Raw genomic sequence first — 72,089 nt, forward strand, 5'->3', positions numbered from 1 at the left:
GTCAAATTGGTGTTATTCCAATTTTCCTTAGAAGATAAGGCGAAAAAGTGGTTCTATACATTACCTTCGGCATCAATTTATACATGGGCGGAAATGCAACAAATCTTTTTGGATGAATTTTATACCGCTCAAAAGACAAATGATGCTAGAAAAGGTTTGAGAAGTTTTCAACAACAAACGGGTGAAATGTTTCATGAAGCATTCGAGAGGTTTAACATGATGATAAAGAATTGCCCTCATCATGGGATAGAGTTATGGGAGTTGATGAATGTTTTTCATGAGGGGTTATGTGCCGAAGATGTTCGCGATTTAATGTCTATCACCAATGGCACTTTTGCCACAAATTACGAGCATGACGATTGGGAATTTTTGGAGCAAATGGCGGTCACATCAAAGAGAAAAGCTCAAGCATCAAGGAGAGCACGACCGGCCATTACCCGAACTGAAGTGCACGCGGTAGACGATGGTAATGTTCAAACTTCTAATCAAATTTATGATGTTTGTGCAATTTGTAATGAGATAGGGCATGCGGCTGAAAATTGCCAAGGAGTGGAAGGGCAATATGAGGAGGTGAATGCTTTGCAAAGGCAAGGAGGGGGTGGTAGAAATTACAACATGAATTCCAATACTTACCACCTCGGTTTACGAAATCACCCAAACTTTAGATACGGGAATCCGTTAAATCAAGTCAACCCGAACTTCCAAGGAAACCAAGGATTTCAAAGGCAATATCAAACGGGTCAAGTGCATGGTGGGTCTTTAGGTCAAGGCTCTTCGGGTGGAAATGAGGTCATGGAGATGTTGAAAGGTATGCAAATGGAGATGCAACGAAGAAATCAGCTGGATGAGGTTCGTATGCAAAAAGATGAAATCCGTGACAAAGCTATTCAATCGTTGACCGCCCAAATGGGTCAACTTGCGAGTGAAGTGGCGATGTTGAAGAAAGCAAAAGGCCAGCTACCAAGTGACACGGTGACAAATCCCAAGAACATAAAAAGCGTTAATATCAATGTGGTAAGCACCGTTCCTAGTACCGAATTTAATGAAAAATTTCTAACCTCTTCGTGTCAAATAAATACAGGTATAGGGAAGGACACCGATGGTGAGAATGATAAAGAACATGGAGCACCAATCGTGCCTATCCGTGTGGGAAAATTAAAATCCCTCACGCATTATTGGACTACGGGGCGAGCATGAGTGTATTACCAGGTGATCTATATGACATGTATGATTTTGATCCGCTCGAAGATATAGACACCATGGTGAGTTTGGCGGATGAGAGTTGGAGGCGTCCACGGGGAATAGTTAAGAATGTTATGATTCGGTTTGGAGAATTCGACTATCCGGTGGATTTTCTGGTCTTCGATTATGCTTCTACCAAACTGGCATCACAACAAAGGGTAATTTTAGGTCGACCGTTTCTTTATACAACACATGCTCAAATCAACTGTAGAGACGGGATCATTACTATGACCGGAAAGAACCGTAAGTTGTACTTTGATGTTCATACTAGGGAGATTAGTTATGAATCTATTGAAGAGAAGGGTAGAGAGTCTAGTGACCATATGAAAAGTGTGCATCAAAGAATAAAAACAAACCACCGAGGTGTGAAAAGAAGTATGAGGGTTCGAGCAGGTATGTAGTTGACTATCCACCGAATGGACATTTGCTGGATGCATTTCAACCAATGACAAGCTACAGTGGGGGAGGTGATAGGAACCAATTCTTTGAGCCACCATAAATGGGGGTGGCACGGTCTGGCTGAAGACTCGAAACTTAGCGCTGCTCGGGAGGCAACCCAGGGTTTTATATTGATCTTGTTGTTTTTATCTTTCTATGATTCAGGGCCATGGCGACATTCAAGTGTGGGGAAGATGTGCGGATATTTGGGTGAAGGTGGTGATAGGAAGTCGGATTATCTACAACATCTGTTGTGGCAAACTTCACCAAGTCAATGTACTCTTTCCTTAGTCTTGTTATGTTCTTTAGCTTTGAAATATTGGTAGTTAGTTCGTTTGCTTTATGTTAAAAACAAAAGAAATTTGGGGTTTGAGATTTTAAGCTTTTGGTTGATGTTGAATGGTTTTAGCGATCACTTCTTCCCAAAACCATACATTGGGGTCAATGTATCCCAAGTGTGGGGATGAGGGGAAAATTTGATGGTTTTAAAAAAATTTTAAATCAAGTGAAACATTATTAGAATTTGAACACCTTGTACTACCCCGAGTGACACACCGGCAACCCTTAATTACCCTTTTTCTTGGTGAGAGTTGAAGCCACAATTGTAAATAAATAATGATTGTCTTTGATGAGAGTGGCAAAGGATGAGGATGCATTAGAACTTGTGCTTGAATTCGTTTTGTGGCCTTAGTTAAACATGAATGTAGAAAGGATAAGGGCATTTAGGTAGCCTCATCTTAGTGTGTGCGAGTGTGGGATTTGGGAGGTTGGACCTCATAAATTATATATATGAGCTTGGTAGTGAGAGGGGCGGGGGTTTGGACAATTAGTTGCCCATTTTGTGCCGAAAGCCAATCATTTGTAAACCCTTACCTAGTTTCCAAAAAAAAAAATTACCCGATTTGACCCGGTCTTGTAGTGTTAGTAGTTGTTATAGCTGTGTTTAGTTATGTTATGTTGGATGTTCCTCTATGTTGAGAAGAAAAGAAAAGAAAAAAAATGTGAAAAAGCAAAAAAATGAAAAAAATGATGTATGAGTTGTTTTGTATATAAAAGTCTTTGTTTTGTTTTGTTTGTTTCTTTATGTAATAAAAAGACCGGGTTAAGTCCTTCGCTACTACATATATATTTCCATTTCCTACCCGTATGCCTAGCCATGTTACAACCTTAAAGTCCCTTTGATTTGCATTCATGTTTTATCACTTGTTAGGCGGAGGACCGATTTAGGTACAAGCATATAGTTGTGCAATCACCCGTTTGCCTTTTGTGTGTCTAGCGTATCTTTGCTAGTGTTTACTTGTCACCGAGAGGAGATACATAGTGAGGGGTGTGTTGTTTGGGTGTTAGGAAAAGACTAGTAGAAGGATGACATGTTTATGCTTGATTTATGTTGATCGCTTGTGCACTTGGAAATGATTTGTAATGGGTTGCTTGGGGCAAGCAACGGTTAAGTGTGGGGATGTGACGGGTGGTCCATGGGACAACCCTTAAGTGTGTTAAAAGACGTGTTAATCCCTCATTTGATCATGTAATTGTCTTGAATTAGATAACTACGGTTGCTTGTGTTTCAGGTACATTTGGAGCTTAAAAGTATGGAAATAAAGTTTCGAATAGACACGACTGGATTGTAGATTGAAAGACGGAGAATAAATGAAAAAAAAATAAAATTTTGGAATTGAAGAATTAAGAAGATAACATGATAGAGGATGAAATTACGAGAACGTATGCGAAAACGATGAAGAAAACGGAGTTGAAACGAGAAAGTTATGAAGAAAACAAAATTGATTGCTGAAGCCTACCGTAAATTACGGTAGCTAGCGTAATTTACGGTAGACTCTGACAAAAATTGATGCCGTAAGACAGTTTAAATCCACCGTAAACCATTTTAAGCCACCGTAAGCTACGGTGGCCACCGTAGCTTACGGTGGAGCCTGCGAAAAAAGTGTAACTCCCCACTTTTAAGGTGTTTTATGGTGTCTTTCCATCGGCAATCATTGTGGGACGTTTTGGAGCAGTTCTTGGGGCGATTTTGGCTGTTTCTTCTTAATTCTAAACAATTGGTTTGTGTTTTCGATTCATATGAACATTAATCCTTTTGTTATGATGTTTGTTCAAGCCATGAGTGGCTAAACTTATGGTGATCATCCTAGGTTAAAGGTTTGTCTAAGACATTTGTGTTTTGATTCTTATTTCTAGAATAATAGACTTGCTATGATGGTTTGTTTATTATGGTGTGTTGTTTGCTTGTTCGTAAATTGTTAATTTGTATTTTAATCTTAGTCTAAACCATACGTTCTTGGTGCCGTTGGCAATCGAGATATCATGGGCGGGATTAGGATTGGGTATTGATTAATTGGTCATCGGGTAACAACCTCGCGTTCTAGGAATCCGAGTACTTAGTTCCCTTTCATCACGACAAGTAATAACACATGAACCATGTCTATGTGGTTCTTTCTAGTTGAATATTAGCATGAACGTCAAAGCAAACCGGAAACTTAGGATGGTCATTGGTCTCTAAATTGTTTACAAAACCAATTCTCAATTCGTAATTTAATTAGTAATCTTAGTTTTAAAATCAAACAATCCAAACTCTTGAATTTACTTTTATCGCAATTAGTTTAATCTTAATTAACTTATATACACTTCTAAATAACACATATTCCACAAACTCCCTGTGTTCGATACCCACTTACCGCTAGCTATTAGTAGTAATTGGATTAAATTTGATTGTGACCACGACATCACGTCACGGATTAGCGATCCTATGTGGCCGGCTCCTATTCGCTTGTTGGCTAGGTCATAGCGGGGCATTTAAATTTCAAATTCTAACCGTTTGGCCAAGCCAAGCGGTTCACCCACCCAACATCGCTATATATATTAACCCCAACCCCACCGGCTGTCCGCTACCCCAACCCAAACACACTTGATCGAACCCGCTACTCCAACCCAAACACACTTGATCGATGGCCTCTTGGACACACGAAGAAGAGCTAGCTCTTGTCACGAGCGTCGTTGACGCAATGAAGGGCCGACAGCCTGGTGAAACGCGTTACTGGCCGGAAGCTTTTGCTAGCTACCGGCATAACGTGGGAAACGACCGGCACAACTTAAACGCGTGCTAACATAAATGGCGCGAGCTACGGCCGAAGCTTGATCGGTTCAAAGCCTACTACGAAGCCGTTCCGAGCGGTGAGATAAGCCACGAAGACCGGGTGGCGGTGGCGAACATTGAGTTTCGGGGCAAGGAGCGAAAGCCGTTCGACAAGCTCGCTCTTTTTGAAATTTACCTAACGCTCTAGGTTTTTTTTTTTTTTTTTGTAATCCTTTTTAGGTTTTTTTGTAATTTTTATGAATTTTATAATTTTTAGGAATTTAATAAAATTTTAGGCTTTTTTTTAATGTTGTGTGTATTTTTTAATTTTTGTTTTTTTTAATAAACTGCCAAGCCACGCGGGCTAGCCACGCCCCGCCATACCTCACGGACGTGTCACTCACCGCCCGGGGGGGGGGGGGTCGAACTCCACGTGTCAACTCATGCCCCCCAACCCCCGCCCCACCATACATCACGGTCTAAGGTCTTGTTTTACAGGAAGTTCCAATATATCGAAGGTGCAAATTTGAACATCTGCATAGTAGCTTTGCATACTCAATTGCACAATATAATTCTCCACCTAAGCTCTTTGGGAGATTAAATGAAGTTTGGGTGGATGTTGATGGTTGTGAGTCTTCTTCCCTGATTGTGAAACGAGATGGTGGTAGTGTTGGCGAACACAAGGCTGGTGTTGTGCAAACAGCATCAGAACAATCCTGGATGAAAGGTTCACTGGAGATGAAAGGTTCGCTGGAAAACACATTCACCGGATAAGAAGGGTTAGGGATGATGATGGAGATGACTGGTGGCTAGAAGTATGGATGGGGGTATGGCACTATGGCATTTATCTAATATACATTTAACTTCTTTACTAACCTACTATTTGATTTTGAAACTTTAAAATTATTTTAATTTTGTTTTTATAATTAACGGTCAATAAATAATTTCACACGCACTTAACTAAGAATTTAACGCCGTCCACCTTTAGAGATCACAAATGTTAGAAAATCTATACAATAGTTTTTTTTTTTTTTTGGGGGGGGGGGGGGGGGGCAACATCAAACCCATGCAAACCACATGGACCATTCGAGTTATTAACTCTAGTATTTTTGACATGGATCAGTTAACACCTCATTTTTTAGTAATACGGCTTTAAGTGTGTGTGGATTAAGATTGAAGTATTGACGCAAATAATAATATGGGTCATGTTTGTGTTGAATAATTTAACCCGTCAACCTGCAACACGCAACCAAACACAATTGATGCCTCTAATCAGTGGTTAATAAAAAACCAACTTTATATGAATCAAAATTTCAATATTAGAAACTACGAGCGGCAAAGCTGTCAGGTCAGGTAATTTAATATGTCAAAACAAGTTAAGGCCAAAACAAACACCTTAAATCAAACCAAATGGGTTATGGGCAAAAGAAGGTTCACCCACTATTAGAGGTAGAAGCGGTGGTGGCACCCACGATGGTGACGGTAGGCGTCAATCGCGGTGAGTCACAGAAGGTTCATGTTCACCCACTATATTATTTTTCATAACGACGTTTACTTTACCACCACATAGCAGTAAAGACAGCCACTCCCAACTGTTATGGGTGGTAAAACAAGGGTACACTTCTATGATGACTCTTGAGGAAAATAGATACCGACCCAAGTTGGCCCAGAAAATCCCATTAGACCCAAATTAACACATGTTGCCAGGTGAATTTGAAACTAAACAATGTACTCAGATCCCCAAACTAGAAAGCACATTCTTTAACATGCTACTAAAGGCACACACAACAAATGTGTTCTAAGTGAAGACAAGGAAATAGAGTGACAGTTAAACCACAAGCAAATCCAACATTTTATTGCATAGGATAAAGCTAAAGGCAAAACAATTCTGGTTCAACTGTATTGGGCCACACTTGGTGCAACTAAAAGTCAAAGAAAGTCAACCATAAAACTTAATTTAATGGAAACATATGCCAAAAAAACAGTAATAACTGAACAAAAGAGATCAATAAAAGTGATTCAAGAATCATAACTCTCTACCAGTAACAGAGGCCGGAAAAATAGCATTTTGCATAATTTCTAGTAAAAATAAAATAACGTTACGAGACCCGCAAATGTCTAAACGCTCTAGAAAAACGGGTATCATGACTCTGAAAAATCATGGATTAACAGAGGTACAATGTAAACCTCTGCAAAGGGCTACAGACATATATACAAGTTAATACCAAACAAGGTTGGATTTCGATCTACCTGATGGTGACAAACTTGTTGGTACCATGTTTTGCCCAGTGAGCCCTCAAGTCAATTGCATTAGCAAAATTATAGCCTTCGGATGCAAGTTTCTCCAGAACCTTCTTAAACGCACCTTGACTCATCTTCCTACCAGCAATCCGAGCCCCACGACGTTTGGTGCTCATCGGAAGTGGATACATTGATATGGTGGTTGTGCAACAAGCCGACTGCCACCCGCCACAGCCCCATCTGTAACATTGTTGTGGGACCCCGGTGCACGAGCAAACAGGTATTGGGATACCGGAAATATCCATATCAATTCCGTTAATCACCACATCCATACTTCTCTTCATTGACTTTGACCGTTGACCAGAGGTATTCCCGATTTGTTTTGGTAAAGGTGGTGCTGGTGCTTTCTTTGGCTTCTTAGCTCTTGGCTGTTTAGGTGTAGTCAATGCCGCCGCTGTTCTTTTCAACTGACCACCGTCAGAGCCGCCACTGTCACCACCGCCGCCGCCGCCACCACCGACGCCCGTTGCGTAATCATCTAGAATCATCTCCTTTGAACAATCGACTGGCTGCATCATGTGCATTGATTGGGAAGCTGAATTATCAGGAATAACTGAAAAATTATGGTTTCCGGGTAACATACTAAGGATTCTTTCTCGTTGTATCCAACCGTCCCTCGAATAGTGCATTGGAACAGGTGGTTCTGGAACCATTGAATTGCGAGGGTAGTGGTAAGACAGCCCGTTAGGGTTCATTATGAACGGGTTTTCCCGTGAAGATGATAAAGGTTTGACGTCTCGGGGGTCAATTATAGGAGACATCAGTTGCAAACCAAGGTGTTCCTTAAATGAAGGTGGTTCATAATAGCCCCAATTTCGCATATTCAATCCATCATCGTCCATCTGAAACTACAATGCAGGCAGAAAAAAACACACCATACAGATTATATCTTTTACATATTTCAAAATAACCTCATAATAATATTCAATCTCTAAATAACTAGCAACTGTTAGGTTCCCCAAATCATCAACAGAAACGTAAATTTCTTCTTGATTCAATATCAAAATGTCGATACAATAACTAAACCTAATTAAAGAGATTTGCAATAACATATCGAATATCGAAGATCTTTTCATTTAAACAGATGCTAACACGTCAATAACTCAATTAAATCCAACTTGACAACAAAAAGTCCCAATTTTTAATATTGAGTCAATCTGAAACTACAAATGCAGGCAGAAAAACACACCATACAGATTAAATCTTTTGCATATTCACGTAACATCATTCAATCTCTAAGCTAGTTCGACTCCCTAAATTATCAACAGAAAAGTAAATTTCTTTACATTTCAATATCAACATGTCAATACAATACCAAAACCTAATCAGCGCGATTTGAATAATAAGGCGAATATAGAAAATTTGTGCAATTAAATACATGCTAACACGTCAAATTATCCAATTAAACATAATATGACAACAAAATAGCCCTAATTTCTCATATTCAATCCATCATCATCCATCTAAAACTACAAATGCAGGCAACAGATTACATCTTTTACATATTTCAACATAACCTCATAACAACATTCAATCTCTCCCCAATCATCAACAGAAAAGTGAAATTTTTTTCAATTCAATAACAACATGTCGATGCAACAACAAAGCCTAATCAAATCAACAGATCAAACCTCGAAGATTTGTGCATTTAAACACGTGCTAACACATCAATTAATCCAATTAATCCTAATTCAACAACAAAAAGCCCTAATTTCACCGTCTACGTAACAGATCTAACATAAACGGTGACAAAACAAACAGATACTCGTTAGAACTCTAGATCTGTATTCAATGTCTGATTAAAATGCGTTAAACAACACATGAAGAGCCAAATTTGTAATAAACAGATCTAAATTAGATAAATTTTGGTATCAATTTGTCGGTGATATAAAGTACAATATATGTGTTACATCAAGGGGCAAACATTCTTTGAGGATAGAGAGAGAGAGAGAGATGTAACAGTGAGAGAGAGAGAGAGAGAGCTTACTTGTGTTGGTGAAAATGGCCTTTTTAGGGTTTGTAGAGAGAGAAAGCAGATGAGAGAGGAGAGAGAAAGAGAAGTTTGTATGAAAAAGAATTTTTCAGTTTGATATTTAAATAAACCGAATCTAGTGTTGTGTTGATTCTTTACTCCCACCCAACCCTAATCCGGCCCGTTTATGTTAATATGGGTTATGGGCTACCCCACTTTCTTAAGTAAAAACATTTGTTAAACACATCACTTTTAACCATTGAACTCACACGCCTTCGTTCCTCTTGTAGGATGACCTCGGCATTTCTAACGTCACAAGGCTAATTACTCGCATTTTTTTGAAGCTTTTGCAAATCGTGAGCATACATGATCTTCTTTTCATTTTTACACTTTTAGGTGCAATATATGTTACCATATTAAAGCTCACACAAACACACATATCCAAATACTTTATTCATACAAACGAATCCAATATACATGCTTTATACATTATAGGGTAAATTACTTTTTGAGCCCCTGTGTTTTGATGGTTTTAACCACTAGAGTCCAAAATCAAAATGTTTAACGCCCTGAGTCCCTATAACCACTTTTCTTAACCATTTGAGTCCAAATTTCTAACACTGTTAGATTTTTTTTGTTAAATTTTGTTAAATGACCAAATTACCCTTATTATTAAAAGGGTAAATTACTTTTTGAGTCCCTGTGTTTTATTGGTTTTAACTAGTTGAGTCCAAAAGCAAAAAGTTTAACGACCTGAGTCCCTATAAGCATTTTCCTTAACCATTTGAGTCCAAATTTCTAACACCATCCATATTTTCTGTTAGTTTTCTATTAAAAGAATAAAATGCCCCTGTCTTCTTCTTTACCCTTATAAAACCCTAAAAGTTCTACATCTCTCCCAAACTTACAGCCGCACACAAATCCAAGTCTCTGTTTTCTCTCGAGTACACACCGGAGATCGGAGCTCCGGCTATCTTCTCCGACAAGCGCCACCCTTACAACCCGTTCACCTAAACCCCCTCTTTCTCTGTTGCAACTCAGACGACCGGAGTCGCACCTATGGCGATCTCCGGCGTCTTCTCGTTCACCGGCGACAACCACCCACACACCCCAACTGCCCTCCTTCTTCTCCGGCGAGCCACACTCCACACGCACCCCTGTAAAACCCCAACACCTCCCTGTTACCCTCGGTTAGACGGCCAACCACCACCAACCGGTGGTGGCGTGTGGCGGTAGTTAAGCGCGGGAGAGAGAGATAGGGTTAGAGAGAGAAAGATCGGAGGAGGAAGGAGAAGGTCTGATGTTTACAGAAAGCTTGTGGGAAACAGTTTTGGTTGTTTGTTGATTTTGTTTGTGTTGTTTAAATTGGAACTTGTTTTGAGTGAGATTGATGTGAAATTAGTGATGAGATTTCACTAAGTAGTTGCTTCTAGTGAGATTTCATCCAGCTCAGTACTAAGTGATGAATTCAATTCTGATGACGCCCCCTTTTGAGTGCCCTCCATATCACCTTGAAATTCAATCTTGTTTTCAATCATATGGAATTGCTTTTTGGATTGAGACATGTCATTTTCTAAACCCTGGAAAATCATACCTGATTGAACTTGATTTTGATATCCAGTATATAAAGGTTGACTAGAACTCTCCATTGAAAGAACCTGCCCTGATGCTTTACTTTCAGATTTGATCTGAGTCATCATCTCTCTCGGGATTGAACTAGAGTTCTGATGGCCGGAGAGAAAACTTACCGGTGGCTGGAGAATGGTTACGGTGGTGGTTGTTTGGAGAGAGAGAGAGACTGGGTGTTAAAGAGAGGGTAAGGGGCTGTTTGGCAACATCTGAATCAATAAGTGCTGAATGAATAAGAGGTCTGAATGGTTAAGAGACTCTGAACCAGTAAGTGCTGAACCAGTAAAGTGTTGTTTGGTTGCACCTCTGAATGACGATGTAAAATGACATTTTTAGCCCTCTGAACTACTTTGGGTTGAATGAAATATACATATTGTTATATACACAGAGAATCAGTTCAATTCAATCTACCAACATAATATTCAAACAGCAAATGAAACATAATATTCATGTTATTATTATACACCTAGAGAATCAAACAGCAGACAACGATGAATCATTCAGTTCAATTCAATCTACCTTCACATACAGCAAATTAAACACAATATTCATGTTATTTATATACAGAGAGAATCAAAAAGTAAACAGCTGATCAGTTCAAACATATATTTCAACTTCAGAATTCATACCTTAATCGACGGCGGTGGTGTCGGCTGAGGAGGAGCGCTGTAGAGGTGTCGGCTAAGGAGGACGGCGACGCTGTTGAGGTCCGATTGAGGGAGAGGGCGGCAGCTCTGTGGAGGTTCGGCCGTGGAGGTGAAGGCTGAGGAGTTGTGGCGGCGACAGAGAGGCTGTGGAGGAGGGGCGGCGACGGAGAGGATGTGGAGGAGTGATGGACATCTGTGGATGAGAGGAGATGAGAGGAATGGGGTTGTGGAATTGATGCGGAGGTGAAGGCTGAAGATGCGTTCATGAGGAAGATGATTAGGGCTGAGGAAGAAGGGCAGGCTTGTCAAAAGTTCCATTCAGATCTCAAAAAGTGCTGAACCATTCAGATCTGAATGGTTTCATTAAGAGGTGCATATTTCGTGAAACAAACACCTTAACCTCTGACCGATTCAGAGGTTTCCTCTTAATGGGGCCATTCAGACCTAAACAAACAGCCCCTAAGTTCTGTTGTTTATTTTTATTTTTCTATTTTTTAATATAGGGGCATTTATTTTTTTATTGTATAACTATAAGGGTATTTTGGTCATTTAATAATATTTAATCAAAAATTCTAACAATGTTAGAAATTTGGACTCAAATGGTTAAAGAAAATGCTTATAGGGACTCAGGTCGTTAAACTTTTTGCTTTTGGACTCAAGTGGTTAAAACCCATAAAACACAGTGACTCAAAAAGTAATTTACCCTTATTAAAAATAAATAAAGAAACTATTTTTTCTCTCACTCATTTCTTTCTAAAGACCTGTTCTCTCATCTTTCGTTATCTCTCTCTCTCTCTAAACCTAAACCACCTCCATCCCACCACCACACCTCCACCATCAAGACAACTGTTGGAATGAAAATGCCGTAAACAGTATGAGTAATGAGTTGTTAACCAAAACATAAACATTGAAAATTTCGCCCCTAAGCTAGGGTTGGAACACTATTAATTAGTTAGGGTTTTGAATTTCCCCCAAATTGAAAAACTCAATACAGAGAGCCACCACAAGAGATTACCATCAATAGTATAGCAGCTTGTTCTTCTGCTCGTAGCTTGTTTTTGATCGATCACCATCACTCTCACCTTCAACAAATCGATGTTTTTCTTTTGCTTTTATCACATCCACTCATTTGTGATCTTCTCTTCTTGTTGTATTTGATTCCACATGCATTGCAAAGCGACTTTCAACAAAAACGAAATCAAAATCAAAATTAATAATAATCATAAAAACTTCAAAATCATCAAAAATTAATAATCGTAAAAAGAAAATAAAAAAACTTCGAATTCATTATAAGAAATCAACGATTCAGCGGTAGAACTTCGAAATGGGTGGAGGTAGGCGACGGCCGGTGTTGATGAAGGTGGGTGATCGGCGAAGTGGAGGTGGTGTTGATGACGAGCGACGACGGGGTGTTTGAAGACGGAGGTTGAAGGTTGTCTGAACCGGCGACGTGAAGGTGATCTGAGCCCTAGGTTTGAATCAGCAGAAGGTGAAGGAGTTGAGAGCTGTTGGAAAGGAAGATCTGGAAATATAAGGTTGAAGAAAGAGAGAGAGTGTTTTTTATTTTTAAATATAAGGGTATTTAGGTCATTTAACAATATTTAACCAAAAAATTCTAACAGTGTTAGAAATTTGGACTCAAATGGTTAAAGAAAATGCTTATGGGGACTCGGGTCGTTAAACTTTTTGCTTTTGGACTCAAGTGGTTAAAACCCATAAAACACAGGGACTCAAAAAGTAATTTACCCTACATTATATTTTAGGAATACATATATCCAAGAAAGTCATTCTTGCACTATACTTTGTCATTTAACATGTATAGCACTATAGGAGTAGCACACCGCCCGTTGATGGGTCTATGTTAAGAATGACAATCATACAAACGGTCTTGTTGTTGCGACGACAAGATTACGCTGGTGGAATCTTTGAGTTGACACGTATGTGATGCATGCTAGTTCATGTTATGTTTATGCCTTAGTATACATTTGCCATGTGGATCTCGTTAAATTCTTTTATACTTATGCTAGTACATCAAACTTGTATGCCACCAATGCATTTTTGTGTTGACATGTTACTTTAATATATATATATATATATATATATATATATATATATATATATATAGGGCAAGGATAAATTGGAAACCCACTTGAGTTGAATAAACCCTGAAAACCCAATAACAACTATTGATTATGATGCATGGATGACTAAGATTAATTTTTGGATATCTGTGGCATTTCCCCCTTTCTCTCAATATTTAAATATATATGATGTACGTGAAGGGTAAAATGGGAACACTCTTACATTTATTTCTTACAAACAAACAAAAAGTCTACATGCATGTGTCAGATTTTGGTTTCTTTTGATGTAATTCTGCTTTTTTCATTTTTTATATAAATCAGATTTTTTGTTTTTTTTATATACATCTGTATTTATATTATATAAAAAATGTAACATACATTTTTTAATTATCAATTTATGCCACATTTGTAATAACACACTTTATTTCTGTAACATAAAATATTACATAGAAACGTAACATATAATTTTTACAAGATTAAATGCACTTTATTTTCTGTAACGGACATTATTTCTGTAACACAAAAAATGTAACAGATATTTTTGCTTTGATTGATTGTTACATTTCTAATACAAAAAATGTAACAACACACTTTGTTTCTATAACAGTCACTTTGTTTTTACAATAATCTGAGAAAAAATGTAACAACACACTTTATTTTTATAACAATCTAAAAAAGTGTAATAGTGCACTTTATTTTCAGTAACGTGCATTATTTATGTAACACAAAAAAATGTAACATGCATTTTTTAATTATCAATTTATGCCACATTTGTAATAACACACTTTATTTCTGTAACATAAAATATTACATAGAAACGTAACATATAATTTTTACATGATCAAATGCACTTTATTTTCTGTAACGGACATTATTTCTGTAACACAAAAAATGTAACAGACATTTTTGCTTTGATTGATTGTTACAATTCTAACACAAAAAAAAATGTAACAACACACTTTGTTTCTGTAACAGTCACTTTGTTTTTACAAAATTTGGGAAAAAATGTAACAATACACTTTATTTTTACAACATTCTAAAAAAAGTGTAACAATGCACTTTATTTTCAGTAAAGTGCATTATTTATGTAATACGAAAAAATGTAACATGCATTTTTTCCTTGATTGTTACATTTCGTAACTATGTTCAACATCAAACATCTTTTGAATCATTTTCAACATCTGAAACATCATCTTCAAATTGTTTTGGTTGGTACAGATCTGAAACAAATTTTACATAAAAAAATTGATGCAATCAATAATAAAAACAATAAACCCATAAAACAAGAACTTAAAAACCTCCATCTTCTTGAACAAAAAAATTGCAGATCCACAAAACACAACAAAAATGCAGACTAAAAAAGTGTAGATTTGCAAACAAAGCTGAAAAAAAAAACATACTTATTCACCTTCTTGAACAAGATTTTCGAACAAACCCCTTCAGCCTCCTCAAAAACGTAAAAAAATGTGTAATTTCACCGGATCTTTCCCTGGTTTCGAACAAAAACTTCAGCCTTCTCTTCGATATCTGATTCATCATCTTCTTCGTGTACGATTTTCTTCAAAATAAACCAAAGAGGATCCGTCTTCATGGGGTTTGAAAAGAAACATGATGGATCCAGATCTAAATGACGGGTCCAGATCTAGATCTTGAAGGGTTGAAAAGAAACATGATGGATCCAGATCTAGATGGCGATCTGGGCCATCTAATGGGTGTGTTTAATGGTTAAGATGAAGTCAATGACAATCTTGTAATTTTTTAGTTTATTTAATTCATTGTTTTAAAAGACTAGGGGCAATTTTGTCAATATATCGTGTTTTAAATCATTTAGATAACCGTCAGTCAAACCCAGTCCCTAATTTCACACGATTTTCCCTCTTTCTCTCCAAACCCATCTTCGAAACCCCAATCCCTACCAAAAATAACTACAATCATGGAAGAAGATAACTTTAGAAAGGATGGAGAGCACCGGATCAAATTAAAACACTTCTCCATATCCACCATCTCCGAGTTCATCATCACCATTCAAATACTGTTCGTATCATCTCCGTTTTCTTGACGATGTGTTTTAACAGCAAGCAAATTAATACAGTTGTGTTTTAGCAGTAAGCAGATTCATACAGTTATGTTTTAGCATTCAGATTCATACAGTTGTGTTTTAATAGCAAGCAGATTCATACAGTTGTGTTTTAGCATTCAGATTCATACAGTTGTGTTTTAACAGCAAGCAGATTCATACAATTGTATTTTAACAGCAAGCAGATTCATACAGTTGTGTTTTAACAGCAAGCAGATTCATACAGTTGTGTTTTAGCATTCAGATTCATACAGTTGTGTTTTAACAACAAGCAGATTCATGCAGTTGTGTTTTAGCATTCAGATTCATACAGTTGTGTTTTAACAGTAAGCAGATTCATACGCTGTGTTTTACCATCCATGCTGGTAATGCTGGAAGATTTCTTGACGTTGTGTTTTAATAGCAAGCAGATTACAAAACAGTAATCTGCCAATTACAAAACCACCTTTATATTATGGGATCTATAAAAAAATGACTTTAGCCCTGTAAATTGTTAAAACACAGCACCAAGAACATGCTGATAATTTCCAGTAATCTTCTGAACAATGGAATATGCGATTGGTTTAGATTTCGAAAACAAATTATTCAGAAAATCATGGAGAAAAACGGTTACAAAATATGGACATGGATAATTAGTTAATGAAGATAAATTCCAAAAATAAAAATAGAATGTGAAAGTACACAATTGCCCTTCTAGTTAAAAATCTTCAATGCCACATGTCGCATTCTGATTGCTTCCTAGACTTTTTAGGAAAAACCCACTTTCTACTCAACTCCTACTCTATATATATATATTGCAGGAGCATGATGATGATGCGTTAAAAGAAATCTAGTCGGATGGACTAGAAACTCACTTTAGTTTAGATTATGTTTTGCTCTTTTAATTGTTACCTTGTCGTTATTTCCTTTCCAAAGATTTATTCGGATCCTTGGTAATGAAATGAAATCTTATCTTTAGATTATTGTCATGTAGTCTTGTTATGATGTCTCTTGCAATCTCGTTTTCGTCTCGCTCCGATGTTTCCGTCATCGATTGGGGTGTGACACACAAGACCACTTAAATTGACTCTACATCAACGACACACACCAAATAGCACGTAGGCACATAATATGTAATTACACACTACCACAACCCACTCTCTTGGTGGTCCTGTGTGTGGGCATTCGTGCGACAACTGTATAACATAATGCGAAAATAATAGTATAATAGCAATGAAAAATACGAGCTTATTCAAAACTCGAAATTTTATAAAAATAGTAAATATTAACATACGTTACAAAACAATCCAAATGTGCATCTATAAAATCAAAGGTGACTTGGCGACATCATAGGCATTCGTTAGTGGAGTCGCAACTTCCAAGGCGACAAATCGAACACAACCTAGCCTACGCCTTAGAATTAACACCTGCGAGTCAATCTTTAAAATATGTCAGCTTTCACTAGTAAATACAATTAACAAACACATTCATAAAGAATGTTTAAATAGTCATGAAATGAATATCTTGATTTATGACAACTGCTTATGAATTTAGTCATAGACCAATCGTACACATCACAACAATTGTCAGGGATTAAGCCTATACCCCCATCTTTATGACTCAGTTCATGGATACATTTACTACTACCGCATGTGCTTAAATTTGCTCAAAGTATTTTGCAAGCATGGTATTTTAAAGTCCGTAACCCAATTATGGTCTCAGACTGAATTTAGGCCTTTTACGGATCGTGCAAGGCAAATCAGGTCAGACCTTACAGTCCGTGAACAGATCAGATATACCTTGTCAATCTCGTCGTCTGCTTCTACGGTTCTACCGTATTAAGTTTACATATTGGAATTTTAGTTCAACTAGGATTAAGACCCACCCGCGTTGCGGTGCGGGTACATCGTAAACATTGAATGGATTGGTTCAAACATCATATGATGCATGAACCATATGAAAATACACATTTCGACGTATGCAGTTGAACTCAATGTAACCTGTATAAGCATTGTTATTGGATCAAACGTAAAGTAAATCAAATTCATATCGAACAATCATAACGTATTATATGTGACCCAACTCATACATAGAAAACGTAACGGGTATGAAGGAAAATCTGCACATGTAATCGAAAGGGATTAATTAGAGCTTTCGAAAAAAAAGGGAGAAAAAGAAACCATAATTTGACTCCACTCGATTCGAAACAAACTTTATGAAACATACATAAAATAAACACGAAAAATATTATATTTGACCTGAATCATTTCCCAAAAAAGTTTACGTCCAAACATAGAACAACTTGAATTTATACCAAAACGTACATAAAAATATGCACGTAAAAATGGTTTCTTTAAACGAAAACGTATTATATTTGACCTGACTCGTCTATAAAAAAAAGTTTACGTCGGAATGTAGAACAAATCATATTTATACCTACCCGTACATAAAATATGCACGTAAAAAATAGTTTTTAAGTAAAGGAAGTATAGGGGTAAACCGAAACAAAATATTAGTAAAAAATTTAATAGGTTAAAAACGTTCGTAAAACTGTGCCAAGTAGCATCAATGCCACAACGGCAGCGACTCTCAACATTGTAAAAATAAAATAGATAAAGTGGGAAATATTACACCGAACGAAAAGCAGTTATAAAATCGTTGAACCATGCACACCCATTACAGTGTGTTAATGCGAAGAAGTTATTATGGAAATGGACTTGAAAAAGTGTTCGGAAGCTAAGCAAAGAGCTAGAGTTAGGTGGGCCTCAGAAGAGGATGCTAATACAAAGTTAAAAGGGAAATTATGACATTTATTCGCAGCCGCTTCAAGGAGGAATGGACGATAAGGCCGCAGGTGAACTATGATAATTCGAAGATTCTGGAAGAGTCGGATAGGTTGTTTTTAATTCAGCAGTTTTCGGAGGAGGAAATAAAAGCCGCAGTGGCGGATTGTGGCAGTGACAAGTCTCCTGGTCCTGATGGCATTAATATGAGATTTATTAAAAAGTTTTGGCATTTATTCGAAAGGGATTTTAAGGAGGTGCTAGATTCTTTCTTTGTCAATGGGGAGTTCAGTGTGGGTAGCGGTTCCTCCTTTATCACGCTAGTTCCTAAGATTAAAGATCCGGTGGAGTTAAAAAACTATAGGCCTATCAATCTCATTGGAATCATTAGCAAGGTTGTCTCTAAGGTTCTTGCGAATCGGTTGAAGAAGGTCATTGGGTCGGTAGTGTCGGACTCGCAATCCGCGTTCTTGGAAGGGAATTTTATCCTGGATGGTCCCCTTATGGTCAATGAATTGTTCGCGTGGGGTAAAAAGTTCAAAAAAAAGGTTTTTTCTTCAAGATTGATTTTGAAAAAGCCTACGATAATGTAAATTGGAATTTTCTTCTGGATACTATGTCTAGAAAAGGTTTCCCGGAGTGTTGGTGTCTTTGGATCAAGGGTATTCTAAAATCCGAGAGATCTTCGGTGCTTGTCAACGGGTCGCCGGCGTTCGAGTTTCAGTGTTACAAGGGTCTTAGACAAGGAGACCCTATTTCGCCGTTTCTCTTCATTTTGGTTATGGATGTTCTTTCATGTTTGCTTGATAAGGCGAGGTTGGAAGGGCTTATAAACGGGACGAAAACACCTAACAATGGGCCCATTATATCTCACCTATTTTATGCGGACGATGCCATCATTTTAGGGGATTGGTCGGAGGTCAGTATCCTAAATGTGGTTCGGATTTTGAGAATTTTCCACGTGTGCTCGGGCTTGAAGATAAATTTAGATAAATCTAATATTTTTGGCATGGGTGTGGGAGCGGAGGACCTTGATTCGATGGCTTCGATTATTGGTTGTAGGGTCGGCTCCTTTCCTTTTTGTTACCTGGGGGTTAAAGTTGGTGCGAATATGAACCGGGTCGCCAATTGGAGCCCGATTTATGAGATTTTTGACGCCCGGTTGTCCAGTTGGAAGGCCTCTTTGCTTTCTATTGGGGGCAAAGTTGTGCTTATCAAATCTGTGCTTGAGAGTCTTCCAAACTATTATTTCTCCCTGTTCAAAGCCCCAAGTAAAGTGATTGCGGATTTGGAAGCTAAAATCAGAAAGTTTTTGTGGGGAGGAAACGAGGGAATAAAGAAGCTTCATTGGGTGTCTTGGGAATCGGTCACCCTTCCTAAAATTCAAGGGGGTCTCGGTTTGAGTAAGCTTAAAAACATCAATGTGTCGCTCCTTTCCAAATGGGGGTGGAGGTTGAAAACGGAAAGGAACAAGTTGTGGGTTAGAGTTGTGAAAGCTATTCACAATACGAGGCTCAACTGGGATTTTCTTCCGTTTAGAAGATCAATGGGTGGGGTTTGGTGCAACATAGCGAAAGTTCTCTCTAAATCCACGGTGGAAGGGCGTCCGTTGAGGAATTTTTTTAGAAGCAAAGTTGGCAACGGGGCAAATACATCCTTTTGGCTGGACCCTTGGTTATGTAACGAGCCGCTAAAAGATGTCTATCCAGAATTATTCAAGATCGAAAAGGAGAAGAGGTGCTTGGTGGCGGACCGGCTGAATGGAGGGTCGGCGGCGAGCAGTTTTTTACCCAGTTATGTTTGGGCCTGGGCCTGGGCCTGGGCCAGGCCAATCTCGGCTGAGGTAGAGGTTAATGAGTTGGCTGGTTTATGTGGAAAGTTGCATCATGTGCCCCTTTCTGATAGTGAGGATGTTTGGGAGTGGATTGGGGCGGCCAACAAGGAATATAGTGTGAAAGCTGTTAAAAAACTCCTGAATAATGAAGGACGGCATCCCCCTCACCTACAGGAGCCGATAGAAGACTGTACGTGGATTCCCGACAAGTGTAATATCTTCGTTTGGAGAGCGGCCATGAACAAAATCGCGACGGTGGAAGCTCTAAAACACAGAAACATTAATGTCCAGGATGAGTCGTGTGTCCTATGCAGGGATGGGGAGGACTCGGTTTCTCATATTTTTTTCGGCTTGCTATACGGCATCGGTTGTTTGGAATCACATTAGCAAGTGGGTTAAGGTTCAGAATTTGTTTTTCTTTGGTTTCAAAGACATAGTGGAGATTCATGAGCATGTTGGCCTTACCCTAGATAAAAAGGAAGCTTTCAAAGGCATCGCCAGGATTGCAGCTTGGTTCATTTGGAAAGCTAGGAACAAAGCGAGGTTCGAGAACAAGGAGGTTAGAGCGGATGTCATTATTAGTGAGTTAAAGGCTTCCGGCTTTTTATGGTTTAAAAGTAGGTCGAGGTTCAAAAATTTGTCGTGGCAAAATTGGGGTAAATTTGTAATTATGTAACTTTCATTGTTTTTTTTTGGAGGGACTCCTCAGTTTGAGGTGGTTCGATTGGTTCTAATGAAGTTCACCTTCTAAAAAAAAAAAAAAATACAAAATCCTTTTCGTGGTATCTCTTACAAGCGATAAAATGGTCTCGATTATCTAAGATTTTCACAGTTGATGATGTTTAAATTGAAATGTCGATTTTACTTTGATATTAAAATTACCGTTATCTCACCAGTGAAACATATTTTAATTATATAGTTTTCAGTGGTTTATTTATTCAATTGACAAGCAAACATTTATATTCTGTGTTTTCATCAAGCATACACACAAAAAGTGGCGGAATCAAGAATTTATTCATGAGGGTTAATTATCTACTTATCTATCACTAGGGGTGAGCTACTCGTGATCGGCTCGGTAAAAAGCTTGAACGAGCCGAGCCTTAACGAGCCCGGGCCCGAGCTCGAGCCTGAAATAGAGCTCGTTTTGTTATCGAGCCCGAGCTCGAGCCTGAAATACAAAGCTTGTTTAGGCTTGCGAGCCTAAACGAGCCCATACAAAATTTTAATTTTTATATATATAATATATTAATAATGATGATAACATTGATGAGCCGAGCTAGAGCCGAGCTTTGCTCGTTTAAGCGATGTTGAAGTGAGCTCGAGCCGAGCTTTTAGCTTATTTAAGGTTGTTCTCAAAATAGTTCGAGCCGAGTGGAGTCAAGCTCGAGCTTTGGGTTTTACTCGCGAGCCGAGCTCTAGCTCAAAGAAGTAGGCTCGAACCGAGCCGAGCTCTAGCTCGAGCTTCATAAAAACCTAACGAGCCGAGCTCTAGCCTGGTCGAGCTCGGGCTCGGCCCGGCTCGTTTACACCCCCTATCGATCACTAAAAATTAAATTTTATCGGCCAGCCCAGTTCGGGTTGAGCCAACTGGAGTCACGTGATAAAAATATAAGATAAATTCATTTTTATATACCCAATAAAATACGTCAAAACTTCACTAAATATCCATAACAAAAATACGTCCCTACAATTACTTTCTACGGGCTTTTATTTCTGAAACCTACTCGTTATACACTTATACCATTTAATAAACATTCGTAAGCAACGTATTCTAACTTCAATAAACTGTACACCACCTAAGATAAAAGCACTGCTAGTCGCACCCCTAAGAGGGTCTTTTGTGATCAGCCTTCGGTGTTAGAATAATAGAATCGGGATGGTTTTCCTATAGAGTGAGTTGTTCGAATAGTAAGAATGAGGACGGGTCGTTGAATGAAATATCTGCGGCGTATCATTTAAACATGAACACTCAACAATAATAGACACTACTAAAACTGATACAACCAAATACCATCTGAAATTTATTGTTTAAGATTAGATCAGATCATTTAAAGAATTCAATTACAAATGATTGAGTTGTTTCAACCTGAAACTGTTTTGACCCGTTATCCAACTAACCCATGTTGACACCTCTAAATGAATCTTCTTTTATAACTACATAATGTAACCTATACTTCCCCAAAAACCGATGAGTTGGCTCTTAAACTCGATGATTTGGTTCTGGTTCTGGGTCTTCACTCAAGTACAGATAAAAATTGAATGAAAACCAATGTCGGGTGTGTAATCGGTCAAATGGCTTTAGCGAACCATTTCGGTAATCTCAAGGAAGCCTTCATTCCAAGCCTTGTAAAGAAGAGGGCATACAGAAGATGTAGCAGGAACACAAAGAAACTGCAATTAAGTAAAAGCTGCCAAAAGGAAAAGATATCTCGTTACAAAACATCCTTCGGTTCTAAGAAAAAAAAGGTACATTTTAACATTTGAAAAAAAAAAGTTTCAAAATTAAAATGAATTTGTTTTAGTCTAATTACTTTGAAAATTCCACATCAGCTTTGGAGTTGATGATCTCAAATGTATCTAGTAATAGAATAGAGGGTTAAGAAGACGAACCACTGTCCCAAAAATGGCGTATATTATATTCATGGATGGAATTACCAAGAAGCCAAAGGATGATAGGATAAATGTGACTGAGGCATGAATGTTTATGGTAATCTACGAGAAAATGTTGACCAGTTCAAATAAATATTGAAATGTACCGAAGAATTTTCAGATATGAAGGTAGTAGAAGTACCAAAGCAAGGATGTTCTCTCTGATTAAAAATGAGTACATCACAACATAGCACATTGCACCTGCGGCTCGAACCTGCACAATTTTAAGATGCAACGTGATCCTTATAAGATGAGAAAACATGTTTCCACCTGGAAATTGAGAAGATGCGCGTGCGCGCGTGTGTGTGTATATATATATATATATATAGAGAGAGAGAGAGAGAGAAGCATTACAAGTGCGCTCACAAGCACAGAAACACCCCAACTTGCTTTTGACCTCCACAAAGAGCCCATGGCAAGACCAAGAAAACCATGCATTAGCTGAGATGCAAGAATATATACAGTCAAATAAATAAGGATTTAGCTTATAATATACAGATAAGTAAAGACTCCTATATAAACATTTGCTGACCAGGTAAGTTATGGCTTTTATCGGGCCAGCCAAGACAAGCAAAAGCGTAGCGGTTGCCACCTACAAAACATCAAAACAAAACTGAACTTATATAAAAAAAAAGAAAGAAACAAGCCAGTCATAGTATCTCTAAAAATTTTAAAAAGGGAAAGATTACATACCATAGTCTTTCGGCCAGCAACAATATCCCATCTCATTGACGAGAACACTATGGGCAAGGCAAAGAAACAACCAAAGTAGTTCTGCCACGTAAACACTATAAAGTAAATTAACTTGAGTAACATGTAAGAAAATTACATCAAGATAAGAATTCAGCAAAATATTAGTTATCTTTGGAATTCCTTTTACCAAATTATTAAAGGCAAATTGGATTTTAATAATCCTATCTTTTCTCAGTTAGGGGCTGTTTGGCAACATCTGAATGGTTAAGTGCTGAACCAGTAAGAAGTCTGAACCATTAAGAACCTGTATAATGCTTAACCATTCAGAGGCAAATGTCTGACCAATTCAGATTAGAAGGTCTTAACCATTCAGACTCTGTATAAATCTTAACCATTCAGAGGCAAATGTTTGAACCATTCTGACATCTGCTCGTGAAACAAACAGTCTGAACCATTAAGAGCCTCATTAAGAGGTAAACAAACAGCCCCTTAGCCAATAATAATCCCAACTGAGAATATTCTTACCACCGGTCCAAACTTTCCAACTATTTGTTTTCAATGGACCCCTGTTAAAAAACTTAACCCAGATAGTTTTTTTGCAGACGTGGACAAAAAAAATTATCCCACCCCATATGTCCACGTCAGGAAAAAAACTGGGTTAAGTTTTTTTAAAGGGGTCCACTGAAAAAAATAGTTAGAAAGTTCGGACTAGTGATAAGAGTATTCTCAGTTGGGATTATTATTGGCCAACTGAGAAAGGGTGGGATTATTAAAATCCAATTTGGCATTATTATTAAATTAGATTGATCAATCAAGAAGCTTGCAGTAAAAGAAGTACCTCAATCGCAAGAGAGCTGCTTAAAATATATGTTAATCCACCAAGAGCAGCAAACATAGAACATTCAACCAACCTCAACGTCTTCTGATAAACATCTCCGTTCATCGTCAAGTCATCAGAAGAACGCGTGTTTTCTTCTTCATCGTCTTTCCATGTCCATAACGGAGCTCCAATTTCCGAAACCCGAATCCTTTTTAGCTTTGAATCGGTTTTAGAAATGGGAAATTGGGGGTGAGAAAGTATTGAGGCTGATGAGGCATTGCAGAGTCTGGAGTTATGAGAATATTGAGAAACTTTCGGTTGGGGACGATAACAACCATGAATTTTAAGAATGTTCATGGTTGTTGAAGGAAGCATGTTTGTTCTTCACCGGTAAATCTAATTTTATTTATTGCAGCAAAACACTGCAAACATGAAAAAAAAAATGAAAATCTAACATTAACAAATACATTTACAATGTTCAAAAAAGAGCATCAGTTATTGGTTAATTTGGTTTTTAATTTTATTTGGTCATAACCAAAAACTAAACCAAACCGTATTAAAGAAATGGCTAACTGAACTGATTAACCGAATAAGAATTCGGTTACAGTTAAACTAGTAACCGAATAACCGAAAACGAATTTGGTTACAGTTACAGTTACAGACCGAGCGGAATAATCGAATTCTTATTTGGTTAGGTTTCTTTGGGTTAATTCGGTTTCTAACTGAACCAAAATGGCTTCACTATTTATTAACCAAATAAACCCTAACTATAAGTATAGTTGTAAACTTTATTTACATCAATTACTGTAAACACTAAACAATACAATACAACAACAAAAAAACAATAAAAACTGAAGAATTAATATCTATTTACCTAGAAATTATGCAACTGCAATGAGACTAGGTTTAATGAAGAGGGTGCAGCCGGAGGCAGCGGCAGCAGAAGAGGAGAAGCGGCGGCAACGGTGACGGAGGATGAGGCGCCGTGAAGAGTTCCGGTTTTATTATTATGGTTATTATGATGGATTGATTGATGGGTGATGGTGGAATGTGTGGCCTGGCCGGCCCTCTGGGTAGCCTTCCTCTTCCATTTTGATTTTGATTTTTCACATATAAACGTTTTAACAGTTTTGTTTCATTTCTATAAAAATAGACATTTTACTCCAATAATTTACTAAGTTTTTTTTTTATTTTGCTCCTTAGCATTAACTCCATTTAAAATGTTTGTTAGCTGAAAGGGTATTACGTAACTTCAAGTATAAAACTAAGGGTATTTTAGTAAAATTACAAATAAATATTATATTATATATCTATATATATTAATAAAGGAGATGATTTGGGCTATTTATCCTTGGATGGTGAAGCCAATTTGATGATGTGGCAAGCATTGGTTTAGTGGACTTTGATTTTGGGAGGGAATCCATCTCAATTCTCAATACACAAACCAAAATTCTAAAAACACAAACCAAAAAAGAAGTGAACACGGGATCCGGCAATTTTCGGGTCGGATGTATGGGTTTTCCAAACCCGTGTATATAAGGCATCTAAAAAACCTAAACTTCTCTACATCCACATTCTTCTCCTTCGCCGCATCATACTTGAAACCCTAGATTCACATCTCAGCTACGCTATTCCAGATCATATTGCCTCTTCTGCAATTTCTCTCACATCTCAGTTCTTCCAGGTATGTTGATTTTGTATTTGATATGGATTTATACCTTTCTTCTTGCTCTCAAACCCTATTGTATCTTCCCCATTCACGTTTCTAAATTTGAGTTTTTTTTTTTTTTTTTTTTTGCAGTCAAACACTAATTTCTAATCACCAAACCCTAATCCCGCTACGCAGTTCTCCCTCAACCTCAGTTCCACCATTCAGCGATTTCACTTTGGATCTTGATGATTAGGTAATGAATGTGAGCGATTTCACTTTGAATCTTGATGTTTTGTATCAGAATTCCTATATTTTATAATGTGTTTTTCTTTCTTCAAAGTTCAAAAGGTAGATTGTATGAGGATATGAACACTTCTCTCGCCATTGAAGAATATATAAACGGTACAGTTGTTTGTAAATTCTTTTGGATATGAATTATTTCTGTACATTGGTTATTGTATGTATACAAGTATTAGGTTTGATATCCAGTATTTTGTTTACAATTTAAAAGTTTTAAGACGCACACCAAGTGCTTGATGAAATGCTACAGCAAAAGTGATTTCTATTTCACATGTTACTAATTGGGTTCTTAGTGTTCCTTGCTCTTTGATTACAAATTTATTTTAGATGTAATTTAATTTTTCTATAATAGTCTATACATTATAATAGTTATACATATAAGTTGCTTTCTAATTGTTGATGTCAACTTTGTTCCAAAACAGTTATGGAATATGTCGCTGGAGGAGAGCTATTTGACAAGTTTGTAGCGCAACGCTTCAGTGACGATGAGGTTCTACTACCACGTATACCAAAGGATTTATTTGTTTTAGATGATACATGTAAATCATTCTGGCTTCAACTTATGTGTCGCTTACCCAACTTTGCTAATTTTTTTTTGTAGAGATATAATGACTTTACTTATGTGAAAAGATACATTAACTGAAGAGGAAGCTTGGTTTTATGTCGGAGAAACTGTTTTGGCAATCGAATCCATTCACAAACATAACTATATTCAGAGGTTATAACAATTTTCCTTAATTCACTTCATACAAACACGTGACGGGTTTTTTTTTATCAGAAATGTAATGTTTTTTAACTGTGACACGGATATTAAACTTGATAACTTGCTGCTTGATAAATTCGGCCACATGAAACTATCAGATTTTGGATTATGTAAACCGTTAGACTGCACTAATCTTCAGGAAAATGATTTCACTGCTGCAAAGAACTTAAGTGGGGCTCTTCAAAGTGACGGACGCCCTGCTGTACCGAGACGCACTCAACAGGAGCAACTGCAACATTGGCAGAGAAATCGGAGGATGCTGGTATGTTATTTTTGTTTAGAGTAAAATGCGATTTTTGTCGCTGAGGTTTGGCCAGTTTTGCGACTTTTGTCCAAAGGTTTGTTTTTCCGCATCTAGATCCAAAAGTTTTGATGAATAGTAGGACCCGATGTTAACATGTGTGTGTAGGCAATTGATGAATATTGAATGTATATGTTACAAATAAAGATATGTATGTTGTGTTGATGTAGATTGGAGCTCATCAATTCAAGGTTAGCAATGGGGATTGCATATTCACAGAAAAGTTAAAGTTCTATGAAGTGAATGATAAGGTTAGCTTAGCTTGAATTTACTCTAGAATATGGTTATGTTTACTATTTCATTAGCAGATATAAGCACACATGTCTTGTATTGAGAAAGCATGTAAATTTGCTCTTTTTTGTTTAAACAAGAGGCGGTTAGAGTATGAACACGTTAGGTGTTTTCCTTGATGGTGTTGTAGAAGAGCAAGTAAGAATAATTTGAACATACGCTTTCATCGCTTATAATAATTATATAAACCTGAAGCTTTATAATAATAAAATCACTTCTTATTTGTATGAGTATATAAGCAATAAGAATCACTTAAAAATAAATGGGATTGATGCATTCTTTCAGATCATTAAATTGTATTTAGTTTTTAATTTGATGAATTACAATGATGCTATTACCCCACATTGAATGAAGTTTATCTTTATTGGGTGGAATCATAATTTGTGGAGTTCCCTAGAAGTTTTAGGCTCTTACAAATAGTTTATTTTTTCTAATGAAAATGAGTTTCACATTCTTTTCTTCTTCTTTGCAGGCCTTAGATGCAAAATTAATTATCTTTAAGAAAAAGAGAAGAAAGAATTATTGATGAATAAAATGTCATAGACAGGTAAAGATAGATGTTTGCTATTTCAACCCATTTAATTATAAATTGGTTGATCTGGGTTAATTGGGTTGATCTGGGTTATGTTCTATTTTAATGGGTCAAATTGTTAAAATAATGCTAAAAATATGAATTGAAAACTGTTTACAGATTGTTTTTGCTAATCACTTTCTCCACAACTTAATATTGTTTTTGCTAATCACTTTCTCCACAACTTAATTATTATAATAACACTATAGTGTGTGCTGTCATGTTTGAAATGTTAATTGCATACATTATAACATTGATTAATCAATTTTAATTTGTATCAATGCGTTTCGCAGAGGTGAGTTTACTCACCATGTTAAATCCGTGTCAATGTCTAATTTTACTTCACAAGAAGTTGAAGCCCTTAAAGAAGGCAGTAATCAGGTACAGATATCATCTAATATTATTTTCTGTCGGGGGAATTTGTTTATTTACTCACACGATATTTACAATTTACTTCTCCAGCATGCAATGGAAACATTTATAAGAGATTGGGACCCACGAGAACATAGACTTCTACATAACAGGTGATGCACTTTTATACTTTTACGTTTTTACATTTAGTGTTTGAGTAGAAAGAATGTTAATTTAGTTTTTTATGCATGCTCGCTATTACAGCAATGTGGAGAAAGTTTGAGATTTTATAAAGAGTGTCTACGTGGATAAGAAGTTTTTCACTTCAAAGGCGTCCGGAAAACCTCCTAGAGATGCAATGGATGGTTCGGTTCTATATTGGATGTGATGGAAGTTGTTTTGAAGGTAGTTTATTCCTACTTCGTATATTGTGTTTGAATATATGTTGTAGTAGTTGGTTGTGAAAGATATTGGAGAGACTTTTTATGGTGTGGTAAATTGGAGAGACTTTTTGTTGTTGTTAATAGTATATGTTGCACAATAAAAGAACTTTATTTTGTTTATTATGGAATGACAGGCATTTGCACCAAGGAGGTACTATGAAATCGACCTCCATTAACGGCGTGAAGATGTATACAGTTGCAGGATAACATCGCTCGCTGGCCACTTGGCTACCGCCGAAGAAGCTTAGAGCTCTTCGCAAAGACAAAAGTATGGATTTTGCTTATTGTTTTTAGTTTCGTTAATAAACTTGATTGTGAATTTGATCTGTTAGATGTGGTACTTTTTTTTCATTAGCTATACAAGAATTGTTGTATTCTTTATTTAATGGTGTTATTTCTATGAAAAGATTACACGGAAAGGGTGGATTTGATCCAAGATTTAAGATTTGTCAACGTTCTAAAGCCATTGGTACATAATTGCACGCCAATTACTCGACAAAATGTCTCAATGAAGTGCTGCCATAAAAATTGAAGTCATAACGATGTCCAGCAGAGTTCCAGCAATAAGCAACTAACACACTTCTACTACAAATTGCACCAACAATATGTAAGTTTAAGTGCACAAGAATTGTTAATTTGCAAAAAAAAAAAAAAAAAAAAAAAGAAACCATTTAAATATTTTATACTCTATTACAAGAATCGATATTTTGTCAAAAATCCAATTTATGGAGTGGATTTGGTCCACCAGGCACAAGTTGCTCTTATTCATTCACTTGATTTAGTTGTCTAACCTTCATAGCTGCATTGCCTTATTATTACTATCGTATTGTTTTTATATGAATTAAATATTTAAATTTCCTTACTTGTGTTAAATATATTTACTAATTTTTCTGTTGCTTTATTAATAATATTTTTTTAGTAAAAGTAAATTATAAATGTGCATCATAACCCGTCAATAAGTTTATAGTTTGTACATAAAATCATGGGACCGCCATTGGTACGGCATGGTAGCATACTATCGACACCAAAGTTGATTTTATGTAGTTAAACGCTTATCATTTGGTTGGTTCTTTTTGTAGAATGGACTCGATTTACTAAGGGAAAGATTTTGGCAAATCGAAGGATATGATCTTCAAAAGGACTCGGGTATCTTTAAATTGTATTTTCACTTTGTCACTAATTTGGGTCACTTGTCACTGAGAGCTGCTTGATAAAGATGAGAATCTATATCTCTAATAAAATTTTTATTTTATTTTTAAATTTTTAGGAAACTAACTAATTTTAAGAACACTAATCATGGATTCTTCTGAAGATCACTGCGACCAAGGTGATTTCGAATTTGCGTTTAACAATAACAACTTCTCTGATCGTGTTCTTCGCATCTATATCTTTGATGAGTCTACACAGTCCCCATTAGGTACCAATATACCTACTATTATCACTTATTTTCTGTTTTTTTTTTTAAATTTTATCATCATAAACATAAATTGGGACACTGATTTTTTACACCAAAAGCTCTAGAAATCACATGCTAGCAAAGCCTCACCTATATTTGTTTAATGAAAAACCGTAACTTAGTTCATTACGGGGCAAGGCCGGCTGTTTCAGCTACGGGTGAGCATATCGGTTACGGTTCGGTTAATGGGATAATCCATAACCATAACCGATAGCTCGGTTATGGGATAATTCGTAACGGTAACCGTAACCGTAACCGATCATTGGTTTCGGTTAAGTTCGGTTAATCCTCGGTTACGATTAAGTTTCGGATGTTGTTCGGGTAACGCATTATTAAAAAAAGTGTGGCATATTGCAATTTTGCTGTATTATTTAAAATAGATCGGTTGTTGGTCGGGTTAACACATTATTCATTATTGAGTTTCAGGTGTTTTCGGAAGCTTCAAATGAAGAAAAGTAAGCTGCAAGTGCATCTGAAGCTGCAAATGAAGAAGGGGTGATGGAAACGAGAGAATATATATCTATCGATAAATGAAGAAGATGAAACACAATCGGTTCGGTTTGGTTCGGTTCGGTTATGTTCGGTTATGAAGATCATCTTATACATAACTAACCATAACCGAATGGTTCGGTTATGAGATCTCCATAACCATAAAATGTTGCAAGTAAGACAACAAATGTGGTGTACAAGGAGATTTTTAGTGAAATTTGAAATTTATTTTGTACTTTTTAAACTATCCTATATATTTTTAACTATATTTATTAAATATAGAATTAATTTTCTATCTTCTTTTTTTATTTTTTTTTATTTTTTGAATTTTTTGTGATTTTTTTCATTTTTAGTGTTTTTTTATTATATTTTTTTTAATATGGATCGATCCGGATAGTGATCCATCCATTTAAAATTATTTGGATATTGATCGGATCAAATGTAGTCTACAAGGAAGTTTTTTACGGCATTTGAATAGCTTTCTGTTTTTTTTTCTTCTAATGTATGTATTTGTACAGAATATTTCATTTCAAAGTAAATAATATGGTTTTGGTTGAAACCCGCGTATTAAGCGGGCATTCCTAAAATTAAAAAAGTGAGGTGTGGCGTGGAGTTTTTGAATGGTTTAGGGGCTGTTTGGTAGCCTCTGAATGGTCATTAAGAGGCTACCTCTTAATGGAACCATTTAGAATTTTACCAATGAGAAGGTAGAAAAAATGTGACATGTGATGATTTACCATTCAGAGGTTACCTCTTAACCATTCAGACTTGAGGTTAACTCTTATTCATTCAGAGGTTTTGAACCATTAAGAGGTAGCATCTGAATGGTCATTAAGAGGCTACCAAACAGCCCCTTAGTGTTAGAAGAAAAAGTAAGTTTGTAATGGTTAAAGTTTGGAATGATGTGGCAAGTGATGTGATGGGTTTGGATTTTGGGCTTTAACCAGCGTTTTGCATGCTCTTAGTATGAAGACTAATTATGATTGGATGCTTTTAGTATGATAACTGATATCTGAATCACCTTATGTCAAGAAAAGAGATGCTTCCAACAACTCATAAAATTTTGAAAAAAAGTAGAGTTGCATTTGTCTTTAAATTTAATTGTCCAACTAATCTACATTTGAAAATTATTTTTAATTTTGAAGACGTTAACATTTAATTAATATACCTTATTAGTCACGCATTATTCATTATTTAAAATATATATAAAATTGTGTTTAAGAAAATTTAAATATATGGTTGGACACGGGATCCGGCATATATTGGGTCGGACTTTTTTGGTCTCACATAATAACCCATTAATAATATGAATATTATATAAGGTTTCATAACCTAATTTCTCTAAACCCTAGGTATCAGCCACCATGTTCCTCCTCATCCTTCTTCCTTACGATTCCTTTCAAAATGTTCCTCCTTCTTCTTCATTGTTGTTCTACGATTCAAACTCTACAATCGATCGGTATGTATTAATCATTTTGATATCTGTTATTTTGATTGTTAATTTCATCCATATTTGTTGGTTTATCCCGTCTTTATTATTAATGTTGTTTATATGGTTTTTCACATATAATCGGCGATTCCTTTATTGTTACGATTCCAAGTGTAAATCAGGTTAGTATTATTTGTTATTCCAATTGTTATTATGTTATATATTTGATCGTTCTTTCCCATTTGTAACGTGAATGTTTATATAATTTTTTCACATGTAATCAGCGGCGATTGTTTCCGGTTCTTATTCCATAAGTAAATCATTTCAGTATTATTTGTGATTCCGATTGTTAATTTTGTATATCTTTCATTCTTATATGGCTAGATTTATATGTCATGCCAATTTTTTGGGGAAAAGTAATCGAAACCTTGCTGAGTGCGACATTTATCATCAGGTTAGAAATAAAAAAAAATAGTATCTTTGCATTATAGTTTCCCTTTAATTTCTTTGTTGATTATATGTGGTTTAAGATTCAAACTTAATCACCATCGTTGTTTCTTTGTGTTTTGACCTCCATCTGCTACTGATATGTTTTTTAATTGAAATAGGTATGAAACTTCTATTTATTTATGGCTGACCTCCATATCTCTCTACCTATTGACTTGGATCTGCATATTCAATCAAGAATCTTTAAAAACATCTAAGGTAAAACTACATGATGATGGTTAAATATTGTTTGTTTATGTTGTTCGATCTTCAATTTATTCAAGAAAAGTTAAGCTTTTGATGTTGAAAACCGTTTCGGCAGTTGGTAATGTTTGTTGTTGTTCTTATTTTTTGTAGATCATTAGACATATAGAGAAGGTATGTAAACAATATTAGATTGTTATGTGTTTTAAGTATTTTAACTCAATTTTAAAGAATTTTCATGTATTTTTTGTTTTGTTGTTTATGATTTACATTATCTGATTTGAATGTTATGAGGGGATTATTTTTTGTGGATGTCTTTATTGAGTGATGTTGTTATTGATTCTTTTGTTTAGGTTTAAATTTTTTCATGAATAAACCTAAATGTTATGCCACTGCCGGACTATCAATCTTCGTCGAACATGTTACAGGTAATTTTCTTTTGATAGTTTTTTTTTTCTTAATTTTTGATCCCTTATAGTTTTAGGTTTCATCGTTTATGCTCAGTTTTTTTACTGTCTTTTTTTTAGTAATAAATTTTGTATTGTATTAATTATCAATCCATTAAAGAATTTGTATATTTTTATTGTCTGATATGTTTTTTTCGGAATATTGATTGTGTTTCTAAAAATAAATATTTTTTAAAATTTTTTGAAATCGTTCATTTTTTTTGTTTTATAAGTTTCTCCCGTTATTATGAGTATGTTTCTATAAATAGTTTACCGTTTTATTTTTTTTAAGCGTTCATAATTAAATTGCAGATATGGATCAGAGTAACAACAATCCTTCATTTTAAAGCTGATTGAGTAAGATGACCCATTATTTTTGGTATGTTTATTGGTTTTCTAATTAGTATTCATATTTTAATATAGCTGATGTTTATCTTTTGTTTTATTTTTTAATAAACTCATAGGAAATACCTAATGACTTTGCTTCAATGATGTGGGAAGAGCAACCACCTTAAAAATAATCTGTTAAGATTGTTGATGGCAACAAGTTATGGTTTGTAAGACGGAAAAAAACTGATTTGGGCCATGTACTTGGTGATGGCTTCACCAAAGTTGTTTGGGACAGTCGTATAACAAAAAATGACTATCTTATGTTTCAGTCATATTTTTTCATCACTCTTTAAATTTCCAGTAACTTTTCATGTATTGTACTATCATTTCTACGTATTTTCATGTTTTCCATTGATGATAAACCTATGTTAGTTTTAATTATTTTTTTAGAACATAAAAGTTTTGATTCTATAATTATAACCGTGTGTTATGATGTTTTATTTTAGCTTTCTGCTGGTGTTTAGAAAATGCATAATGCGTTCAAACAACTATATTCATCTTCTTCTGAGCTTCCAATGAATGTCGTCGCTAATGATTGTTCCTTTGCTTCTTATTTTGTTTTATCATATATTATTTTTTAAAACATTGAAGAGACTAATGAAATTCTTTTTTCCCAAAATCTTTCAGATTTCAGATGTTGGTTCTCTTACATTATGAAAGGTAATTCCTGAATGACGTCTTGAACGTGTTAAAGTAGAAGTTAAAGAAGAAGTTGCTGCTTAAAGTGTTTAGTATTAGGGTTTATAAATGTTTTTTCTCAGTATTACATTTTATAAATGTTTACTTCTACAGACGTTCGTATCATCGATTAATCTACCCTATTCATCATGAAATTTTCATTTATTCATATATATGTATATATATTATTTTAGAAACATAGATTAACAACCCGGGAGTATTCCCGGGTTATAACCTAGTAATATATATAACAAAACCCTGCAATGTTTCTTCTCTCTCTTTGCCCTCTCTCTTCTCTCTTTACACTCTCTCTGCATTCTCCTCTTCTCCACCACCAACCGTCACCACCTCACCACCACCGTGCACCACCAACTGTCACCACCTCGTCCGCCACCCACATCCACATCCACCACCACCACCTCCACGCCCCATATCCATCACGTCAACCTCCACCACCCGGATCCACCACATCACCGACCGCCCACATCCACCACCACCTCCGCCTCAAGCCTCCTCTGCCGCCCAGATCCACCACCAGACAGCAGATCTATTAGCAATATCCCAATCTTTCTTGTTCCCAAGGCTTCATCATCATGGTCAATACAACAGATCTGTTAGCAGTATCCAAATCTTCCGTTTTGCTTACCCAATTTCGTTCCCAAGTGTTGACTCAAGGCCAAAACCGTACCCCGTGCTATAAAGTTTGTACCACAGCTTCAACTAGTTGTACCCGTGTCTTCTCATTGACACCCACATCAAATCTCTCACTATGCCGTCCGATTAGTATCAAACAGCAGTCAAGAAACCGGTTTTCAAGTGTGTTAAGAGGCTGTGTAGTTTCTGAAAAGTACAAACTGCTCTTTCTGTTGATTTGTAGAAGGAACTGATATCGAACCAGATAGCACCGGTGGCGGCGGTGGTGACATTGGTGGTGGTGAAGGAAACAACTGGCGGTAGTGGCGGCGGATCTGGTGGAGACGGTGAAGGACCATCAGACAACAGTGAGAAGGAACCCAAGAAGATGGTGATGTCGGTGTCTTAGAAGCTAACGTTGGGCGGTGTGTTTGTGGCAAGTGGTTGTAGGAGGTGGCTGTGGTGGCAAGGGAAAGGGGAGGGGTGGTGGTGATGGTCTACACTCTGCAGGTTGTGGTAGAGAGAAGAGGCAGAGATATGTGTTAATGTGTGTGTGTAAATACTTATGTTTTTTTTTCATTTTCAATAAAAGAATTGATTTTTGGAGTTGATAATAGAATAAAAATTAAATACCTATATATAAATTTACTTAAATACCCTTACTTTAACTAAAAATTTTAACTTAGTTAGAGCCGTGGAGCAAACTGGCGACAAAACCGAAACATCAGGGAGTAAAATGGCTATTTTTAAAGGATTAGGGCAAAACCATTAAAATGACTAAACCACAGGGAACAAAACAAAAGTTTATTCTAGGACCCGTGTTTGAGGCGGGACTAGAGGTGTACAAAAAACAGGTTTTAGAACTGTAACCCGAAAAAATATATGAGTGCATATGTCTATCGCTTGCGTCAATCACACGCAGCTAAAGTAAATGGGAAAAGAGTGGTGCTAAATTGTTTAAAGCATGAAGGTTATTGAAGAAATAGATGTTTGTTTGAAGGGCCAGTTTGAACGAAGGCAAGAGGTCTTCAAAGAGTGCCTTCGTACGGAGGCCTGGTGGCTTCGTGCGAAGCCACAACAATCCTGGTTCGAACCTGTAGGTCTATAAATAGGAACCTTGTCTTTGTCATTTGTAACTTTCAGAGCATTTGTGAGGCGAAGCTCTGTCAAATTGTTTTCGTGGTATTGTACTGTTATATTCAGCAATAGAAAACAATCATTAATTACATCCTCGTGTTCTCATCCACGTACGTGATTAGATTCCGCACATATCACGTGACGGTACACATTCATCAGTTAGAGATTCGGTCCAGGGAACGAATTCACAAGTGGTATCAGAGCGGGTGACTGTTTGCAAGGATCAGAGACACGAAGATCGCAGCTTCTACATCAGAATCAGAGCAAAATCATCATATCTTCTTCTACACTTCTTCTATTTTTCATTTGACACGTTAAACTCAGATTCACGAAGTTTTGACGGTTAAAAACGGTTGATTTTTTAGTGTTGGTGCATAGATGTCTGTTAACTTCGTCTTGTATCGAGTCGTGTGTCTAGATAGGATAAACCAGTGCTCAGTATATGAGAAATTAGGATTTGTATGTAGATTGGCCATTTCGCATGAAATGGAGGATTGACCATTTCGTACGAAATGAAGGTTAATCCATTTCGCACGAAATGACCATTTCATGTGAACCAATTCGTACGAAATGGTGAGCCTATAAATACCTGAGCATTGGTTGTCATTTGTAACGATCCGGATTTCAGAGCCGAGGTGCTGCCAAACTGTCAACTGATCTGTAAAGCTTTGAAATCAATAAACAAGTGAATATAAGCGTGAATCAAGCTGTAATCAAGTCCGTATCATCGAATTCCGCCTTTGATATGGATTAAAACTCTTCTGATCGACTCATTCAGGTCGTACAACGATCCAACAAGTGGTATCAGAGCTCAGGAGGAAGAGTTCATACCGATTCAGCTTGTTTTCATCGAAAAATCTCACTTCTACTCATTCTTCTTCACAATTTTCAAAATTAATCAGGATTTAATGGTTAAAATGGCTTGAATTTGACATATATCACGTAAAACACAGTTTTAACAAATCCTTGAAAGAATTGGACCTAAAATCGACCTAAAACCAGATCAATTTGACAAAAATGTGGCCGATTGGGTGATGTCATCATCATTTCGCACGGAATAGACATTGAGGACTTCATTTCGCACGGAATATTGGACATAGCTGACTTCATTTCATACGAATTGCCCCATTTCGTACTAAAGTACCATTTCGCTTGAAAGATCATCAGTTCATACGAAATGAACTTCCATTCTGTTTAAAAGTGTCCATTTCTCATCAAAGCTGCCATTTCGTGTGAAAGTTACTTCCATTCCGCTTGAAGCTATTCATTTCGCTTGAAACCTGCCAGCTCGTGTGAAATCCATTTCGCTTGGAATCCATTTCGTTTGATAGTTCACCATTTCGCTTGGAAAGTCATTTCCAGTTTTAATCACAAAACTTGTCTAAGTGTTTGTTAATTGTTTCATGTATTTAAAGATGGGTGACGAGTTTCTAAATCCGTTTAGTGATGTTTTTGCCTATACCAGCAGTTCAGGAGATGGCACAACAAGCCACACAAATGAAAATGCACCAAACCCGAGTCCAAAGAAAACCATTGCTGATTCTCTGAGTGTTGATAATGCCTATGGCACCTACAACAAACCGCCCAAGCTAATGGCCATAGAGGATTACAACAGATGGGCTAGTAGATTTGAGGAATGGCTACAGGCATTTGCATATCAAAGTTGGAAGAGTATGAGAAGTGGTTTTAACATCGGAAGAACTGATTATGAAAATTTAATAGATACTCCACAAGGGAATTTCATTGCAGAACAGAAATGCATCGCTTTACTTCATCAATCAGTGAGAGATGATATTATATCATTGATTGAATACAAAGATTCCAGAGATCTATGGGAGAAATTAAAGATGAAGTGTGTGGGTGGTGCTGAAATTGTTAAAAATAAGAAAAAATTGTTGAAAAAGGAATTCGATCTGTTTGGGTGTTTGAAAAATGAGTCTGTGTCAAAGATGATAGAAAGATTTGGTCACTTAAAGTTGGAACTTGCAAGATATGAAATTGTGTATACTCAGAAAGAATTGGTTGATAAGTTATTTGACTCACTGCCTGATGAGAAAGATTGGCAGTATTTTGCTTTAATGCTGAAAAACACAGTGAAGTCGACTGATCTGACAGTTGATTTACTAATCGAAAGATTGGAGAGTCATGAATTGGAGATCAGGAAAACGAACAAAGTCAACAATTCCTCGTATCAACAAAATGTTGACCTATATTATCGAGGAAGTATGATTCCTAAAACTGTGTCCCCGAAGACTGCTTTCTCAGCAGAAAATTCAAGCATGTCAAATCAAGAAAGTCCAAACAGTGGTTATCATGGAGGATCATCGTCAACTGCTCCAAGACAACAATCACAGTCTGTACCGAAAAACATGTTCCAGTGCAATATTGCTGTAGACCTCAACAATGCACAAAACTTCAGCGAAGAAGCAGCCAAGCAGCAAATGGTATTTTTGGCATCGTCTTGGAATCATATGAGAGCCTTGTTGCTGGAAAGATCGGAAACACAAACCTCACCAAGGAAGATTATGATCAAATCGACCCCGAAGAGATGGAGTTGATAGATATTAGATGGTGTATGGCGAGTGCGGTCAGAAGGGCTCAAAGATTCATGGAGATAACAGGCAGACACTCCATTGGCGGACCTTCTGTTGGATCGTCGTGTGACCCTAACGAGTCAATCTGAAGAGTTCAACATCAAAATCAAAGGCGGAATCAATGAAATTGACGTAACACAGCTTGATACTTTCTAATTATCTTCTCTTATTGATTTCCTGAGCTTTTACAATTCAAATAACAATCCGGCAGCACCTCGGCTCTGAATACACCAATCTAATTCAGTTTCAAATGACACAGGCACTTCAGTATATATAGGCAAACTAATTCCGCTTGAAACCTTTACAAACGGAATTACTTTTCAAATGGAATTACCTAATTCCGTGCGGAATTAGTAATCTCGCTTGAAACATCTAATTCCGTTTGAAATGTCATCAAGTCCATTTCAAGCGGAATTACCCTTCAATACTGTTTTCTCGATTTCTGTGCCCTGATATATCTAATACAATACAAGACTCTATAAAGACGAAGTTAACAGACATCTATGCACCAACAGACTCCCCCTTGGATGTTGACGAAGTCTTTAGCATCCAATCTTCAGTCTTTAGTCTTGATCTTTTGTTCTCTGCTCTAAATTGTCTTGACATTGTAAAGCATCCTTCAATCTTCTATCTACAAACTCCCCTTTGAATGTTGTTCCAGAATCTAGACTCCCCCTTTCGATGACTCCCCCTCTCGATCAGCTGGGACTTGAATTCTGGTTCAAACTTTGACATTTTCTTTGCCATGGGGATCTTTCAAAAAATATTTCCTGTTTCTCAAAAATATAACATTACAAACTATTCATACTAACCATCTTTTGTAGTTCATCAGTTTTAGAAATCCACTTAAGTATTCAGGTCCAAGTTAATGACCCTGATTACTCAATTTATCTACCAAGTCCAACTTAATGACCTTGGTTGATATAAGACAAAAACAAAACTGATTTTTGATCAAAATTTTCAAACATTTTTCTGAAAATTTACAAGTTTCAATTTAATAAACTTGTTTTAACTTTCCATTTTCTTAATTAACATGTTAAGCTCCCAACTCATCATCCAGCTTAGAATCTTTCTGCATCTGCTCCAACCTTCTGAATCTGAAGATCCACTCCCCACTTTGGTTTGTCAGAAAATAAAGCAGAAATGAAAAAAAAAAAAATTTGGATTTTTAATAAAATTTCTAAGCTAGAAAGCTATAAAATCTTTTTGAGTTTTGGAATTTTTAACAGAAATGAAATGCAGAATGTAAACTATTTACAAACATATTTTTGGTGAGCGTGTTAGGGAATCATATCAGCTGACGACGAGTTACTAGCACCATTAAGCTTGATAACATACTAAGTCTTAAATAATTCACTTAGATTGTCGATATGCTGATCCTCTTAAATTTTCATACAAACTTCAATCTGTTCAGGATACGATTTAGATGAATTAAAGACTTAAACTTATATGTGTGTCCCACCTCTTGAATATACTCCCGTATCCAGATCCCAATATTCAGTCTTACAGGTTAGTATACCTAGATGATATCTGTAAAGGGTTAAATGCGAAACCGTGAGAGCTCAGGTCAGAACTTCCGTTCAGCAGAGAGATGACGGTTCGACTTTAGGTGTGTTCCCTTTAGAGAATCTTTTCTTCAACAGCACATGATTAGCATTTTGTAATGTTTCATCATTTTTTGTACTGATGGTGAGCTTTATTTCAAGCAAGCGCAAAGTATTATACGGGGACTAGGCCATTGCTTCTGCAAAATCAGAAGTCCCGGGATAATACCCCAGATATCACTGAGTATAAAGACCTAGTATCTCAGAAAGAGGGACCTTTCAAACAAGATTTCAGGGGTTACCTATGTATCCAAGATTTGTTTCCCACAAAATAAGCAAGTTTGAATTTTAGGTTTATATCCCAAACAAGATTTACTAAATGTATAAAAACCTATCGACACATCATCAGCAGGACTGTTTAAAAACTTTAAAACTTTACAAATCTTTAGCGTACCCTAACTGTCAAGCCGATGTACTATCATTTTCCCTTTTTACACAAGCTCTTTTTCAGTTTTCTATTGTTTTTGGATTTTTAAATTTTCTCATGTTTTTGGATTTTTGAAATTTTTTCATGTTTTTGGATTTTTGAAATTTTTTTACTGTTTTTGTATTTTCTGAAAATGAACTCTACACTACTCCCCCTAAATACCAAAACAAGTAAAAAATCGACAAACCATTGCAGATTGTTTCTCAACCTCATCATCTACAATGTTATCCTCATCAACGCCAATAATTCCATCCGACACCGATAAAAGCTTCATACCATTTAGTTTTAAAAGATATTTAAAACGAGTTTTGTCAAATGCTTTGGTATGTAAATCAGCTTTCTGTTCGTCAGTGTGGATTTTCTCAATTCGTATCAACTTCTTCTCGAAGCACTCTCGGATGAAGTGATGACGAATTTCGATATGTTTCGTTTTAGTGTGATGAACATGATTTTTTGTGATATTTATCGCTGCCTCATTATCAACAAAGATAAGGGTGTTAAGAAATTGCAAACCGTAGTCGCGCATCTGTTGCTGGATCCACAAGATCTGAGAGCAGCAGCTGCTAGCAGATACATACTCAGCTTCACATGTGGACAAAGCTACAGAGGTCTGCTTCTTACATTGCCAGGTGACCAGACGAGGTCCGAAAAACTAACATCCCGCTGTTGTTGATTTAGCGTTAACTTTGCAGCTTCTGAAGTCGGAGTCAGAATACCCTTCGAGCGTGAAATCGCCTGTTTTTGGATACCACAACCCCAATGATGGAGTTCCTTTCAGGTAGCGTAATATCCGTTTCACAATTACCATGTGCGAAGCTCTGGGGCTTGACTGAAACCGTGCTGCGAGGCAAGTAGGATACATGATATCGGGTCTTGAAGCAGTTAAGTACATCAGCGATCCGATCATGGAACGATACATCGTTTCATCTACCATGTCTCCGGTGAGATCTGGGTTTATCCCATGATTCGTTGCTAAAGGGGTTGAAGCTGGAGTAGATCCTGACATCCTAAATTTCTCTAAGATATCATGAACATACTTCGTCTGGTGTATGAAAATTCCCTCAGGTAGTTGATCAACTTGAAGTCCCAAGAAGAATTTCATCTCCCCCATCGATAACATTTCAAACTTTTGCATCATAACTTTTTCAAAGTCTTTGCACAAACTTTCATTCGTTGACCCAAATATGATGTCGTCCACATATATCTGAACTATCAGAAGATGTCCGTCGACTTCTTTGGTGAAGAGAGTGGCATCCACTTTTCCACGGATGAAGTTGTTGCCTAGCAAGTGTTGAGACAAAGTCTCGTACCAAGCTCTCGGGGCCTGGTGTAAACCATACGACGCTTTATCCAGTAAATAAACCTTGTCTTTGTGGATTGGGTCGGTGAAGCCCGGTGGCTGTCCGACATATACCTCCTCTTTTACCTTCCCGTAGAGAAAAGCCGATTTCACATCTAACTGAAAAACTTTAAATCCCTTCCACGATGCAAATGCCATAAAGATCCTAATCACTTCAAGTCGAGCCACGGGAGCATATACTTCGGTGAAATCTATACCCTCCTGTTGACTAAAACCCTGGACTACGAGTCGAGCTTTGTTTTGAATAATAACCCCTCGATCATCTCTCTTGCATTTAAACACCCACTTGGTGTTGATCTTCCTATGACCATCAGGCAAATCTACCAATTTCCACACTCCTAACTTCTCAAACTGACTCAACTCTTCTTGCATAGCATTGACCCAAGAATCTTCAGTTAGCGCCTCTTTGTAAGTTCGTGGTTCGATCTGCGAAATAAAACAACTTAGTGAAAACTCAGTTTGCAAAGGTGCTACTGTAGAATAAAAACAAGTAAGGCCTTGGTCAATTTGTCGTCTTGTGCGGACGCCTGACTGCAATTCTCCGATAATCAGCTCCTCTGGATGATATGAAAGAGTTCTCGGCATCGCCTCGCCTGGAACATCTACCTCACCTTCCAAATTAGTGATATTTTGGTTTACATCTTGTTCACCAACTGGATTTGTTTGACTTGAAATCTGGATCTGCTCCCCCTCGGAATCTGAATCACCACGATCAAATACAGGCATATTATCATATTCTAAATTTTCATTGACTACCGTCTGATTATCAGGAGCATGTTCTTGTTCTGAAGATTGTTGAATATCATCATGTTCACCAGCTTTTCTTGGACCAGCTTCATCATCATTTGAAGTTTGCTGTGGTCGCCTAGAGTACTCAGCTGGAAACCTTTCTCCTGATGACTCATACTCTCTCAGAATATCCAACTCATCAAAGAACTCCATTTCTTCCTCTGTTTCTTCTTCCATGTCAAACGAATCCCACAAAGTATCGTAATTAAATCGCCATGAGTCTCCTGGATTCTGTGGTGGCATTGTGTAACCTTGACACTCAACATTCGATGCTTCGATGATCCGCTTTAAGCTTGGAACAAAGACACGTCTTAGTGGACTTGAGTAACCCACAAAAATCCCTTCGATGCTCTTTGGACCAAATTTACCAAAAGGCTCTAGAACAGTGCAGGGAGACCCAAACGGTTCTAAATACTTTAGGTTTGGCTTGCGGTTGTTGATCAGCTCGAAACATGTCTTGTTGAATTTCTTGACAGTGAGAACCCGGTTGAGCGTATAGCAAGCGGCTGACACTAGGGTTGTAAACGAACCAAACGAACACGAACAAGGCCATGTTCGTGTTCGTTCGTTAAGGAAATTAACATGTTCGCGAACTGTTCACGAACGCATACCGAACATAAGTTTATGTTCGTGTTCGTTCGTTAAGAAAATTTAGTTGTTCACGGACAGTTCGTGAACACTGGTCTCGAACACAAGCAAATAAAACGAACGCAAACGGTCATTTAACTTGAAAATAAAAACCAAAATCATTGTTACCCTTAAACATTGGATATAAGTAGTTAAATACAACCATCAAATGATAAATCAAAACACAAGAAGTGTACTACACTACCAAAAGATGAACCAAGTTTAACTAACTTAGACATAATTATCCCCAAAAATGCCTTAGAATGTCCAAATTTTAGCTAACTTAGAAAAAAATGGGGTTTCAATTTTTCAATATGTTTAAATAAAAGGTTTATTATTTAATATAATTAAACCAACACGAACGGACGTAAACGAACGAACATGAACGAACTTAACCGAACATATTGCTGAACGTTCACGAACGCAGTCGAACGAACGAGACTCGTGTTCGTGTTCGTGCGCTAAGCTAACTGAACGGAATTTTTTGTTCGTGTTCGTTCGTTAAGCTAATCGAACGAACATAAACGAACTTCCCGCCAAATGGTTCACGAACCGTTCACTGAACGTTCGGTTCGTTTACAGCCCTAGCTGACACTGCTTCTGCCCAAAAATTGACTGGTAGCTTTGAATCAGCAAGCATCGTCCTAGCCGTTTCAATTAGCGTCCTGTTCTTTCGTTCAGCTACTCCATTTTGTTGTGGAGTGTAAGGAGCACTAAATTCTTGCAATATACCTCTCTCATCACAGTATTCTTCCATTTTGTTGTTTTTAAACTCAGTACCATTGTCACTCCTGATTCTTCTGATTCGAGTTTGGTACAAGTTTTCAATCTTTCTGAACAACGCCATCAAATTTTCAAACGTCTCATCTTTAGATTTAGAAAATGATACCCATGAAAATCTGGAATAATCATCAGTTACTATAAGACAATAGAGATCACCAGTTATATTTTTGACTACCAAAAAGATCCATATGAAGTCTCTCTAGAGGTCTTGAGACTGAATTGACTTTCTTTTGAGGGTGTGATTTCTTCTTCTGCTTGCCTTTGACGCAGCTAATGCACTCCCCTTCCAGATGGAAACTTTTCAAATGAACACCAGTTACTAAATCATTGTGCACCAGGTGAATCATTTTTCGTAGGTGAATATGACCCATCTTTCGGAGCCACAACTTCGATTCTTTTTCCGTTGCTCTTGATATAAAGCAATGAGCCTGACCTGTGGTAGTAGTAGCAACACTCATGTCCAACACGTACAGGTCATTGACTCTAGGTGTTCTCATGATAACCCACTCTTCGGGAACAACAAATCCTGGTTGCAAGATCAAACATTCTTTGTCTGTGAAGTGTGTTGTATACTTTCTATCACAGATTTGAGAAATACTCAGCAAATTATTCTCCAGCTCGGCAATGTAGTTCACTCTTTCAAATGTGACAATTCCATTTGATAACGTTCCTTCACCAACTATCCTACCACCTTGATTTCCTGCAAAACCCACATAACCTCCGTTAAACCCTCTAACATCGTACAGTAGGGTCTTCTTCCCTGTCATGTGCCGAGAAGCTCCACTATCCATAATCCAATGTGAAATGGATCTTGGAAGCTCCTGCACAAGTCACAAATGCTTAGTTAGATTTTGATGCCACCCAAGCCTCTTTTGACTCAGGTAGCTGGAAATTAAGAACAGTTCTTTTGGTGAACAATGGTGGAAAATTCTTGTCATTCATTTTTAAGCTCTCTTCAGATCCAACCTCAACCTCTTTGTATAAGAAAAACTCATCTTTAGGAGGTTGACCAGATGGTTGGTCTTTCTTTTCAACATTTTTCATTTCAGAAATGAGCATTTGTTCTTCAAGTTTCTTATACTAATCCAAAGGAACATTCATCTTTATCGGTGTAGTAGAAGATGATTGTTTTTCTAACTCTGAAACCTTTGGTTTTTGAGAACTTGTTTTCTTTTCAACGACTTTTGGCTTCCATGTTTGTTGAGATGACGCAACCCGTTTGTAAAACTTGTTATTTTTAGTTACCACATTTTTAACAGGTTCAGTTTTGACTTTGATGTTTTCATTCTTCAAAACTTTTTGCTCAACAATCATTGGAGCTTTTCCTTTCACATCAACTTTCCTATTCTGAATCTCAACAACTTCAGTCTTAGGCTTCAAGTTGGTACACTTTCATGCAATATGTCCAACTTGATTACACTTGAAACATGTTCGGGTGTCAGCTGCCCAACTTGTGCCTTCAGACTGAGGCTGTGAGGCCTTCTTCTCAAAGAACTCTTTGTTTGATTTTGAAAAAATTTTAGATTCTTCATCAGAAAATGAACTCGAACTTGAACTTTTCACAAACACCTTTTTCTCAGCAAACCTTCTGTTTTGAACATTCTTTTTCTGATATTTCTTACCACCCTGATATCCACCCGACCATTTGTTTTGATTGTTATTATAAAAATGAGGTGGAACAACCGGCTTCTTGTAGTAAGCTTTATCTTTTTCAAAATTCGTTTGCCTCTTTGTCTGATTTAAACTTTTTACTTCAGACAGATCAATTTCAACCAATTGAACACATTTGTCAATTTAGCAACATTAACATTCTCCAGTGGAAACTCAGAATCTGAATACAACTTATCTGATCCTGGCATCTTGTACATGACAAGAGTAGGTACTTCATTTAAGTTGTTTTTGGATTTTGGTTTTGGAATGTATTTGTCCAAGAAACATTCATCATCCTCAGTAGTGTCACTTTCAGTTTTCAAAACATTTTCAGCCATACTTTTAACAACTTCAGATTGGACACTATCCTCATCGGACGATGAAGTGAACGTGACATCAATTGTGTCCGGAAGTTTCACCTTATTTTCTTCATCAATTACCAACCCTGATTGTTTCTTTGAAAAATTGTTTAGAACTGGTGGTGAAACTTGATGATAACCCACCCCGGTTCCATCAGAATATACATCTTCGCCTGCTTTGTTCTTTCCAATTGGTTTGGGGACGATATGTTGGAGAACAAAGCTTGCGGAGTTATAACTGCTCAATTTCAACTGGATGCGTTCATTTTCAATTTTATCTTCTTGAAACTGAAGCTTCAACTTAGCAATTTCATCCAGTTGCTGGTTGATTAACTCCTCTTTCACTCTAAGAACTCCTGACAGTTAAAGATTTTCTTTGGTTGTCTTACCATTTTTTTCATCAGAATCTTTAACCGTACGTTTTAGCTTCTCAAACTTTTCTGAGATTTGACGATTTTCATGAATTAGTTTTTCATTTTCTTTCCTAATTCTTTCTATGTCATTTTTATCATTTTCGATTTTCTCAGTTAATTTCTATAATCTGTCATTCGAAGCTTTCAACAATTTATCACGGTTTAAGATCTGATCTTCAACACTTCTGACTCTACCAGTCAATTCTTCAACTTTCTTACCACTGAGGTAAGTAATTGTACAACAAATTTTGCACTCTTTCATGCAATTTTTGCAGTCGTTCTCATATTTAACTTTCTTACCTGACTCATGTGTATCATTTGAACTGATCTTGTTTTTGGACTCAGTTCCAGAACCAGAAACTATCTCTAGTTCTTTTGCAGCAAGAACTTTGTCAGCCATCTTCTTCAAGTTTTCAGCAGTGAATTCTTGTGATGTATCAATAATCCCGTCATCAATCTTCTTTGGTTGCGACTCTTTTTCTTTCTCTTTTTCTTTCTCTTTTTCTTTCTCTCAGCTTCTCCTCCTCCCCACCATAATCTTTGCAACCCCCTTCTTCTTCTTCAGCAATTTGTTGAATGAGAGTATCAAGACTAATGGACTTTGGATCAACAACAATGTTTCCTATGGGATCAAGATAACATTCTCTATCAGCATCCCATCTCTTCGCCTTTTTAGCTTCATTGAATGTAGAAGACATTTTGATCATCCTGTTTTGAGCTTTCATCTTTCTGTTGACGAATTTTTCTTTTTCTGTTCTGCTGTCTCTGAATGGAACAGGCTTTGCCACAAACGCATATCCTACCGCATCCTCCTTTGGTAATAATTCGCTCCAGTCAAAACCTTCGTCATCATGAATAACAGCAACAGCTCTGGATTTTTCTTTGGGGTTATCTTCAAGCTGCTTCATTCTGGGCGGTTCTGATTTGTTCTGATGATAGATTGCTCTTTTGTAGTAATCTTCACGAAATGGATTAGCAGTATCATCAGCTGGTGCGTTACGAAATTCTTGTTTGAAATGTCCTTTTTGTTTACACTTGAAGCACGTGACTTTTGATTTGTCAAAGCGAAGTTTTGTGGACGTCCCTCCGATAGAATGTCTACCAGTAATCTCCATGAACCGTTATGCTCGTCGGACTGCACTAGCCATACACCACCTGATATCGATCAACTCCATATCTTCAGGATCGATCTGATCGTAGTCCTCCTTTGGTGAGGTTAGTGTTTCGAATCTTGCCTGCCACAAGGCTCTCATATGACTCTAGCACAGAAGCTAAGAACACCATCTGTTGCTTTGCGGATTCTTCACTGAAATTTTGAGCATTCTTTAAATCCACAGCAATGTTACATTGAAACAAGTTCCTTGAGGCTGATTGGCTTGAAGTTGATGAAGAACCACTATGAAAACCACTGCTTGAACTCTCTTTACTTGATGTGTTAGAATTTTCAGTAGAGAAAGCTGTCTTAGGAGACACATTCTTGGGAATCATACTTTTTGGATAGTACAGCTCCACATTCTACTGATACGAGGAATGATTGACTTTATTTGATTTCTTGATCTCCAGCTCATGACTCTCCAGTCTTTCAATCAACAAATCAACCGTCAGATCCTCAGACTTGATTGTATTCTTCAACATCAAGGCAAAGTATTGCCAATCCATCTCATCCGGCAGTGAGTCAAACAATTTGTCAACTAATTCTTCTCGAGAATATACAACCCCGTGTCTTGCCAGCTCCAACTTCAAGTGCCCGAATCTTTCAATCATCTTAGAAACAGATTCGTTTTTTTAAACAGCCAAATAAATCAAACTATTTTCTTAACAGTTTCTTTTTGTTTTTTACTATCTCAGCACTACCCACACATTTCACTCTTAATTTTTCCCAAAGATCTTGAGCATTTTTGTACTCAATCAAAGATATTATGTCGTCTCTCACAGACTGATGAAGCAATGCAATGCACTTTTGTTCAGCAACAAAATTCTCTATATCTTCAGTTTCTGTCAAATTTTCACAATCTGGTCTTTCATTACTAAAACCAATCTTTAAACTTTTCCAGCTTGGGTATGCAAACGCTTTTAGCCATTCTTCAAATCTTTTGGCCCACCTATTGTACTCTTCAATCGCCATCAGTTTTGGAGGTTTGTTATATGTACCATATGCACTCTCCACACTTAAAGCATCGGACAAAGTTTTCTTTGCACTCGGAGTGTTTTCATTTGTGTTGTTTGAAGTATCATCTCCGGTGTTTCCCGCGAAAGCAAACATGTCACTGAAAGGATTCATAAACTCATCCATCTTCATGTATCTGAAACAATCAATAAACACTTAGAAAAATTTTTGAAATTTTGAAAAGTAGTTTCAAACGGAATCAGTTCAAGCGGAATAGCTCAAACGAAATTAACTTTTCACACGAAACAACCTTTCAAACGAGATTACTAGTTCACGCGGAATACCTTCTCAAACGAAATTAGGTATTTCAAGCGAAATTACCAAATAGAATCTAATTCCGTGCAGAATTAGCTTTTTTGGTGCGGAACAAGTAATTTCGTTTGAATGTTTCAAACGAAATTAGATCCCGTGTGAAATGATCAACACTTTTCAAACGAAATTAGGCCAAATGTGTAATTCCGTGCGGAATTACAATGATGATTTCGAATGGAATTACTTATGACGTCAGCATGTTCAATCTGTCATTCAAGCGGAATTAACAATTTTTATCAGAATTTGTTCGAATTAAGGTTCAATTCTTTCAAGGATTAGTTAGAACTACGTTTTGCTTATTATATGTGAAAATCAAGCCATTTTGACCGTTAAATTTCGTTCAAATCAGAAAAGAATGAGTAGAAGTGAGAGAACCCGATCAAATCAAGCTGAATTGGTATGAACTCCTCGTCCTGAGCTCTGATACCACTTGTTGGATCGTCGTGTGACCCTAACGAGTCAATCTGAAGAGTTCAACATCAAAATCAAAGGCGAAATCAATGAAATTGACGTAACACAGCTTGATACTTTCTAATTATCTTCTCTTATTGATTTCCTGAGCTTTTACAATTCAAATAACAATCCGACAGCACCTCGGCTCTGAATACACCAATCTAATTCCATTTCAAATGACACCGGCACTTCAGTATATATAGGCAAACTAATTCCGCTTGAAACCTTTACAAACGGAATTACTTTTCAAACGGAATTACCTAATTCCGTGCGGAATTAGTAATCCCACTTGAAACATCTAATTCCGTTTGAAATGTCATCAAGTCCATTTCAAGCGGAATTACCCTTCAATACTGTTTTCTCGATTTCCGTGCCTGATATATCTAATACAATACAAGACTCTATAAAGACGAAGTTAAGAGACATCTATGCACCAACACCTTCAACAAAGCTAGGTTTTGAGAAATCGAAGGTCACATGCTTTAAATGCAAGCAAAAGGGGTATTTTAAACGAGAATGTCGAAATGCAGCTGCTGATGAAACAACTAATCCTTTTCATGAAGACTATTATAAAAGAGCCATCTATCATCAAAACAAATCCGAATCTCCCAGAATGAAGCAGATAGAAGAAAATCCCAAAGAAAAGTCAAGGGCATTAGCCGTCATTCATGATGATGAGGGATTCGATTGGAGTGATGTGTTGCCGGAAGAAGATGCAGTGGGATATGCCTTCATGGCAAAAATCATTCCTTTCAAAGATACCCGATCAGAAGAAGTAAAATATGTCAACAAAAAGATGTTAGCCCAAACAATGAAAGACAGACATTATCGTGCATGGAAAGAGGCAAAAAGCGCGAAGAGATGGGATGCTGACAGAGAATGCTATTTGGATCCTAAGGGAAATATACTTGTGGAACCATCAACACTTCTTGTCGAGACTCTGATCGAGCAAATAGCAGAAGAGGAAGAAGAAAGACAGAGAATGTGGTGGGGAAGTGAAGAAGAAGAGAAAGAAAAAGAGCTACAGTCGAAAAAGATGGATGATGGGATAATTGACACGACGAAAGAATTTACAGCAGAAAATCTGAAGAAAATGGCTGATAAAGTTCTTGCAGCGAAGGAGTTAGGGGTAGAGTCTAAGTCCAGAACTGAGTCAAATTGTAACATCCCGAAAATACAAGTTCCTTAAATTGCAAATTAGTTTGCAAATAAATTTGTAAGATAAACTAACTAGGAATGACACTAACCTAGTTAGTTAAAGACTTAAGAGTAGTTAAGGGTGAAAACAATAAAGAATGAAAGTAGGAGGGCCAAAGGTGTTAAAATGAAAACTAAAACTAATAAAATAAAATAAATAAAACACAAACACCCTTGTCTGTGTTTGGTGGAGATCGACCAGGAGACAGGGGCGACACAAGCTCCTCCTCAAAACCCTAGTTCAAGACAAAATTGATCAATTGAAGGCTAATTTCTGTCCCAAATTAAAATCCGAACATAGATTAGTGATCCTCATCACAAGGGGGTTACAAGGTATGTAAAATTTGGTGTTAATTCTCTGTTTGAAATTCTCATGAAATTGGGAAATCTGAAACTTTGTGTTGCATGTTTGCTATTTGGGTAGAATAAGGAAGATATAGTGTCTAGGAGTGAAACCTAGGCAACCACATGTGAAATCATGTGAATTTTTAGTGAAATCTATGAACACCATAGTAGGTGATTAGTGGGTTATGTAGAATTTGATAAACACTAGGAAATTGGATGTTGTTCTAGTGTCATTTGGCAATTGTGAAGTGACTTCAGAATTTTAGAAGCTAACAATGTTGTAGAATGGGTTGATTGATGTGAAATTTGGGCTAAATAATAAGCTAGGGACTTGCTATGTAGTCATGTAAAAATCTGCCCTTAAAGTGTTTGTTGAAATGCCTCAAAGAAGGCTTAAAAAACTGAAATTTGAAGTTGAAACGCATAATTATAATGTTTCGGTGTATTATGCGATATATGGTTTAAAAGGGAGTTCTAAACATGTTATGGTTGAACAATATAGGAAAGGACGCCGGAGCGTTAAGCGGGCAAACAGGTGGCGATTAGAAGGGCTTACTTTGAAGGTATGTAACTTGACTCGTTACATTGGGTAAACTTTGATAATTTGCATAAGTATAGTGAATGGTAGAATAAAGGTTGTCTTAAATTGAAGCGATAATGATCGCTATATTGATTAATAAGGCCAGGATTGGTTAGAACTCGTTGGTGGTCATCGTAATGGAGGATTCTGTAGATGAGCCAAACGGGTCGAATAATCAATTAATGCGTGGCAAATGCTTCGCAATATAATAAATTCATCTTTGTTATCGTTGACAAACGACATATTAGAATACGAGGACTTAACAAGTGGGTTCGTAGGAATGAAATCCGAGAAATGGGCGAGTAAAGAAACAAATCAAACAAAACATAACATTCCAGAGTCTACCGTAAATTACGGTATATACCGTAATTTACGGTAGGGACCAAAATGTTACGGTGGATTCCTCCTGTTTTACGGTGGAACCAAAGTTACCCAGGAGCTACCGTAACTTACGGTGACTACCGTAAGTTACGGTAGAGCCTTGGCATTCATGTTGTATTTTGCATATCTTTGTTTAACCGAATCCGTTTTAAGCATAGTTTCGATTATGTAATGTTTCTAAGAACTCTAACATTGATGTTTAATGTAAACATTTCAGTTTCTAGGTATTGCAAGTCTACGGATGGCGATCAAGCAACTTTTGAAGAACCGAACACTACTTTTGAAGCTTCCGCTATTTCATAACCTTGTTAAACAATGTTACTATTTCTTTTGAATGTAAATAACTTGCTAATTAGATCATGAATGTTTGAATTAGTCGGTAGTTGACTAATGTTCGTTGCCTTAGAACTTTTCTTTTGGAACTTGTGTTCTAAATGGGATATCTTTTATATAAAATCTTAGGAGTTATTGTTAAATTCGAATAGAAATTAAGATGGGTGTAACAGTCAAAGAGCAAGGTCAGTTCTAATGATTCAAAAAATGAGTTAGGTAAGACTGATAAAGCTAAAAGTGAAAGTGACTGCAAAAATTGCATGAAAGACTACAAGGTTTGTAGCACACTTGCTTACCTTAGTGGTAAAAAGACTAAAGAACTGACAGAAAGAGTCAGAGAAGTTGAAAATCAGATCCTAAGTCGTGACAAGTTGGTAAAAGCTTCAAATGATAGAATAAAAGAATTAACTGATAAATTGAAAAAGAAAAAATTGACGTAGAACGAATCAGGAAAGAAAATGAAAAGTTAATTCATGAAAACCGTCAAATTTCAGAAAATTATCAGAAGCTAAAAAGAACGACAAAAGATTCTGATGAAAGAAACGACAAAACTGTTAAAGAAAACTTTCAACTGTCAGGAGTACTTCAGTCGAAAGAAAAGCAAATCAACCAACAGTTGGATGAGATTGCTAATCTGAAGCTTCAGTTTCAGGAAGCTAAGATTGAAAATGAACGCATCAATCTGAAACTCAACAGTTACAACTCCGCAAGTTTTGTTCTTCAACATATCGTTCCTAAACCAATTGGGAAGAACAAAGCTGGCGAAGATGTTTACTCGGATGGAACTGGGGTAGGGTATCATCAGGTTCCACCGCCAGTATTGAATAATTTTTCAAAGAAAAAGTCTTGGTTGGTTAATGATGAAGAAATAAGTAAGGTTAAACTTCCAGAATCAATCGACGTCACATTCACTTCATCATTTGATGAAGACAGTGTCCAGTCAAAAGTTGTTAAAAGTATGGTTGAAAATGTTTTGAAATCTGAAAGTGACACAAGTGAGGATGAAGAATGTTTTCTGGACAAATATATTCCGAAATCAACATCCAAAAACAACTTAAGTGAAGAACCTAATCTTGTGATGTACAAGATGTCGGGATCAGATAAGTTGTATTCGGATCTTGAATTTCCTTTGGAGAATGTGAATGTTGACAAATTGAAAAATGTGTTCAAGTTGGTTGAGATTGATGTGTCTGAAATTGAAGGTTTGAAACGTTTCAAACGGCAATTAAACTTTGAAAAAGACAAGGCTTACTACAAAAAACCTGTTGTTCTACCACGATTTTCTAATAACAATCAAAACAAATGGCCGGGTGGATATCAGGGTGGTAAGAATTATCAAAGAAGGAACTTTCAAAACAAAATATTTGTTGAGAAAAAGGTATTTGTGAAAAGTTCAAGTTCACTTTCTGAACAAGAATCCGAAATTTTCTCAAAATCAAATGAAGAGTTTTTTGAAAAGAAGGCCTCACAGCCTCAGACCGAAGGCACAAGTCGGGAAATTGATACCCGTACATGCTTCAAGTGCAACAAAGTTGGACACATTGCACGAAAGTGCACCAACTTAAAGCCTAAGTCTGAAGTTATTGAGAGTCCGAAAAAGAAAGTTGATGCAAAAGGCAAAGCTCCAATGATTGTTGAGGAGAAAGTTTGAAAAATGAAAACACAGAATTCAAAACTGAACCTGTAAAGAATGTGGTAACTAAAAATGATAAGTTTTACAAGCGGGTTGCATCATCTCAACAAGCATGGAAGCCAAAATCTGTTGAAAAGAAAGCAAGTTCTCCAAAATCAAAGGTTTCAGAGTCTGCGAAACAATCATCTTCTACCACACCGGTAAAGATGAATGTTCCTTTGGATTACTACGAGAAAATTGAAAAACAAACATCCACTTCTGAGAAGAAGGATGTTCTGAAGAAAGACCAATCATCTGGTCAACCTCCTAAAAATGATTTCTTTTTATATAAAGAGGTTGAGATTGGGTCTGAAGAGAGCTTAAAGATGAATGAAAAGAATTTTCCTCCACTTTACAATACAAAAACTTATCTCAATGTCAAGCTACCTGAGTCGAAAGAGGCTTGGGTGGCATCAAAATCTAACTAAGTGATTGTGATATGTGCAGGAGCTTCCAAGATCCGTTTCATGTTGGATTATGGATAGTGGAGCTTCTCGGCACATGACGGGGAAGAAAACCCTACTGTACGATGTTCGAGGGTTTAATGGAGGATATGTGGGATTTGCAGGTAATCAAGGTGGTCGAATAGTTGGTGAAGGAACTCTATCTAATGGTATTGTCACGTTTGAAAGAGTAAACTACATCGCCGAGCTTGAAAACAATCTTCTGAGCATCTCTCAGATATGCGATCGCATGTATACAACGCACTTTACGGATAAGGAATGTTTGATTTTGAAACCAGGGTTTGTTATTCCCGAAGAATGGGTTATCATGAGAGCACCAAGAGTCAATGATCTGTACGTGTTGGATATGAGCGTAGCCACTACTACCACGGGTCAGGCTCACTGCTTCATGTCACGAGCCACTGAAAAGGAGTCACAATTATGGCATAGAAAGATGGGCCATATTCACTTGCAAAAAATGAATTACTTGGTACACAATGACTTAGTAAACGGTGTTCATGTGAAAGGTTTCCATCTGGAAGGGGAGTGCATTAGTTGCATTAAAGGCAAGCAACGAAAGAAATCACACCCTCAAAAGAAGGTTAACTCAGTCTCGAGACCGTTAGAGAGACTTCATCTGGATCTTTTTGGTCCGGTGAACGTCAAAAGCATAACTGGTGATCTCTACTGTCTTGTAGTAACTGACGATTACTCGAGATTTTCGTGGGTATCATTTCTGAAGAAAAAAGATGAGACATTCGAAAGTTTGATGGCGCTGTTCAGAAAAATTGAAAACTTGTACCAAACTCGAGTCAGAAGAATCAGGAGTGACAATGATACAGAGTTTAAGAATAAAAAAATGGAAGAGTATTGTGATGAGAGAGGTATACTGCAAGAATTTAGCGCTCCTTACACTCCACAACAAAATGGAGTAGCTGAAAGAAAGAATAGGACGCTAATTGAAACGGCCAGGACGATGCTTGCTGACTCGAAATTACCTGTCAATTTTTGGGCAGAAGCAGTGTCAGCCGCTTGCTATACACTCAACCGGGTTCTCACAGTGAAGAAATTCAACAAGACATGCTTCGAGCTGATAAACAATCGCAAACCTAACCTGAAGTATCTGGAACCGTTTGGGTCTCCCTGCACAGTTCTAGAGCCTTTTGGAAAATTTGGTCCAAAGATCATCGAAGGAATATTCGTTGGTTACTCAAGTCCACTAAAACGAGTCTTTGTTCCAAGATTAAAGCGGATCGTTGAAGCACATAATGTTGAATGCCAAGGTTACAATATGCCACCTCAGAATCCCGGTGATTCATGGCGTTTTAATTACGATACTCTGTGGGATTCATTCGACATGGAGGAAGAACCAGAGTTCTTTGATGGGTTAGATATTCTTAGAGAATATGAGTCATCACAAGAAAGATTTCCAGCTGAGTCTTCTAGGCGTCAATGGCAAACTTCCAAAGACAATGAAGCTGGTCCAAGCAATGATGGAGAACATGATGATATTCAGCAATCTTCAGAACGTGAACATGCTCCTAACAATCAGACGGCGGTCAATGATAATTTAGAATCTGATAATAAGCCAATATTCGATCGTGGTGATTCTGATTCTGAGGGGGAGAAAATCCAGATTTCAAGTCAAACAATTCCAGTCAGTGAACAAGGTGCAAATCAGAATGTCACAAATTTGGAAGGCGAGGTAGATGTTCCAGGCGAGGTGATGCCGAGAACTCTTTCGTACCATCCAGAGGAGCTGATTATTGGAGAGTTGCAATCAGGCGTCCGCACAAGACGTTAAATTGACCAAGGCCTTACTTGTTTTTATTCTAAAGTTGCTCCGTTACAAACTGAGTTTTCACTTAGTTGTTTTATTTCACAGATTGAGCCGAGAACATATAAGGAAGCACTAAGTGAAGATTCTTGGGTCAACGCAATGCAAGAGAAGCTGAGTCAGTTTGAGAAGTTGGGAGTGTGGAAATTGGTAGACTTGCCTGATGGTTACAGGAAGATCAACACCAAGTGGGTGTTTAAGTGTAAAAGAGACGACCGAGGGGTTATTATTCGCAACAAAGCTCGACTCGTAGTCCAGGGCTTTAGTCAGCAGGAGGGTATAGATTTCACCGAAGTATATGCTCCCGTTGCTAGACTTGAAGTGATTAGAATCTTCCTAGCATTTGCATCTTGGAAAGGATTTAAAGTTTATCAGCTAGATGTTAAATCGGCTTTTCTCTGCGGGAAGGTAAAAGAGGAGGTATATGTCGGACAGCCACCGGGCTTCACCGACCCAATCCACAAAGACAAGGTTTATTTACTGGATAAAGCATTGTATGGTTTACACCAGGCCCCGAGAGCCTGGTACGAGACATTGTCTCAACATCTGTTTGCCAACAACTTCATCCGTGGAAAAGTGGATGCCACTCTCTTCACCAAAGAAGTCGACGGACATCTTCTGATAGTTCAGATTGGGTCAACAAATAAAGATCTATGCAAAGATTTTGAAAGAGTTATGAAGCAAAAATTTGAAATGTCATCGATGGGTGAGATGCAATTCTTCTTGGCGCTTCAGGTTGATCAATTGCCCGAGGGAATTTTCATACATCAGACGAATTATGTTCATGATATCTTAGAGAAATTTGGGATGTCCGGGACTACTCCAGCTTCCAACCCGTTAGCGACGAACCATGGGATAAACCCTAATCTCACCGGAGAGAAGGTAGATGAAACGATGTATCATTCCATGATCGGATCGCTTATGTATTTGACAGCTTCAAGACCCGATATCATGTATCCAACCTGCCTCGCAGCACGGTTTCAGTCAAGCCCGAGAGCTTCGCATATGGTGATTGTGAAACGGATATTGCGGTACCTGAAAGGATCTCCATCATTGGGGTTGTGGTATCCAAAAGATGGCGACTTTACGCTTGAAGGGTATTCTGATTCCGACTTCGGATGCTCCAAAGTTAATGCTAAATCAACAACTGCGGGATGTCAGTTTTTCAGACCACGATTGGTCACCTGGCAATGTAAGAAGCAGAACTGTGTCGCCTTATCCACATGTGAAGCTGAGTATGTATCTGCTAGCAGCTGCTGCTCTCAGATGTTGTGGATCCAGCAACAGATGCGTGACTACGGTTTGCAATTTCTTAACACCCCTATCTTTGTTGATAATGAGGCAGCTATAAACATAACAAAAAATCCTGTTCATCACGCTAAAACGAAACACATTGAAATTCGTCATCACTTCATTCGAGACTGTTTCGAGACGAAGTTGATACGAATTGAGAAAATCCACACTGACGAACAATAAGCTGATTTACATACCAAAGCGTTTGACAAAACTCGTTTTAAATATCTTTTAAAACTGACGGTATGAAGCTTTTATCGGTGTCGGAGGGGATTCTTGGCGTAGATGAAGGTACCACTGTAGATGATGTTGAAAAGCAATCTGCAATGGTTTGTCGATTTTTTTACTTGTTTTGGTATTTAGGGGGAGGTAGGGTATATTTCCAGAAAATACAAAAACAATAAAAAATCCAAAAAATCCAAAAACATGAAATATTTCTAAAATCCAAAAAAATAGAAAACTGAAAAAGAGCTTGTGTAAAAAGGGAAAATGATAGTACATCAGCTAGTCAGTTGCGGTACGCTAAAGAAATGTAAAGTTTTAAAAGCATTAAGCAGTCTCGCTGATGATATGCCGATAGGTTTTTACACACTTAGTAAGTTTGTTCGGGATATAAACCTAAATCATCACTTGCTTATTTCGTGCGGAACATCTCTCTAATATATAGGTAACCCCTGAAATCCTGTTTGAAAGATTCTATTTCTGACATACTAGGTCTTTGTACGTGATGATATCTGGGGTATTATACCAGGACTTCTGATTTTGCGGAAGCAATAGCCTAGTCCTCGTATAATGCTCTGCATTGCTTTATTCTTAAAGCCAACCCTCAGCATAAAAAATGATGAAACATTACAAAATGCTAATCATGTGCTGTTGAAATAAAAGATCCCCAAAGGGGACCCACCTAAAGTCGAGCCATCATCTCTCTGTACGAACGGAAGTTCTAGCCTGAGCTCTCATGGCCTCGCATTTACCCCTTACAGATATCATTAGTGTGCACTCACCTGTAAGACAAAATATAGTAGTCTGGAAACGGGAGTATATTCTGAGATGGTACACGCGTATAAGCTAAGATTCTAAAACACTAATTCGTATCCTGAGCAGACTGAAATTTGTGTGAAAATTTAAAATGGATCAGTATAACGGCAATCTAAGCGAATTGTTTAATTCTGAATATGAAATCAAAGCTTAACGGTACTTGTAACTTGTCGATAGCTGATATGATTCCCTAACACGCTTTCCAAAAATATGTTTGTAAATAGTTTACATTGTTGCATTTCATTTCTGTTTAATATTCAAAATCCAAAAAGATTTTATAGAATTTTAGTCTAGAAACTTTATTAAAATCCAAAAAGATTTTTCATTTCTGCTTTATTTTTTTGTCGACAAACCAAAGTGGAAAACTGATCTTCAGAATCACAAGTTTGTGACAGATGCAGGAAGTTTCTAAGCTGGAAGATGAGTTGGGAGCTTATTATGTTAAACCGGTGAAAATGAAAAGTCAAAACAAGTTCATTAAGTTGAAACTTGTAATTTTCAGAATAATGTGTTGAAAAATGTTGAACAAAAAATCAGTTTTGTTTTGTCTCGGGTCAACCAAGGTCATTAAGTTGGACTTGGTAGGCAAATTAAGTACCCAGGGTCATTAACTTGGATCTGGATACTTAAGTGGATTATTAAAAACTGATAAAAACAACAAAAGAAGTCAAAAAGTGAATAGATTATAATGTCACATTTCTGAGAAGCAGGAAACAGTTTTGAACCTGTGAAAGGAGCAAAGTGAGATCCCCATGGCTAAGTCTGAACAAAGTTTGAGCCAGAATACAATTCAAGAACGAGAAGTATTCAAGACTGCGATCCCAGCTTATTGAGAGGGGGTGTCTGAAGATGTAACCTGGATCAACATTCAAGGGGGAGTTTGAAGATTGTAAAAGTCAGGATCGAGTGCTAGCTGCTGATGCTGTTAAACTTAAGGAATCAAGAGATCTGATCAAGAGAATTAGAAGATAAAGAGATTGAAGGATGCTTACAGTGTCAAACAGTTTGGAAAGAGTGAAAAGACTGATCAAGACTGAAGACTCGATGTCGAAGACTTCGTCAACATCCAAGGGGGAGTCTGTTGGTGCATAAATGTCTGTTAACTTCGTCTTGTATCGAGTCGTGTGTCTAGATAGGATAAATCAGTGCTCAGTATATGAGAAATTAGGGTTTGTATGTAGATTGGCCATTTCGCACGAAATGGAGGATTGACCATTTCGTACGAAATGAAGGTTAATCCATTTCGCACGAAATGGTATTGCCATTTAAAACGAAATGACCATTTCGTGTGAACCAATTCGTACGAAATGGTGAGCCTATAAATACCTGAGCATTGGTTGTCATTTGTAACGACCTGGATTTCAGAGCCGAGGTGCTGCCAAACTGTCAACTGATACGTAAAGCTTTGAAATCAATAAACAAGTGAATATAAGCGTGAATCAAGCTGTAATCAAGTCTGTATCATCGAATTCCGCCTTTGATATGGACTAAAACTCTTCTGATCGACTCATTCAGGTCGTACAACGATCCAACATTGAGTATACTGTGTGAAAACTGTTTTTAATCAATCCTACAAATTTTCAGATCAAAATTCAAACAAAATCAAGATCAAATCAGTGAAAAACCATGGAAAACATGTTTATGTTCTTTGCAGTCTAGGTTTGAACGAAGCCACAACAGTAGCTTCGAACGAACGCACGTTTATATCTGATTTGTTATTTTTCCCAGCTTCGTACAAACACGTCCTCGTACGAAAGCAACATTATACCTTCGAACAAGCAGCTTGGAACCAATCAGGATTCCAGCTTCGTTCAAACGTGGAATATTTGTTGTTTGATTTTCATAATTAATCAAGTTGTTGATTGTGTTTGCAGGTGATTATGGCTGAAGAGTTCTATAACACGTTCTACAAAGCTTATACTTCAGAGACTTCCAAAACATCAACTGTCACACCTAAAAGCATTTCAAAAGCTATAACCGAAAATATTAATCATAATAATTTTTACGGAACTGACTCGAAACCACCAAAACTTGACAGTATTGAGGGCTATACGTGGTGGAAAGAATGATTTATTAACTGGGCTAAAGCTTATGCGCACGAGAGTTGGTTTTGCATGGAATTGGTTATAGTAGACCAGTTGATGATAAGAATGAAGAAATTCCGATTAAAAGCTTATCAGTTGAAGATAAAAAGAATTTTTCATATGAACAACGAATGACTGCCCTAATCCAACAGTCGATTAGAGATGACATATTTGCACTGCTTAATCACGATGGGTCATTAAAATCAGTGTGGGAAGCTTTACATGTAAAAGCTGAGGGTGGGAAACAGATTAAAAAGAATAAAATATCATTGCTTAAAACAGAGTTTGATTTATTTGATGGTATAAAAGGTGAATCTGTAAGATAAATGATTGAATGATTTTGTCACCTTAAAATTAAACTCGATAGATCTGGAATAACAAAAACCCGTGAGGAAATTATAGATAAAATCATTGAAGCTTTACCACGTGCTGATCATTGGCAAACATTTGTGTTTGTTCTTAAAAATGATGCTTTGTTTGATGAAATTACTCTTAATGCTTTGATAGAGAAAATTGAGAGTCATGAGCTTGAGCTGCAAAAGAAAAGCAAGATGAGCAGTTCCTCATATCAACAGAATGTGGGTGTGTATTACAAAGGCAGTGTTCCTTCGATGACAGTCAGTGAGTCACCAAAGACAGTCTTCAGTATCGAAAAGTCAAAAGACTCACAGAAAAGCTCATCAAGCAACCACCAAGGGTATCATTCTTCAACAGCTTCAAATACAGAAGAACCCGACGAGATTCTTTGCAATATTGCTTTAAAGCTGAAAAATTCTCCGACAATGAGCATCAATGCAGCTAAACAACAAATGAGTTTTCTAGCATCAATTCTGGAATCGTACGAGAGTCTGGTGGCAGGGACAATCGGAAATCCTGAACTGACAAAGGAAGATTATGACCAGATAGATCCGGAGGAGATGGAACTCATTGACATCAGGTGGTGTTTGGCTAGCGGCATTCGCAGAGCTCAGAGGTTCATGGAGATAACCGGTAGGCAGGATCTAGAAGGGTTGCTTAGCACAAAGCTTGGTTTCGACAAGTCAAAAGTGACATGTTTTCGATGCAAGCAAAAAGGTCACTTCAAACGGGAGTGTGTCAACTAGGAAGTAGCTGATCATGGTAATCCTTTCCAAGATGACTACTATTGAAAGGCAGTTTATCACAAAACCGGTGAGCATACTTCTGGAGAAAGCCTAAAGCGGATTACTGGAAATTCTTCAAAAGAAAAATCACAAGCTTTAGTGATACGTGATCAAGTTAAACCCAAGATTGAACATGCTAAACATAGAGTTACTTATGGGGATGAAGGGTTTAATTGGAATGATTATATTGATGATGATGATGATGATGAAAACGCTTTAGTGGCTAAAGTGAAAGAGAGTGCATTGGTAGCTGTGGTGAAGGAGAAAACGAAAGAAGAGATTCTGAAAGAGAAAACACACAGAGAAAGATTGTATTGTTGGTTACAGAATGGAAGAAATGGAGAAAGAGTATGAAGAAGCTAGGAATTATAAAAGATGGGACAAGAAGCGAGAGTGTTATGTCAACGGCAAAGGTCAACCGGTTGTCTATCCAAAAGAAGTGGTGTTTAACGATGTTCTTGCAGTAATTCCTTTATCTGGCGAATACTATTCAAATGTCGCAAAAAGATAAAGATTATGTGAAAAAGCTTGATAAGATCATCAGGGATGTCATGACAGTAGGTCTAAGACAGAGAGATGAAGAAAGGATGAAGAAAAATATTGATGATCTGGTGGATGAACTGAAGAAAGTTGCTAAAGAAGAGAAAGTGGAAGTGGAAAAGGAAGAGGCAGCTGGTGAAGAAGAAGAAAAACCAATAGAAGAAGCTGTTACTGAAGAACAACATATTGAAGAGGATAAAAAAAGGAAAGAAGAAGAGGATGTTGAGAAACAGGAGGAAGCTGATGAGAAGCTGGAAGGATCGGTTGAAGTGGCAGATGCGAGTGATGGTACTGATGAACATCAAGAGAAGAAAGATGATCAGAAGCAGATGGCAGAGATAGCCAAAGTGCAAACTTCTGAGGTAAAATTTCAACTGAATCTTCTGAAGTCTTAGATAAAACTGCTGAACAGTGCAAGAAATGCATGGAAACGTGCAGTGCTTGTACTAAAAAAGATGAAAAATTCAGAACAACAGATTTAGAATTTATTAAATTGAATAAGTTTTTAAAGAAAATTGCAAAGAAATGTTAGAAAACGAAAAGGTTTTGAAAGATAATGATGAAATGATGACACAAAAATGTACAGTTGTAGAAAAAGAAAATGAGAATTTGAAAGAAAAGTGTTCAGCAATGACAGAAGAGTGTTTGCAAAAAGAAAATGTTTTTCAAGAAATGAAAACAGAGTATGATTCAATAAAATTGGCTTATCACATTACAAAAGAATCATATGAAGCTGTGAAAAGTCAAATGAAACTTGTTCAATCCAGATTGAAACATTGTTCTGAAACATCTGATACGTTGAAGCGACAGTATGAAATAAAACAACAAGTTGTGAATTCATATATTGAAGATGTTGTTGTGCTTAAACGTAAAATAGCTGATTTAGAACAAGATAACAACAAGTTACATAGTTATCACGCTTCATCATATGTTCTTGAATGTATTTTCAATCTAAAACCAGATGATAAAGATTTTGAGCAAAACAAGAAAGGAATTGGCTCAGAATATCATTAGGTTCCACCACTGTTTGAGGAAAAATTCACATTCTATGATGACGAGAAGGTGGAAAAAGCTTTCAACATGGTTGATTAATTGCCAGACAATATTGACATAACCTATTCCAAATCTGATGATTCTAGTGAGTCAGAGGTGGTAGGTAAGGTCGTTGAAAGTGTTTTGCAAGATGATTCTACCAAATCAGATAAGTCCGAGTCACAAGATGAAAATGAGGTAAGTTTTCATGAGAGTTATCTTAAAAATTCAAAACCTGAGAAAAATGCGAATGATGATTCGAAAGGACTGGTCTATACCATGATTGGATTGGACAAGTTATTCTCAAATATTGAAGTCCCGATTCAAAATGTGATCATGGAAAAGGTTGACAAAGTTTTCAAATTGGTAGAGATTGAAAAATCTGAAATTGAAAAATTTGCTGGAAAGAGCAAGAAAACTTTTTATAACAAACCTGGTTACAAAAAGAAAAATATGAAGGCTGAGTTGGGTTATAAAAAGAAACAATATCAAAAGAAAAGAGTTGAAAAGCAAAATGTTCTGAAAAAAAACAACTTTTGTTCACGGAACAAGCTCAGAGGAAGAGAAAGAACTCCAATTTAGACGACAGTCTAATGAAAAGTTCGATGCTCAAAAGAAGAAACAACAACAACAGGTCAAAGATGTTTCAAAGAAAACATGTTTCAAATGTAGTCAAACTGGACATGTTGGTCGTAAATATCCGAATCTAAAACCTGTTGATGTTGAACAAAAGAAACAACAATCTGAGGCTGTTAAACAGAAGTCAACCAAGTTTGAATCATAACAAACTTGAAAACCAAAATCAAAAACACCCACAGTTGAACCTAAACAGATTTGGAAACAAAAGGTTGATTTTCAAAAGCGAAAACAAACTTGTGAACCAAAAACATCCAAGTTTGAACGAAAACAAATCTGGAAACCTAAAATTGATCCAAGGTTTTATCAAACAAAAGGTTCAAAAGGTCAAATTTGGGTGGAAAAGAAGACTTTTGTGAGTGATAATAAAAATGAAAATGTTTTTTAAAAGATTGAAAAGAACTATCCAGTTTTACCTGGAAAAGTTTATATTCAGCTACCTGAGTCAAAGCAGGCTTGGGTTGCTTTATTCAAGTGATTGAATTAGTTGAATGTGCATGTGCTCAAGATAGAGGTTGATTGTCAGAATGAACAAAGGAGCAGCCTGACACAGGAGGAGGATGGTGGTCTCTGCGTCTAAAAACAAGTAGTTTGTTCATATCTGTACATAAATAAACCATATTCCAAAATCCTAAAAATTGGAAAATAAAAAAAAATATGTGTTTGTTTTTAATTTTTTTAATTTTTTTGTCAAAAATCAAAAATTTTCAAAAAAGAATTGTTAAGTAAAAATGCCGAAACCCTCACGGTGGAACAAACATGATTATTTCACAATTGATAATGGTTTTAACATTGTTAAAAATCAGTGTGTTGTAAATCATGAGGGTACTTTATGCGAATCAGGGCATGTAATGCAGAAAGTTGATGGCGAGATAAAACAATCTAAATCGGGTTGTCAAATTTTTTCTTAAAATGTTTTTGAATTTTAGGGGGAGTAAGAAATTTTATTTTCTGAAAATACAAAAACATTTGAAAATTTGAAAAAACCAAAAACATGATAAAATGAAAAAAGAGTTTTTGTTTAATATGATTTTGAAACTTATTGTAATACGATTTTGAAACTTTATTATGTAAAAATAAGCCCATAAATCTCTTTAAATCCATATTTTCAAAGATCCAACGGCGTGCAACGGCAAGAAATCGATTCCAATGGTAACATAATCAAGACTTTAATGCACCGGTTCTGAAATGGTTACGGAGGAATCGGTTCCGGGTTGGAACCGGGTAGGAACCAACGGATTTTTTTGAACCCGGAACCGGTTCTTCTATACGTCGGGTAGGAACTGGAACCGGTTCCGGGTCGGTTCTACCGAGTCGGGTTTGAAACCAGTTATTATGCCCATCTCTACTTTGTAAACAAACCTCCAATTCGATTTTTTCAACCGGTCTGGTCCGGCCCAAACTAAAGTTTGGTTTAGTATGGTTTGACAGGTGCATATGTGATATGTCTAGTCCCAAATAATATACATGATTGTGTCATTAAATAATACAATTAACATTGCAAATTGAGTAAATTAGTAACGATGACAACCATTTAGAACCCAATATATGTTAACCATTACAAATCGAATGAACTACATATGTAACAAGTTGGAATATGTTGACGAGCTCAATTATTACAATGTTGGGTGCTCATGGATATTGTAACTTTGATTCGCTCGTTTTTTATCGATCTTAGACCATGTGTAGTGGTGAGTGAAATAAATGTCCCACCCTTATGCATCATGGAATGTGAAGTGAAAAAGGAGTGTAGTGGTATAATGCCCCATAACACACATTCAGCCATTAGTCATTACTCATATCTATTTTTTAATTTCCTATTGACCCATTCAATTAACTAATTAAGGTTTTGATCATCAGGCATTTTAAATGAAACGCCCAACAAAAATATTGCAAAAAAACGCCCAGAGGATGCTTATGATGGCGTGAAGGGGTATTTTTTAGAGAAGAAACGCCCAAACCCCCCACCCCACCCACCCCACCCGAGTACGGGTGGTCTTAGGATAAGGCATTTTGTTTACTTAAATAATAAGTAAATTATATAATAATTTTGTTTAGTTAAAACTTTAATAAACTTTTTATGTGTTTAAGAAAAACAGGTTTGGTTCTTTGAATCGAGAATGTTCAAAATCTGTATAGATACATGGGATTAAAATAGAGAACGAATGGGAAGGGGGACAAAATCATTACAAATAACTCTCAATCGAATCAAAGTGGTTCCATACTTTAAACACGTGTCGTCACATGTTTATTGTTCTTTACATCTTATAAAAATAAATACATGTAAACAATAGTTGGTTTGAGTTATTTATTTGTTACTTGCTATTGTTGTTGAAGTTATGGATTATTTTGGATATTAAAACGTTTCTTTATCTTGTTCGTGTCAAAACATTTTTGATCTTTATTATAGTTGTTATTCGCATATCCCTTGAGTCTATATTGTCAGTCATTGCCGGTGAGCCCATGGTGAAACCATCGTCTCACCGGTTAAACCACCATCGGACGTTTAGTGAACCGGTTAACAAGAAATTAATTTATGTTTGTTTATTTAACAAACGAATGAAAGTATACACAATATCTCATTTGTTTACTTGTTTTCGTTTATACTTGTTCAAATTTGTTTGTTATATGCGTTTGTTTGCTATTTGTGTACCCAGATATGATGAATAGTGTTTGGTATGCAGGAAGGAATAGAATAGACTATTACGATGGAATACGAGGGAATGAAAAAATTTGTTTGGTTAGTCAAGGTAATTAAATAACTCGTTACATAGCACATTTAATTCCCTTAAATTCATTACATCCACACCATTTGTTTTTTTTTTAATTTCATTCTCTCTCTCATCTTCATCACCAACACCTCCCACCACTTCCACCTCCACCTCTAGCCACCCACCGCCGCCACCACCCGCCACCCACTACCCTCTGTCACCACCCCTTTCGCCATCGAACAACGGCGCCATCGAACACTACCGACACTACAACCCACCGTCATCACCACCCTCCGGAACCGAACATCGGTGACACCACCCCTCACCGCCACCACCTCTACCACTAGCCACCCACCGCTGCCACCACTAGCCGCCGCCACCCTACACCGTAGACCACCGACGTCGGTGCCGACCATGCTGCCGCTCCCGTCATCGCCACCCGCCATCACCGACCACTGCCATCCACCGCCACCCTCTGCCACTGAACACCGACGCCACCGCCACCCTCTACAAGCTAATGGTTTATTTCATTCCCATGTGATAACTAAATAAGATTATGGAATGGAAAGATCCATTTCATTACTTTGTCCATTTCATTACATCGTACCAAACAGACATTAACCTGCTTAATTTTCACATTTTAGAAGTTAAATCATTTGCCCAATTTAATTTATACCAGATATATTCGGGTAAGGTTAGTGTAAAAAGTGCTCAAAGTGTGAGAAGTGTAAGAAGTGTATTATAACACTATATATAATACTATATAACACCATATAAACATCGTATAACAATATGTAACACCATATAATACCATACAACACTATGTAACACTATATATCATTATATAACAAATATAACACTATACATCTATAATAGACATGCTATCAGACAACCTATAGTGTTATATTTGTTATATAATGATATATAGTTTTACATAGTGTTATATGGTATTATATGGTGTTATATATTGTTATACGGTGTTTATATGGTGTTATATAGTATTATATATAGTGTTATAATACACTTCTTACACTTCTCACACTTTGAGCACTTTTTACAGGATCCTCTACCGATATATTCACTAATATATGTTTTATATATGTTTCTTTAGAATATTAATAAACAACAAAGATGAGTATGAGCAAATATATTTTCTTGTGTGTCCGTTTGTTTGATTAAAGTTAAACGAGGCAAACATGAACCATCCCGTTAGTGATTGTTTACAAGCTATGCTAACCACCACAACCCAGATGTCGCTGCAGACAAAAATATTTTTTTTATAAATATATATGCTTCTCTTATTTATTGAATAAATTATAAAATATAACCACGTATAATAATTAATAGTTATATTTCTCCTATATTAATTTACAGATTTTCTCACCCTCACTATAATAATTAAATTTCCTTTGTTCACTTTTTCACTCTCTTCTCTTTGTTTCTGTTATTCTATTCTTTCTCTCATGTTTCTTTACACCTTTCCTTAACATATTTATCTAATTTCCTTAGCATATTATGCATCACACTCTTAAAACGTCATGAATATTTACAAACTTTACTTGACTAACAAATTTTATGTCATGAATATTGACAAACTTTACTTAACAAACTAATTTTATTTATGTATTTTTTTTTCATTTCGAAATGTTTATTTTATCGATATAGCGACATGAATTTTCTAAAGGTTTGGTTCTTTTTTATAAGGTTTCAAATATTATCAACGACCTTGCCATAACGTAACGGTTTGCGACGGTTATATAAAGTTTCGAATAAAGTTACGTATGTTATCAACAACCGTTTCTCATACAAGTTCGCTGAAACGTTTGAGGTCATTCTTTTCACTGTTTTACGTCCCCGCTGCAAAGCAGGGTCTCAAATACTAGTATTCGTTTAATTATGAAGAGTTAACTTTTTGTATCATAAAGTCAAATAAAAGTTGAGAACTAGATGAAAGATCCATGCAAAATTAACAAATCAAATTCACGACCGGAGATCAACCAAGAAAACTAGAAAGATTATGCTTTTATTTGAATATTATAAAAGGGTTAAACTAACCTTATATTTTTATATAAGAATTTGTCTATGAGTAGAAGATAATTATATTTTGTATTAGTATTTTCTAAAAGAAAAAGATATCCAACATTATGCTATATGAAGAAACACAACTTATATTTTTTATCATAAAGATTATACGGGTTATGTTACACTTATGATGGGCGCGGGTGAGTTTTTTTTTTCCAGGTCTTAAGTTCGAGTCTGAGTGATAGGGGTTTCTTATTGAGGTGTTTAAATTGGAGATCTATTGTGCGAGGGGGCTCTCTAGTGGGGACCCGGTTAAGACAACGTATGCTAGAACTTCCGACATTCGCGAATAATTTACACCTTTTGAAAAAAATCAAAAGTCAAAACGTTTTACCAAACGTACTAATGTACTATGGGTTATTGCAAAATGTACAACACCAAGAACCAAACATAATATTGAGTGATATGGACGAGCATGCACAAAAGATTTTACTTTTAGCTTTTATGGGTGTCAATTATTTGGGCCCAAAATTCGAATCATTCGAGAGTGGCCGGCAGTATCGTATCAACCACAAGTTACACACATTATTATCACTACACTCGACCAAAATCCCTTTTCCCATCACATGAAATGTCTTTTCCATACATAACGTTATTGTAAACGAAACCCTTTTTCAATTTTAATTATTGATGACTACCATCTAATATCAAATCATAAGTTAAAATACTATAGAAATAAATAAATGCTTCATGTTTTTTTCAATAACCAAGATACTCACTTATTAGTGGCGGCATGCGTTGGTCGTTTTAGCGGCGAAAGAGGCCCAATCGTGTCAAAACAACTCGATTAACTGATTTTTGGCGGTCGTGGTGTGTAGAAAGCTGCGAAATAGGCCGCACAAAGATGGAACAATAGATTTCGGCGAAAGTGTGTGACGATGGATGAAGATTCCAACGACTAAAAAATTTTACACGGTTGGCTAGAATCTTTGTAAGAATCTAGCGATTATTAAAAATAAATTGAAAAATTGGTGTTAGTTGTAATTTGATAGAAAAAGTATACTACTTCACACCAATTGGATTAAAATGCAACACTGTGGATTAAAATGCAAAACTGACTCATAATTGGTGCAAAACTGACCAAATTTTGTGTAAAGATGACAATGATACACGTGACACATTCTTTAATTACATTTATTAGTCATTTATAACGATCAAATTTATAATGATCAAACTCATAAATTTATAAGAACAACTGGGTACCAAAAAAGATTGGAGTGGAACAACTGGGTACCAAAAAAGGTTGGAGTGGAACAACTGGGTACCAAAAAAGGTTGGTATAGTCGCTTGGAGAGCTGAAAAGGAGAGACTCCCAACCTGAGAAGCGCTAGCCAAACGGGGTATTACGATACAGTCAACGGAGTGTATTCTTTGTAGGGATTACTCGGAAACTAGTGATCACCTTCTCGTCTCGTGCGGCTATGCTCAATTTGTGTGGCAAGTTGTGTTTCAGTGGTGCAAAACCCATCCCATCTTAGCTTTCAGCCTTAAGGATATTCTCGAGTCCTACAAGCAGCTTGGTGGTTCAAGGAAAAAGAGAAAGCCATTTCATGCACTTTGTTTAGTAACTATTTGGAGTATACGGAGCATGAGAAATGAGCAAATGTTTTTGGGGTGAGCTAAGACGATTAGCAACACTGTTGAAGAGATCAAGTCAAAGAGTTTTATATGGATAAAGCATCGATCCAAGAGTTCGAAGCTCAGCTGGGAGCAATGGTACAACTTTGATGTGTTCTAAATCAGAGTTTTATGCAAGTCTGTTTGTCTGGATGTATCAGTTTGGTAGAATTTTGTAATTGGAGTTTGTATTTTTGGTGCTAGCCGCTAGCTAGAAATTAATAAAATTCTTATGTTGGCCGTTCAACAAAAATTTATAAGGGCAAGTCAATTGATATTCGGTATCTTTTTCAACGGCTATTTATGTGATTTTTCTTTTAATTAAACGGTTTAAGTAAGTCAAATAAGACAAGTTGTACACAGGAATAGTGTGAGCTTTAAATTAAAAGAGTTAATTGTATAAATTCATATCTAACTTGTATAGTATTTAAAATTGTATCATTGATTAGCACCAATGCAATTACTTGTTTCATTTTTTCACTCTTGCTATCACATCACTTTTCACCAATGTGCAATAATGCCTGCAGAAAAAATAGTGCCATTCCCATAACTTAAAGTTCAAGTTTTCTTGATTTCTCCTTCCATGCCTTCCTCTTTCAGAATACATGACCCCTACCCCCCTAAACACCCCCCCCCCCTCCCCACCACCACACACACACACACACAAACACACTGTAAGGTGACTTTTACCCCCCTCACAAGTCAACATCCATAGTATCTTCCATTCTTGATAACTCACCCTCTACATATATTGTCAGCCTATTAACCCAACATTCATATCATCTCATCTTCCCACAAAATCTTTTATAAAATTGGTGATTTTCACCTCTTTAAAAACCCAAATTCAGCAACCAAAAAGGACTCAAAATCTTGAGTAAAAACAGCAAACAAACAACCACCCATGAAGGAAAGAGGCAAATCTGTTGAATCAGAAACAGAGTACACAAACTTCTACCAAGATTACAACTTTTACAACTCATCATCTTCCAACATCCCCTGTAAAAAACACCCATCTTCATCCCCTGTTGGAATATGTGCATATTGCCTTAAAGACAGGCTCATGAAGCTTGTGTGTTCAGATTGTGGAGAACAGAGGCTTTCTTCATGTTCTTGCTCTGATGTTTCCTCCTACAGAAACTCTTCTTGCACTGTTGATGTTGGAAGTGTTGGTAGAATCTCATTCTTGATTGAAAATGATGACCAAAGATCACTCTTTGATTTCAAGAAACAGAGCAAGAAGGAAACAGAGGATGTGCTTATGTTCAAAAGGAGTAATAGTTGTGTTGTTGAGGTGAAAAAGAGTCATGGGTTTTGGAGGATTGGGAAGCTTTTC

At 36.7% G+C, this 72,089-nt stretch overlaps 3 protein-coding genes, 5 long non-coding RNA genes and 1 other non-coding gene across 14 annotated transcripts in view; 5 read left to right on the forward strand and 4 right to left on the reverse strand.

Annotated features, from left to right (window-relative positions):
• Positions 1-142: 142 nt before the first annotated feature.
• LOC118487766 lies at positions 143-248 on the reverse strand. The gene has a single exon (XR_004882709.1). It is a non-coding gene; the product is annotated as a small nucleolar RNA R71 (small nucleolar RNA).
• A 6,511-nt stretch (positions 249-6,759) lies between these two features.
• On the reverse strand, positions 6,760-9,192 carry LOC110911315 (protein BASIC PENTACYSTEINE2). Its single transcript, XM_022155919.2, has 2 exons — positions 9,060-9,192; positions 6,760-7,920 (listed from the first exon to the last, which is right to left on the reverse strand). The coding sequence occupies exon 2, from the start codon at positions 7,912-7,914 to the stop codon at positions 7,018-7,020; it is 897 nt and encodes a 298-aa protein (XP_022011611.1). The 5' UTR covers positions 7,915-7,920; positions 9,060-9,192; the 3' UTR covers positions 6,760-7,017.
• Positions 9,193-14,521: 5,329 nt separating this feature from the next.
• On the reverse strand, positions 14,522-15,025 carry LOC110909575. Of its 2 annotated transcripts, none has more exons than XR_002575460.1 (2): positions 14,810-15,025; positions 14,522-14,621 (listed from the first exon to the last, which is right to left on the reverse strand). It is a non-coding gene; the product is annotated as an uncharacterized LOC110909575 (long non-coding RNA). The 2 variants fall into 2 exon arrangements; XR_004880702.1 differs by having other exon boundaries at positions 14,802-15,025.
• Positions 15,026-22,072: 7,047 nt separating this feature from the next.
• On the reverse strand, positions 22,073-25,345 carry LOC110911316. Of its 2 annotated transcripts, XM_022155920.2 has the most exons (8): positions 25,111-25,345; positions 24,255-24,658; positions 23,417-23,497; positions 23,256-23,315; positions 23,078-23,164; positions 22,866-22,937; positions 22,685-22,786; positions 22,073-22,482 (listed from the first exon to the last, which is right to left on the reverse strand). In XM_022155920.2, the coding sequence occupies exons 2-8, from the start codon at positions 24,609-24,611 to the stop codon at positions 22,363-22,365; spliced, it is 879 nt and encodes a 292-aa protein (XP_022011612.1). In that variant the 5' UTR covers positions 24,612-24,658; positions 25,111-25,345; the 3' UTR covers positions 22,073-22,362. The 2 variants fall into 2 exon arrangements, with proteins under 2 accessions (XP_022011612.1, XP_022011613.1); XM_022155921.2 differs by lacking the exon at positions 22,685-22,786 and having other exon boundaries at positions 25,111-25,339.
• A 227-nt stretch (positions 25,346-25,572) lies between these two features.
• LOC118487192 lies at positions 25,573-27,192 on the forward strand. The gene is made up of 6 exons (XR_004880703.1): positions 25,573-25,920; positions 26,083-26,140; positions 26,228-26,289; positions 26,610-26,677; positions 26,789-26,905; positions 27,090-27,192. It is a non-coding gene; the product is annotated as an uncharacterized LOC118487192 (long non-coding RNA).
• A 24-nt stretch (positions 27,193-27,216) lies between these two features.
• On the forward strand, positions 27,217-29,508 carry LOC110909576. The gene is made up of 7 exons (XR_002575461.2): positions 27,217-27,502; positions 28,015-28,089; positions 28,407-28,494; positions 28,576-28,637; positions 28,729-28,869; positions 29,042-29,175; positions 29,315-29,508. It is a non-coding gene; the product is annotated as an uncharacterized LOC110909576 (long non-coding RNA).
• Positions 29,509-29,986: 478 nt separating this feature from the next.
• On the forward strand, positions 29,987-31,097 carry LOC110909577. The gene is made up of 3 exons (XR_002575462.2): positions 29,987-30,053; positions 30,175-30,324; positions 30,790-31,097. It is a non-coding gene; the product is annotated as an uncharacterized LOC110909577 (long non-coding RNA).
• A 1,325-nt stretch (positions 31,098-32,422) lies between these two features.
• On the forward strand, positions 32,423-34,707 carry LOC110909578. 4 transcript variants are annotated; one of them, XR_004880706.1, is made up of 7 exons: positions 32,423-32,463; positions 32,666-32,735; positions 32,890-32,986; positions 33,125-33,145; positions 33,325-33,399; positions 33,730-33,774; positions 33,882-33,915. It is a non-coding gene; the product is annotated as an uncharacterized LOC110909578 (long non-coding RNA). The 4 variants fall into 4 exon arrangements; XR_002575464.2 differs by lacking the exons at positions 33,125-33,145; positions 33,882-33,915 and adding an exon at positions 34,435-34,707 and having other exon boundaries at positions 33,730-33,796; XR_004880705.1 differs by having other exon boundaries at positions 32,890-33,145.
• Positions 34,708-71,657: 36,950 nt separating this feature from the next.
• LOC110913562 overlaps positions 71,658-72,089 on the forward strand; it is a 1,008-nt gene continuing 576 nt past the window's right edge. The window contains exon 1 of the mRNA XM_022158383.1: positions 71,658-72,089. This exon is cut by the window's right edge and continues 576 nt beyond it. Within this exon, the coding sequence (XP_022014075.1) occupies positions 71,658-72,089 (432 nt within the window).

Source organism: Helianthus annuus, chromosome 15 (genome assembly GCF_002127325.2).
Source record: "Helianthus annuus cultivar XRQ/B chromosome 15, HanXRQr2.0-SUNRISE, whole genome shotgun sequence".
In the NCBI taxonomy this organism is placed as follows: domain Eukaryota; kingdom Viridiplantae; phylum Streptophyta; class Magnoliopsida; order Asterales; family Asteraceae; genus Helianthus; species Helianthus annuus.

What these genes read in the sequence shown, in the direction of transcription:
- LOC110911315 (XM_022155919.2), bottom strand. Translation starts at nt 7,914, where the DNA reads ATGGACGATGATGGATTGAATATGCGAAATTGGGGCTATTATGAACCA.
- LOC110911316 (XM_022155920.2), bottom strand. Translation starts at nt 24,611, where the DNA reads ATGCTTCCTTCAACAACCATGAACATTCTTAAAATTCATGGTTGTTAT. An exon ending in GCAGCTCTCTTGCGATTGAG is followed by an intron (nt 23,498 to 24,254) that starts GTACTTCTTTTA and finishes TTTACGTGGCAG; the next exon opens with AACTACTTTGGTTGTTTCTT. An exon ending in CTGTGCTTGTGAGCGCACTT is followed by an intron (nt 22,938 to 23,077) that starts GTAATGCTTCTC and finishes AAAATTGTGCAG; the next exon opens with GTTCGAGCCGCAGGTGCAAT.